Source organism: Triticum dicoccoides, chromosome 5B, assembly GCF_002162155.2.
Source record: "Triticum dicoccoides isolate Atlit2015 ecotype Zavitan chromosome 5B, WEW_v2.0, whole genome shotgun sequence".
Lineage (NCBI taxonomy): Eukaryota > Viridiplantae > Streptophyta > Magnoliopsida > Poales > Poaceae > Triticum > Triticum dicoccoides.
In genome coordinates this window covers 64064662-64136565 of record NC_041389.1, presented here as the reverse complement: position 1 = coordinate 64136565, position 71904 = coordinate 64064662, and the positions used below count along the sequence as shown (strand labels likewise).

The window sequence follows — 71904 nt, the reverse complement described above, 5'->3', positions numbered from 1 at the left end:
ACCAGGGCGTCATTCTTAACCATGTGGTCTCCTTCTTCTCTTCCCTTCTTTCTGCTAAGCCTGACCAGGGGTTCAGGCTATCTCCTAACTTTTGGACCCAGGACTATTTGGTTTCTGCGGAGGAAAACACGGATCTGATGATCCCTTATTCTGAAGAGGAGATCTTTTCTGCTATTAAGAGGGCTAATCCTAATTCTGCCTCTGGCCCAGATGGGTTCTCTATCCCCTTCTTTAAAAAGTTCTGGCCCTTTCTTAAAAACCTGATCTGCGAAGTTATTCAAGGCTACTGCCTGGGGACAGTTGATATCTCCAGGCTTAATTATGCGGTTATTTCTCTGATCCCTAAGATTAAGGGCGCTGATTTGATTTCTCAGTTTAGACCTATCGCGCTCAACAATAATTTTGCCAAGTTTCCTGCCAAATGTTTGGCTACTCGCCTTACCCCGGTGGCCCACCGCACCCTCTCTCATACTCAGTCTGCTTTTATCAAGGGTCGCTTCATACTGGACGGAGTTCTCTGCCTCCATGAAATCGTCCATGACATTCACAAATCTGGGAACAAGGCAGTTATTCTCAAATTAGATTTTGAAAAGGCCTACGATTCGGTAAGCTGGGGCTTCCTGAGACAGGTCCTTTTAGCTAAAGGCTTTGACAATGGCGTGGTGCATCGTATCATGCAGTTGGTCATGGGGGGCCACACTGCCATTAATGTTAATGGTCATATTAGTAACTTCTTCAAGAACTCTAGGGGCCTGTGGCAAGGCGACCCGGCCTCACCCATTCTCTTTAATTTCGTTGAGGACGCCCTCTCCAACATCCTTCCTAAAGCTGCGGAGGCCGGTCATATCTCTCCGGTTAGCTCCCACCTCATTCCAGAAGGTGTTACGCACCTTCAGTACGCTGATGACACTATCATCTTGGTGGAACTAAATGATCTCTGCATCGGCCACCTCAAATTCCTTCTCCTTTGTTTCGAAGCTCTCTCGGGGCTTAAGATCAATTTTTCTAAAAGTGAAGTTATTGTCACTGGTGTCTCAGACTCCGAAGCTTTAAGGGTGGCTCGCCTATTAAATTGTTCTTTGGGTTCTTTTCCTATTAAGTATTTGGGAATGCCTATTACATCTGATAAACTTCATGCCAAGGACTTCGCCCCTGTGGTGACCAAGGTGGGTAATCGTGTGATGCCATGGAGAGGCAGATATAACATTCAGGCGGGCAAGGTGGCCTTAATTATTGCTTGTCTCTCCTCCCTCCCTATGTTCATGATGGGATTCTACCTCCTTTCAATGGGCACTCATGCTGGTTTTGACAAACATAGAGGGGCCTTTTATTGGAACGCGACTGATAACAAGCGCAAGTATCGCTTGGTCAAATGGGACCTCATCTGTAAGCCCAAACGCCTTGGGGGGCTGGGCATTATTAACACCCTTGTTACGAACAAATGTCTGATCATCAAATGGTGGTGAAAAATCATGACCATCCCCCAGGAAAAGCCTCTTTGGTTCAACATCTTAAAGGCGAAATACTTCCCCTCTTGTAGCCCTATGTTTGCCCATGCCTCTGGGTCATCTCAGTTTTGGCGGGACCTTGTGAAACTCCGACCTATCTTCCAAGGCCTTGTCAAGTTTGTCGTTCGTAACGGTAAGTCTACCAGGTTCTGGCTCGACTGGTGGAGCGGTTCCTCTCCGCTGGCCAATACCTTCCCTGTTCTTTTCTCCTATTGTCCGAACCCTGAGATCTCTATCTTTGAGCTTGCGTCGAATAATTGGGACCTTCAGTTGCGTCGTTCTCTCTCTCATGAAGAGTTGGAAGATTGGCAGCGCCTTGCTGCCCTCTTCCCTTCGCTCTCGGAGGAGGAAGACATAGTTGTGTGGCCCCACTCCCCCTCGGCCCGCTTCTCGGTTAAATCTCTCTACAGCAAGCTCATTGTGGGTCCCACCACCTCAAAGTTTAAGTGGATTTGGAGAGCTCAGATCCCCCCTAAGATTAAGGTTTTCCTCTGGCAAGCCTCTCGTGGGCGTTTGCCTATGGGTGATCAAATTCATAAACGTAATGGTCCGGGCTCTGACTGTTGTGCTCTTTGTGGTATGAGAGAAGATACACCTCATATTTTCCTTAATTGTCTCTTGGCTAAGTTGTTTTGGTGCTGCATCAGATCCTGGATGCATGTGTCCTGGGCTCCGACCTCCTTCGCTGACTTGCGCGCCTCAGCTAACTCTTTGGTTGGGATCCAGAGGAGATTGTTTTGGGTTGGCTTTGCTGCCATGTGCTGATCCTTGTGGACGACAAGGAATAAATTTACTATTGAGCATGTTTTCCCTGCTAAGCCTGCTGATTGCTTATTTAAGACTTGTATATTTCTGCAGAAGTGGAGATTATTGACTAAGGAGGAGGACAGGAATGTTTTCGACGCCATGCTGGCTAAGATCCGCAATTCTGCTATTTCCATCTCTCCAGTCCAAGCGGGCTCGTAGGCGTTGCTGCGTTGCTCCGTTATCTGCTCTTCCTCCGGCCTGCGTGCCGTGTACTGGCCTGGGAGCCATGTACTTAGACTTTCCTCTTGATGTTCTCGGTTGATACCTTGTGATCGTGTGATGGTTGTTTGGGTCTATGTTAACTCTGCCTGATGGCTTTATCTATAAAGTCGGGCTATGGCCTATTATTAAAAAAGAAAGAACTACGCCGTGGCTGCTCATCTGTCCTCGACGAGGCCATCACCGGTTTGATGTCGCTGAGGGCCGGAGCGACATAGTGGCCGTACTTGTTGGCTTCCTGGTCTTGTTCCCAATGCATGGAAGGCACAACAAAATTGATTAGCATATTAATTTAATCAAAACAAGAACAAATCGAACGAGACATCTATTGATCCATCAGGATCGATTCCTCTCATCGTTCTTGCGTGGTTGCTGTTTAGCACCACCAACAACATCACGTCTGGCGCGGAAGTGCGCGATGAGAATCGCCTGGTCGATGGGGAGCCGCCGTCTCGCCTTGCGTCTCCGTGGTGTGCCGGCACCGCTCCGTAGGAGCCGTGGCTGAGTGCCACAGATCGATCCTTGGAAGGGCAATGCCCGTACAAGAGAAATCAATGAATTAATCACAAGAGGACAAAAACGGAATCACACCACGGATTATAAACTGCCTGGTTGTTTAATTCCTTTTGTACGTGATCTCTGAACTGGGCAGTTACCGATCAAGTTTGCCTTCCTGGTCGATTTCTTCAACTATTGCATGCATGCCAACACATGCCCATGGATGCGTGGTTGCGATTGATCACCGAGCCCACGAAGCGGGATTCCCATGGTTGTTTCCTCCGCCAGGAACTGTGGCTACATGCCGAAGGCCGCTACACGTGCTAGCCACCTCCACGCCAGGAAGTTCACTGTCGCATGCCCGCCGGAGTCTGTGCAGAATTGTTGTTTTCGACTCCAACATTTTTGCCGTAGGGCTATTCGTTCTGAATTGCTCTCTAGTCTCTAGTAGAGACTATGTGCTGATAACATGTTTTAATATCAAAGTAAAAAAGACAAAGAAAAGACACAAATGATTCTCCAGTTCCATTGCAATGTGGGAGATCCACTTATATACATGATGAAGGGGTGTGTTGGGGAGACACCTTTTCCCCCAACAGACACTTCTCAGAGGCATCCCTTCCACAATTGATCACATGTTTTATTTCTCAACAAACCCAACCACGAGGCTCGTCCAGAATTTTATGTACACTTTGCAAAAATTCATCTACTGGCTAAGACTATTTACAACCGGGCTTTGCAAATTCGGGCGCGTCCGCGGACAGTAACCGATCACGTCTTAAATTAGCCACTTTGCATTCGAGTCTCTCATATTTCAATCCCTAGATCCATACAAAGCATTTAAAAGAAATTCTACTTACTACACACTACTTGTTACCCTAACTAATCTTCATCGTCAGAGATTTCCACGACGACGGTTGATGACCCACAAGTGTATAATCCTTTTGATAAGTAAGAGTGTCGAACCCAACGAGGAGCAGAAGAAAATGATAAGCGGTTTTCAGTAAGGTTTTCTCTGCAAGCACTGAAATTGTAGGTAATAGATAGTTTTGTGATAAGATAAATTGTAACGAGTAACAAACAATGAAAGTAAAATAAAGTGCAGCAAGGTGGCCTAATCCTTTTTGTAGCAAAGGACAAGCCTGGACAATTTCTTATAATGAGAAAAGCGCTCCCGAGGACACATGGGAATTATCGTCAAGCTAGTTTCATCACGCTCTTATGATTCGCGTTCGGTACTTTAATAATTTGATATGTGGGTGGACCGGTGCTTGGGTACTGCCCTTACTTGGACAAGCATCCCACTTATAATTAACCCCTATTGCAAGCATCCGCAACTACAACAAAAGTATTAAGGTAAACCTAACCACATCATTAAACATATGTATCCAAATCAGCCCCTCACGAAGCAACGCATAAACTAGGGTTTAAGCTTAAGTCACTGAGGAAGTCCTGGACTATGGGGTGTCCGGATAGCCGGACTATCATCATCGGCCGGACTCCAAGACTATGAAGATACAAGATTGAAGACTTCGTCCCGTGTCCGGATGGGACTTTCCTTGGCGTGGAAGACAAGCTTGGCGATACGGATATGTAGATCTCCTACCATTGTAACCGACTCTGTGTAACCCTAGCCCTCTCCGGTGTCTATATAAACCGGATGGCTTTAGTCCGTAGGACGAACAACAATCATACCATAGGCTAGCTTCTAGGGTTTAGCCTCCTTGATTTCGTGGTAGATCTACTCTTGTAACACACATCATCAATATTAATCAAGCAGGACGTAGGGTTTTACCTCCATCAAGAGGGCCCGAACCTGGGTAAAACATCGTGTCCCTCGTCTCCTGTTACCATCCGCCTAGACGCACAGTTCGGGACCCCCTACCCGAGATCCGCCGGTTTTGACACCGACATTGGTGCTTTCATTGAGAGTTCCTCTGTGTCGTCGCTGATAGGCTCGATGGCTTCTCCGATCATCATCAACGACGCAGTCCAGGGTGAGACCTTCCTCCTCGGACAGATCTTCGTGTTCGGCGGCTTTGCACTGCGGGCCAATTCGCTTGGCCATCTAGAGCAGATCGAAAGTTACGCCCCTGGCCGTCAGGTCAGAGTTGGAAGTTTGAACTTCACGGCTGACATCCGTGGGGACTTGATCCTCGATGGATTCGAGCCACAGCCGAGCGTGCCACACTGTCACGACGAGCATGATTTAGCTCTGCGACCGGACAGTACCCTGGAGGCCACACTTGAGCCCGCTCCGATCTTCAATTCAGAGCCGGCTGCGCAGATCGAGGACGGATGGTTAGACGCCGCCTCGGGGGCTGCAACCTCTATGGCGATAGAGCCGAACACTGATCTTGTCCCTCACGAAGCTCGTTACTCCGAGGTGCCGGACTCCTTGCCGGACTCTGAACCTCCCGCGCCCCCACCAATCGAATCCGGTTGGGCGCCGATCATGGAGTTTACTGCCTCGAACATCTTTCAACATTCACCTTTTGGCCACATCCTGAGTTCGCTAAAGTATCTCTCATTATCAGGAGAGCCCTGGCCGGACTGCGGCCAGGACGGTTGGGATGCGGACGACGAAGAAATTCAAAACCCACCCACCACCCACATGGTAGCCATTGTCGATGACCTAACCGACATGCTAGACTATGACTCCGAAGACATCGACGGTATGGACGATGATGCCGGAGACGACCAAGAACCAGCGCCTACCGGGCACTGGAAAGTCACCTCATCATATGATATATACATGGTGGATATCCCAAAGGATGGGAATGGTGAAGGGGCAGCGGAGGATGATCCCTCCAAGAAACAGACCAAGCGCCGGCGTCAGCGGCGCCGCTCTAAATCCCGCCATAGCAAGAATGAAGATTCCGGCACCGGAGATAATAACACCCCCGATAGTGCCGAAGACAACCCACTCCAGCAAGATTCAGCAAAGGAGGACGGGGACGCCAGCCCTCATGAGAGAGCGGCAGAAGAAGAGGTAGAGGACTACATGCCTCCCTCCGGAGACGAGGCAAGCCTCGACGACGACGAATTCGTCGTGCCTGAGGATCCCATCGAACAAGAGCGTTTTAAACGCAGGCTTATGGCCACGGCAAACAGCTTAAAGAAAAAGCAGCAACAGCTTAGAGCTGATCAAGATCTGCTAGCCAACAGATGGACTGAAGTCCTCGCGGCCGAAGAGCATGAGCTCGAACGCCCCTCCAAAAGTTACCCTAAACGCAAGCTGCTCCCCCGATTAGAGGAGGAGGCATATGAACCTGCATCGCCAGCAGACAATACGGCTGACCGACCACCCCGTGGTCGCGATAGAGAGGCCCCTAGGCCCTTCGCTAGAACCGTACCCCGGCATCACTCGAAGAGCACAAAGCCACATGGGAGTGCTCGGACTTGCGAGATATATTGGAGGATAAGGCAAGACAATCAAGATTGATCTATGGATCGCGTGGGCGCCCCATGACCCGTGACGACAATCGTCGTGCCGGACATAGTAATTTCGGTCGGGCTAAACACAATAGACAAAGCTCCTTCGAGCTCCGTCGCGATATCGCCCAGTACAGAGGCGCCGCACACCCACTATGCTTCACAGATGAAGTAATGGATCATCAAATCCCCGAAGGGTTTAAACCCGTGAATATTGAATCTTACGACGGCACAACAGACCCCGCGGTTTGGATCAAAGACTATCTCCTTCACATCCACAAGGCCCGCGGTGACGATCTTCACGCCATCAAATATCTCCCCCTCAAGCTTAAAGGACCAGCCCGGCATTGTCTTAACAGCTTGCCAGCAGAGTCAATTGGGAGTTGGGAAGACCTGGAAGCCGCATTCCTCAATAACTTCCAAGGCACGTATGTGCGACCACCAGACGCTGACGACTTCAGCCACATAATTCAGCAGCCAGACGAATCGGCCAGACAATTCTGGACACGGTTCTTAACCAAGAAAAACCAAATCGTCGACTGTCCGGATGCAGAGGCCCTAGCAGCCTTCAAGCATAATATCTGAGACGAGTGGCTTGCCCGGCACCTGGGACAGGAAAAGCCAAAATCCATGGCAGCCCTCACATCACTCATGACCCGCTTCTGCGCGGGCGAGGACAGCTGGCTAGCACGCAGCAACAACCTCAGCAAAAATTTTGGCAGTCCGGATATCAAGGACCGTAATGGTAGGTCGCGTCGTAACAAAAACAAATGCCGCATTAACGGCGACAACAGTGAGGGTACGACAGTCAATGCCGGATTCAGAGGCTCTAAACCCGGTCAGCGGAAAAAGCCATTCAAAAGAACTACTCCGGGTCTGTCCAATTTGGACCGAATACTCGACCGCTTGTGCCAGATACATGGCACCCCCGAAAAGCCAGCTAACCACACCAACAGGGACTGTTGGGTATTCAAGCAGGCGGGCAAGTTAATTGCCGAAAACAATGACAAGGGGCTGCATAGCAATGACGAGGAAGAGACTCGACCGCCGAACAATAGAGGACAGAAGGGTTTCCCCCCACAGGTGCGGACGGTGAACATGATATACGCAACGCACATACCCAAAAGGGAGCGAAAGCGTGCACTCAGGGATGTATACGCGATGGAGCCAGTTACCCCGAAGTTCAATCCATGGTCCTCCTACCCGATCACTTTTGACCGGAGGGACCACCCCACCAGCATCCGCCATGGCGGATTCGCCGCATTGGTTCTAGACACAATCGTCGATGGATTTTACCTCACTAGAGTCCTGATGGACGGCGGCAATAGCCTGAACCTGCTTTATCAGGACACAGTGTGCAAAATGGGCATAGACCCCTCAAGGATTAAACCTACCAAGACGACCTTTAAAGGCGTCATACCAGGTGTAGAAGCCAATTGTACAGGCTCAGTTACACTGTAAGTGGTCTTCGGATCCCCGGATAACTTCCGGAGCGAGGAATTAATCTTTGACATAGTTTCGTTCCGCAGCGGCTATCATGCTCTGCTCGGACGTACCGCGTTCGCAAAGTTCAACGCGGTGCCGCACTACGCATACCTCAAGCTCAAGATGCCAAGCCCTCGAGGAGTCATCACAGTCAACGGAAACACTGAACGTTCTCTCCGCACGGAGGAACATACAGCGGCTCTCGCGGCAGAAGTACAATGCAGCCTCTTAAGGCAATTCTCGAGTTCGGCCGTTAAGCGGCCGGACACAGCTAAACGTGCCCGGAGTAACCTACAACAAGACCACATGGCACGTGCCGAGCACGCGTAGCAGTGCGGCCCCAACCCCAGCCCCTGTAAAACGTCAAGACAGGTCCTTCGCGTACACCATTACGCTCTGAAGATACCATGTGCATGGGGAGAGGGGCGCGACCACGATAGGCCCAGACTGCGGCTCAACCACACCAGGGGTTCTCAAGTGTGTCGTTCTTTTTTTTCTTTTTCTTCCTTTCTTTTCCCTTTCTATTTTTACCCACAGGACTCCGTTCATCAGAGGCCCTGTCCGGCAGTAGACCTGCCGAACTCACGATGCAACAGCCAGGGAAGAAGAAAGGCTACAACGAATATCCAGGTGGTCTCCATTACGAGCATTAAATCTGTTTTATGCACCATTCCGCAGCCTACCCCTGGAGGGGGACATGTTTAACAGTCCCATCCCTTGCTTATCGCACCATTTGTATTGTTCTGCACTTACAGTAGTTTTTCTTTAATAAGTAATGCAGCACCTTTTTTTGCTTGCAATTGCATTTCTTTTTTATACATATGTTCATTTGTGACATTACGCATCCGTACGTTTTGGTACGGCTACATACACCAGGGGCTTATGTTTCCCGCATCATGGTGTGATAAGTCCGAACACTTTCACAAGTGCGGCACCCCGAACTTATAGCATTATATGCATCAGCTCTGAATCATGTCTTGGGTCAATAGTTGGGTTTGCCCGGCTCCCACGTTTTGGTACCTTACGTTCCGTTGTATCAGCTAAGGTGGCACTGGGAGAACCACTGCGATCGCGCCCCAGTTGAGCTGGGTTAACGCCTCAGTGGAGAAAGCTAAAACTGACCGTCATGATGAGGCGAGAGCTCGTCGCTGTTCGAGTGGTTTTTTGCGAGTCCCTAAAGACTTATGCCGCTTAGAGCGAGGAGCCGGTTTTTGTCCGGCCCAGGCGTGGATAGCGCCCCAAATTCGGCCTTCCAAAGACTAGGGGCTTCGCCGAAATTTAAAATTATAGAATTCTATGGCTAAGTGAGAGTGTTCAAGCATTATAAGTCCGGTTGCCTTGTTCGTTGTGTTGAGCGCCTCCCTAGATGGACCCAAATATGGGAACAAGAGTGCTCAAATTTATCCCGAACACCCCAGCACTCGTGGCATGGGGGCTGAAGCCGACGACTTGCCATCTCTCAGATTTGATAAACAGCCGCACAGAAGGTAATATTTTAAATTAAAATGCGTTGCTTAGCGCAAATGAACTAAGTTTTCAGCACACAGGATAACAAAATGCGAGTCTACTCAAATATTACATCTTTGGAACACTCACCCGCAATAGTGCGGGCGCCCTTCAGCACACTCTTATAATACATCTCGGGCGTGTGATGCTCCTTACCCTCTGGTGGTGGGTCCGTCACGAGCTTCTGGGCATCCATCTTGCCCCAGTGCACCTTTGCGCGGGCAAGGGCCCGACAGGCACCTTCAATACAGGCGGAGTGCTTGATGACTTCAACCCACGGGCACGCATCCACCAGCCGCCGCACCAGACCGAAGTAGCTCCCAGGCATGGCCTCCTTAGGCCACAGCCAAACTATAAGGCCCTTCATGGCCTGTTCGGCCGCCTTGTGGAGCTTGACCAGCTGCTTTAGCTTGTCGCTAAGGGGCACCGGATGTCCGGCCTCAGCATACTGAGACCAGAAGACCTTCTCCGTCGAGCTCCCCTCCTCGGCTTGGTAGAACGCGGCACCATCGGACACGCTGCGAGGAAGATCTACGAACGCTCCTGGAGAGCTCCGAATTCGGGTAAGCGACAGGTAATTAACACTCGCATGCTTACTTTGCATGAAAAATGCCTTACCCGCTGCTATTTTCTTTACCGCCTCGATCTCCTGGAGGTCCTTGTAGGCTTAAGCCTTAGCGGCTTTGGTACTCTCAAGAGCCGTTACAAGCTCAGACTCTCGAGTCTTTGAGTCACGCTCCAGGCTCTCATGTTTCTGCACGAGATCCTGGAGCTCTTGCTGTACCTCCGCCACCCGCGCCTCCTACTTCTCCCGCTCGGTGCGCTCCGCGGCCGCATTGCGTTCGGCCGCAGCCACCGCCTCTTTCAGGGTCGCCACCTCGTTAGTGGCCCCTGCAATACCCATGTTATCCTTGTCTTTCATTTTTGCAACCAAAATCCTTTTCTGTAAGGTACAATTTTAATAAGGTGTTACTCACCTTCCTTGTCCTGGAGATGCTTCTTGGCACGGCCGGGCTCGTTCTTGGACCGCTCAAGGTCTTCCTTCAAAGTATTGACCTCCGCAGTCAGTGCGGCAGAGGTCAGCAGAACAGCCTGCAATCCCATATCGACATATTTTTTATGACTCCTGCGTATATCTTCTTAGATCCTCAGTCCGGCTTTTCTTTCCGAACACCGAACTGAGCATCAGGGGCTACTGTCTATGCGGTACTATTTTACATATATCAAAATTCTTACGTCAAAGCCTGTTAGAAGGCTGCTAAAGGATTCAGTCAGCCCGCTCTTGGCGAGCTGCACCTTCTGAATCACCGCACTCATAACAGTGTGGTGTTCCTCTTTGATGGAGGCGCCATTGAGCGCCTCCAACAAGCTATCCGGCGCCTCCGGTTGGACGGAGGCTGCCGGTGTCACGGTCTTGCCCTTCTTACGAAGGGGCCGCCCACCGGACTCCGGAGCCACTATGGGATCCGGAGCCGAGTCCGGTGCAAAGTCCGGGAGGTTGTCCTGCGACACCTCCGGGGCCTCCTCCTCCTGGCGGGTCCCTTCCTGGGACCCCACCTCGGCTTCGTCCGTGTCATGGGGGGTGGAGATGGTCGGAAGAGAATCCATATCCGACGCACCTAAGGACCCGCTCGACGAAGCGGGAAGATCGTCATTGGGCGGACTGCAGGGTTGTATGCGGCATTAGAAAGACATTGTGTGGCAAAAAAGATAAATCATGAAGTTATTCGGGATTCCGGATACTCATGATCTCGCCAGAGGCCTGGCCCTTGGAGGCCAGTCCTCGTCGTCATCACTGGCATTGGCAGAGTAGTCCGGGGGAAGAGTTTTTCCCTTCTTGGACCCTTCGGCCTCCCTCGCTGGGGAGGCCTTCCTTTTCTTCTCTCCCCCCACTGAGGAAGAGGCTTTCTTCTTCTCCTACTCACCTTGGTGAGAGGAGTCGGCCTCGGAGTCGTCATCCGATAGCACCTGAAAACGGGAACTCTTTCGAGTCCCCGTGGCCTTCTTCTTGGCCTTCTTCTCCGGCACCACGTGGGGTGCCGGAGCCAGCAGCCCCGTTAAATGGGCGTCCGCTGGGTCCTCTAGAAAGGGGGCCGGACAGATAGCCTGTTCGGCCTTCTTTAGCCAGTCCTGTCAAAGGAAAGGGATTTTAGATCCCGCATAGAGTCAAACTATGGAAAACAGGCGTCCCTTAAAGGACATAATCACTTACCTCATTAGCTGGACGCTCCAAGCTGAATTGCGATCTTCGGTAGCGGATGCGGGAGCCTCGGCGCCCTTGAATAGCACCTTCCAGACATCTTCGTACATAGTGTCGAAGAGCCCGCTGAAAGTCTGGTGCTGCGCCGAATCGAACTCCCACATGTTGAAGCCCCGTCGTTGGCACGGGAGAATCTGGCGGATGAGCATGACCTGGACTACGTTGACGAGCTTGAGCTTCTTGTCCACTAGCTTTTGGATGCAAGCTTGGAGTCCGGTCAGCTCCTCCGAATCGCCCCATGTCCGGCCGCTCTCTTTCTAGGAGGTGAGCCATGTGGGGATGCCGGATCTGAATTCGGGGGCCGCTGCCCATTCAGGGTCACGCGGCTTGGTGATGTAGAACCACCCCAATTGCCACCCCTTGATGGTTTCCACGAAAGTGCCCTCAAGCCAAGTAACATGGGACATCCTACCCACCATGGCGCTTCCGCACTCCGCTTGGCTGCCCTTCACAACCTTCGGCTTGACACTGAAGGTCTTGAGCCACAAGCCGAAGTGGGGCTGGATGCAGAGGAAGGCCTCGCACACGACGATAAATGCCGAGATGTTGAGGATGAAATTCGGGGCCAAATCATGGAAATCCAGGCCGTACTAGAACATGAGCCCCCGGACAAAGGGATGGAGTGGGAAGCCCAGTCCGCGGAGGAAATGGGGAAGGAATACTACCCTCTCATGGGGCTTGGGGGTGGGGATGAGCTCTCCCTCGTTGGGGAGCCGGTGCGCGATGTCGCTGGACAAGTATCCGGCGTTGCGCAGCTTCTGGATCTGCCCCTCCGTGACGGAGGAGGCCATCCACTTGCCTCCTGCTCCGGACATAGTTGGATAAGGTTGAGGTGAGATGTGCGGGCTTGGGCGCTGGAGCTCGGGTTTGCAGAGATGGATAAGCCAAGGAGGAAGAAGGCGCAGGTAATAGGGTTGGATCTTTATCCCCTTATATGGGCGGACGAAAACATGCGTCCCCACCGGCCTGATAAAACTTGATTATCCCCCAAGCGCCGCAATCAATGGCGCGGTTGGGTTACCCACGTCCGTATTGATGGGAATCCCGGAATAAGGGGAACACGATCTCTGCTTCGACAAGACGTGCCAAGGAAACCGCTTCGCTAAACGCGCCGAGGTGGTACAATAAAAACGATTTAAGTAAAGGCTTGGTAGTGGTGTGACGTCACGCCATCAAATACGTCAGCAGATTGAACTTGTGTAAATATTATTCTCTCTGCGGTGGTATGTGGAAATTATTTTTGCAGAGCCGAATACTATCCTGGTGTTCACAATCTTCTATAAATTATTCGGAGGAGGAACCCGCCTTGCAATGCCGAAGACAATATGCGCGCCGGACTCGTCGTCATTGAAGCCTGGTTTAGGGGCTACTGAGGGAGTCCTGGACTAGGGGGTGTCCGGATAGCCGGACTATCATCATCGGCCGGACTCCAAGACTATGAAGATACAAGATTGAAGACTTCGTCCCGTGTCCGGATGGGACTTTCCTTGGCGTGGAAGACAAGCTTGGCAATACGGATATGTAGATCTCCTACCATTGTAACCGACTCTGTGTAACCCTAGCCCTCTCCGGTGTCTATATAAACCGGATGGCTTTAGTCCGTAGGACGAACAACAATCATACCATAGGCTAGCTTCTAGGGTTTAGCCTCCTTGATCTCGTGGTAGATCTACTCTTGTAACACACATCATCAATATTAATCAAGCAGGACGTAGGGTTTTACCTCCATCATGAGGGCCTGAACCTGGGTAAAACATCGTGTCCCTCGTCTCCTGTTACCATCCGCCTAGACGCACAGTTCGGGACCCCCTACCCGAGATCCGCCGGTTTTGACACCGACAGTCACTCTAACAACCCATCATCTACTTATTACTTCCCAATGCCTTCCTCTAGGCCCAAATAATGGTGAAGTGTCATGTAATCGATGTTCACATAACACCACTAGAGGAAAGATAACATACATCTCATCAAAATATCGAACGAATACCAAATTCACATGACTACTAATAGCAAGACTTCACCCATGTCCTCAGGAACAAACGTAACTACTCACAAAGCATATTCATGTTCATAATCAGAGGTGTAATAATATGCATTAAGGATCTGAACATATGATCTTCCACCAAGTAAACCAATAAGCATCAACTACAAGGAGTAATCAACACTACTAGCAACCCACAGGTACCAATTTGTGGTTTTGGATACAAGATTGGATACAAGAGATGAACTAGGGTTTGAGAGGAGATGGTGTTGGTGAAGATGTTGACGGAGATTGACCCTCTCCCGATGGGAGGATCGTTGGTGATGACAATGGTGATGATTTCCCCCTCCCGGAGGGAAGTGTCTCCGGCAAAACAGCTGTGTCGGAGCTCTAGATTGGTTCCGCCAAGGTTCCGCCTCGTGGCGGCGGAGTTTCGTCCCGTAAACTTGCCCACGATTTTTTCCAGGGTAAAAGCCTTCATATAGCAGAAGATGGACACCGGAGGGCCACCAGGGGGCCCAGGAGACAGGGGCGTGCCCAGTAGGGGTGGGCGCGCCCCCCACCCTCCTGGCCAGGGTGTGGGCCCCCTGAGGTATTTCTTCCACTCAATAATTTTTATTAATTCCAAAAATAAGTTTTGTGGAGTTTCAGGTCTTTTGGAGCAGTGCAGAATAGGTTTCCAATATTTGCTCCTTTTCCAGCCAGAATTCCAGCTGCCGGCATTCCCCCTCTTCATGGTAAACCTTATAAAATAAGAGAGAATAGCCATAAGTATTGATATATAACGTGTAATAACAGCCCATAATGCAATCATTATTGATATAAAAGCATGATGCAAAATGGACGTATCAACTCCCCCAAGTTTAGACCTCGCTTGTCCCCAAGCGGAAGCCGAAAATCGAAAAATATGTCCACATGTTTAGAGATAGAGGTGTCGATAAAAATAAAATACGGACATGAGGGCATCATGATCATTCTTATAAAAGCAACATATATAGATTTTGTCATATGAATTCTTATGCTCAAGTAACAATCAATTCACAATGTCAAGTATGGTTCAGAAACTTCATTGAAAGCTAACAAACTCTAATCTCAGTCATTGAAGCAATTGCAATTTATCGTAACATCACAAAGAGTCAAGAATAGAGATTTTCAGCAAATTCACATACTCAACTATCATATAGTCTTCTACAATTCCTAACACTCACGCAATACTTCTGGTTATAGAGTTTCTGTCGGACACTGAGAAAGATAGGGGCTTATTGTGTTGCCTCCCAATGTATTCACCTTTAGGTGATGTCAACAATAATAGTCCATGCTAACGAACATCCAATTGGATATATATATATATCATGATCTTTCAAACACGAGGAGCTTACCAAAGGATAAAATGAAAAAAGGGAAAGGTGAAGATCACCTTGACTCAAGCATAAAGTAAAAATATAAAGTAAAAGATAGGCCCTTCGAAGAGGGAAGCAGAGGTTGTCATGCGCTTTAGGGTTGGATACACAAAATCTTAGCACGAAAGAACGTCACTTTATATTCCCACTTGTATATGGACCTTTATTATGCAGTCCGTCGCTTTTATTGCTTCCATAACAAGATCGTATAAAGCTTATTTTCTCCGCACTAATAAGTAATGCGTATTTAGAGAGCAATTTTTATTGCCTGCACCGATGACAACTTACTTGAAGGATCTTACTCAATCTATAGGTAAATATGGTGGACTCTCATGGCAAGACTGGGTTTAAGATGTTTTGAAGCACAAGTAGTATCTCTACTTGGTGCTAGGAATTTGGCTAGCATGAGGGGGAAAGGCAAGCTCAACATGTTTGGAAGGTCAATGACAATATACTTTAACTGAGATGTGAGAAAACATAAACCATTACATTGTCTTCCTTGTCCAACGTCGACTCTTTTAGCTTTTCATACTTAATGAGTGCTCACAATCATAAAAGATGTCCAAGATAGTATATTTATATGTGAAACCTTTCTTTCCTTATTACTTCCTATTAATTGCAATGATGACCAAAACTATGTTTATCAACTCTTAACAACTTTTAAGCCTCATACTTTCTATGTGTGAAGTCATCACTATCCATACGATCAATATGAACTCTTTTATTCTTTCTATTTTTCTCAAGATCATAGCAAGATAGCAAAGCCCTTGACTCAACACTAATCTTTATTATAGATAACTCACGAACTCGATTACATAAAGAGATCACAAAGAAAAACTCAAAACTACTTGATATCAAAACTTCAACCTACTAGATCAAGATACTACTAAAAGGATCGAACTAAATAAAACGGTAAAGATAGGAGTGTGATGGTGATACAATACCGGGGCACCTCCCCCAAGCTTGGCAGTGGCCAAGGGGAGTGCACATACCCATGTGATTATGTCTCCTTCTTTATGGTTGGTGTCGTGATCTTCTTGGCAACGATGCCCCTCAGGATACGATTCTCCTCCTCGAGCTTATTGACTTGTTGTTTGAGGTCCGTAATTTCTTTGCGGAGCTTGCCCGTGACAGCTAAAGCTCCCTTTACCCAAGGATGCTACATAGCTTCTGGAGAACAAGTGACACTCTTTTTCATATTTTCATAAGAAAGAAATCTAAAGTTGGAAGGGATGACCGAATTTGGAATAGCCGAGCTATGTAGTTCCCCCTTCATGAATTCTGCTTGGAGACGAGATGTGACTTCTTGATCTTCTTCCATGGCATCTATCCCTTTCAAGTCGGCCTCCATCTCATTCTCCGTTGATGGTCCAAAGTGATAAGCATCGCTATTTGCTCCTGGACCTGGTGCCGGGTGAAACACCCGACTCTTCCCGACTGACTCTTGAGAAGACATCTTGCTCTTAATCTGCAACAGGGACAACTTGAAACGAAAACAGGGGATATTTGCGTGATACGGTGGTCAAAACTTTCGGGAGATTATATAATGAAGTTTTACTGACCAAAATATGTATCATGCAAGAAAACGGAGTCCGGGAGGCACACGAGGTGGCCACGAGACAGGGGGGCGTGCCCAGTAAGGGTGGGCACGCCCTCCACTCTCGTGGAGGCTTTGTGTCCTTCCCGGACTGCTTCTTTCTTCCTAAAATTCTTAAATATTCCAAAACTGATAAAAATTGTCATTAGAATTGTTTTGGAGTCGGTTTACTTACCGTACCACATACCTATTCCTTCTCAGAGTCTGGAGCATTCTGGAAAGTGTCCCTTATGTATTCCTCGGGGGTTACGGTTTCAATAATATTAGTTTCAACATTGCTAGGATTACCTGAGATATAATGTTTAATTCTTTGACCGTTCACCACCCTCGGACTTGTGCTTTCGAAGTTGTTGATTTTTATGGCACCAGAACGATAGACCTCCTCGATAACGTAAGAACCTTCCCATTTAGGGAGAAGTTTTCCTGCAAAAAATCTTAAACGAGAGTTGAATAATAACACATAATCACCTATGTTAAACTCATGCTTTTGTATCCTTTTATCATGCCAGCATTTGACTTTTTCTTTGAATAGCTTGGCATTCTCATAGGCTTGGGTTCTCCATTCATCAAGTGAGCTAATGTGAAACAACCTCTTCTCACCGGCAAGTTTGAAGTCATAATTGAGCTCTTTGATAGCCCAATATGCTTTATGTTCAAATTCTAGAGGTAAATGACAAGCTTTTCCATAAACCATCTTATACGGAGACATACCCATAGGATTTTTGTATGCAGTTCTATAGGCCCATAATGCATCATCAAGTTTTTTGGACCAATTCTTTCTAGATCTATTAACAGTCTTTTGCAAAATTAATTTGAGCTCTCTATAGCTCAACTCTACTTGACCACTAGACTGCGGATGATAAGGAGATGCGATTCTATGATTAACATCATACTTAGCAAGCATCTTACGGAAAGCACCATGAATAAAATGTGAACCACCATCAGTCATAAGATATCTAGGAACACCAAACCTCGGAAAAATAACTTCTTTAAGCATTTTAATAGAAGTTTTATGATCAGCACTACTAGTTGGAATAGCTTCTACCCACTTAGTAACGTAATCAACAACAACTAAAATATGTGTATATTCATTAGAGGCAGGAAAAGGTCCCGTATAATCAAAGCCCCAAACATCAAATGGTTCAATAACAAGAGAATAATTCATTGGCATTTCTTGACGTCTACTAATATTACCAATTCTTTGACATTCATCACAAGATAAGACAAACTTACGAGCATCTTTCAAGAGAGTAGGCCAATAAAAACCGGATTGCAATACCTTATGTACAGTTCTGTCTCCAGCGTGGTGTCCTCCATATGATTCAGAGTGACACTTGCGTAGGATCTATTCCTGTTCATGCTTAGGTACACAACGTCTAATAACACCATCTACTCCTTTATAAAGGTGTGGGTCATCCCAGAAGTAATGTCTTAAATCATAAAAGAACTTTTTCTTTTGCTGGTATGTGAAACTAGGTTGTATAAATTTAGCAACAATGTAATTAGCATAATCAGCATACCAAGGAGCAGTACGAGAAGCATTAGTGACCACTAATTGTTCATCAGGAAAGCTATCATCAATAGGCAGTGGGTCATCAAGAACATTCTCTAACCTAGACAAGTTGTCTACAACGGGGTTCTCAGCTCCCTTCCTATCAATAATATGCAAATCAAATTCTTGGAGCAAGAGAACCCATCTAATGAGTCTAGGCTTAGCATATTTCTTTTGCATAAGATATTTAATAGCAGCATGATTAGTGTGAATAGTAACTTTGGAATCAACAATATAAGGTCTAAACTTATCACATGCAAACACAACTGCTAAGAATTCTTTTTCAGTAGTAGCATAATTTCTCTTGGCAGCATCAAGAGTCTTACTAGCATACTGGATAATATTCAATTTCTTATCAACTCTTTGCCCTAGAACAGCACCTACAGCATAATCACTAGCATCACACATAATTTCAAAAAGTAAATTCCAATCAGGTGGCTGAACAATAGGTGCAGTGATCAAAGCTTTCTTAAGTATTTCAAATGCTTCTACACAATCATCATCAAAGACAAAAGGAATATCTTTTTTCAATAAATTAGTCAGAGGCCTAGAGATTTTAGAAAAGTCCTTAATAAACCTCCTATAAAAACCGGCATGACCAAGGAAACTTCTTATACCTTTTATGTCCTTGGGACATGGCATCTTTTCAATAGCATCAACTTTAGCTTTATCAACTTCAATACCTCTCTCGGAGATTTTGTGCCCCAAGACAATGCCTTTATTAACCATAAAGTGGCACTTTTCCCAATTCAAGACGAGACTAGTGTCTTCGCATCTCTGCAAAACTCGATCAAGGTTGCTCAAGCAATCATCAAAAGAGGATCCATAAACGGAGAAGTCATCCATGAATACCTCATAAATCTTTTCACAAAAGTCAGAGAATATAGCCATCATACATCTTTGAAAGGTAGCAGGTGCATTACATAAACCAAAAGGCATACGTCTATAAGCAAAAGTACCGAAAGGGCAAGTAAAAGTAGTTTTTGATTGATCTTCCGCTGACATAGGTATTTGAGAGAAACCAGAATAACCATCTAGAAAGAAGAAATGTGTATGTTTGGATAGTCTTTCTAGCATTTGATCAATAAAAGGTAAAGGGTAATGATCTTTCTTAGTAGCTTTATTTAATTTACGGAAATCAATTACCATCCTATAACCTGTAATAATTCTTTGCGGAATCAATTCATCTTTATCATTAGGAACAACAGTAATACCTCCCTTTTTAGGGACACAATGGACAGGGCTTGCCCATTCACTATCAGCAACGGGATAAAATATACCTGCGTCGAGGAGCTTTAGTATCTCATTTCTTACCACTTTTTTCATCTTAGGATTTAATCTTCGTTGAGGATCTCTGACTGGTTTGGCATCTTTTTCCACTTTAATTTTGTGTTGGCATAGAGTAGGACTAATGCCCTTAAGATCATCCAGAGTATATCCAATAGCAGCATGGTGCTTCTTCAGAGTTTTCAATAATCTTTCTTCTTCTTGTTCTGAAAGGTTAGCACTAATAATAACAGGATATATTTTTTTTCATCAAGATAAGCATATTTAAGATTATTAGGTAATGGTTTGAGTTCAAACACGGGATCACCCTTGGGTGGAGGGGGATCCCCTAGAATTTCGACGGGAAGGTTATGTTTCAGAATAGGTTCCTGTTTAAGGAACACTTCATCTATTTCCCTTCTTTCTTTCATAAACATATCATTTTCATGGTCTAGCAAATATTGTTCTAACGGATCAGTAGGAGGCACGGCAATAGAAGCAAGACCAATTATTTCATCTTTACTGGGTAATTCTTTATCACGGGGTTGTCTATGAAATTTAGCAAAATTAACCTCATGAGTCATATCATCCAAGCCAATCGTAACGACATCCTTTTCACAATCAATCTTAGCTTTAACAGTGTTCAAGAAGGGTCTACCAAATATAATGGGACAAAAGTCATCTTGTGGAGAACCAAGAACAAGAAAATCAGCAGGGTATTTGACCTTCCCACACAAGACTTCAACATCTCTAACAATCCCAAAAGGTTTAATAGTATCTCTATTAGCAAGCTTGATAGTAACATCAATACCTTCCAATTCAACGGGTGCAATGTCATGCATAATTTCTTTATATAAATCATAGGGTATTGCACTAGCACTAGCACCCATATCACATAAGCTATGATAACAATGATCTCCTATTTTAACAGAAATAACAGGCATGCCTACAACGGGTCCATCACAGAAATAAATAGCATGCCCATCGAAATTATCATCCAAGAGATCTTTAACCATAGCAATACTAGGTTCAACTTTAATTTTCTCAGGAGGTGTATAAGTTCTAGTATTACTCTTACGAACAAAATTCAAAGTTTAGCATGATCCTTTATCCTAACAGGAAAAGGTGGTTTCTTAACATAAGTAGTAGGAACAATAGGATCATTATAAGTGATAGTCTTTTCTTCAACTGTAATAGGTGCAACTACTTTTACTTCAATGGGAGGATTATATTTAAATCACTTCTCCTTAGGGAGGTCAATGTGAGTAGCAAAAGATTCACAGAAAGAAGCTACTATCTCAGAGTCAAGTCCATATTTAGCGCTAAATCCATGAAAGGCATCGGTATCCATAAAAGATTTAACACAATCAAATTTAGGTGTCATACCTGACTCCTTACCATCGTCGGAACCCCAATCTTCAGAGTTGCGTTTAATTCTTTCCAATAAGTCCCATTTGAATTCAATAGTCTTCAGCATATAAGAGCCAGCATAGGAAGTATCGAGCATGGTGCGATCATTGAGAGAAAGCCGAGCATAAAATTTTTGAATAATCATTTCTCTTGAGAGCTCATGATTGGGGCATGAATATAACATTGACTTAAGCCTCCCCTAGCTTGAGCGATGCTTTCTCCTTCGCGAGGTCAGAAATTATATATGTAATTACGATCACGATGAACAAGATGCATAGGATAGAACTTCTGGTGAAATTCCAACTTCAGTCGTTAATAATTCCAAGATCCTGTATCATTACATAGGCTATACCATGTCAATGCATCTCCCTTGAAAGATAAAGGGAAGACCTTCCTTTTGACAACATCATCGGGAATACCTGCAAGCTTAAATAATCCACAAACTTCATCCACAAAGATAAGGTGTAAATCGGGATGCAATGTTCCATCTCCCGCAAATGGATTAGCTAGCAGTTTCTCTATCATACCCGAAGGAATTTCAAAGTGAACATTTTCAGTAGCTTCAGTAGGTTGAGGAGCAACTCTTTGCTCTACTGGTCGGGGCGAAGATGCCCCCAAACAAGCCCCTCAAAGGATTAGTTTCCATACTGACAAGTAATAGAAAATTTCAGCACACTATATAAATGTTTCCTTACCAAGTTCCACTCACCAAAAGCGCTACACTCCCCGGCAACGGCACCAGAAAAGAGTCTTGATGACCCATAAGTGTAGGGGATCTATCATAGTCCTTTCGATAAGTAAGAGTGTCGAACCCAACGAGGAGCAGAAGGAAATGATAAGCGGTTTTCAGTAAGGTTTTCTCTGCAAGCACTGAAATTGTAGGTAATAGATAGTTTTATGATAAGATAAATTGTAACGAGTAACAAGCAATGAAAGTAAATAAAGTGTAGCAAGGTGGCCCAATCCTTTTTGTAGCAAAGGACAAGCCTGGACAATTTCTTATAATGAAAAAAGCGCTCCCGAGGACACATGGAAATTATCATCAAGCTAGTTTCATCACGCTCTTATGATTCGCGTTCGGTACTTTGATAATTTGATATGTGGGTGGATCGGTGCTTGGGTACTGCCCTTACTTGGACAAGCATCCCACTTATGATTAACCCCTATTGCAAGCAGCCGCAACTACAACAAAAGTATTAAGGTAAACCTAACCACAGCATTAAACATATGGATCCAAATCAGCCCCTCACGAAGCAACGCATAAACTAGGGTTTAATCTTCTATCACTCTAGCAACCCATCATCTACTTATTACTTCCCAATGCATTCCTCTAGGCCCAAATAATGGTGAAGTGTCATGTAGTCGACGTTCACATAACACCACTAGAGGAAAGACAACATACATCTCATCAAAATATCGAACGAATACCAAATTTACATGACTACTAATAGCAAAACTTCACCCACACTACTAGGAAAAGGCCTACTAATGGCGCACCAGTTTTGCCTACTAATGGCACACTACAGGTGCGCCACTAGTATTTTTTACTAATGGCGCACCACTGGTGCGCCATTAGTACACCAGATACTAATGGCGCACATGTAGTGTGCCATTAGTATGCCTAGAGGTGCGCCATTACTATCTTACTTAGTAATGGCGCACCACATAGAAGTGCGCCATTAGTAACAATTTTTTTAAAATATTTTTTTCTTAATCTCTGGTCACTATGGCTTAATCTCGGGTCAATATGCTTAATCTCAGGTCAAATCACACTCTGTGGTCAAACTTCCCAAAAGGTCACCCATCCTCACACTGCTCCAGCCCAAGCATGCTTAACTTCAGAGTTGTATCCAACCCCAGTACCAGCTCACTTCACAGGCACTTCTTGATATATCTAGCATATCAATCCTATTAAACCTTGTTGATGTTTAGGACTTTGTTTATGTTCATGAGTGTGATGAAATTTTGAAAAATTATTTCAAACTTTTGTTCATATTACGTATCATATTTTGAAAAAATATTCCCGAAAAGAAATTCAAAACTAATTTTTTTTCTGTTACTAGTGGTGCACCTAGCAAACGGTGCGCCACTAGTAAGTTTGAATTTTTTTTGAATTTTTTTGCCTCTAGATCTTAAAAGCTCCGTAACTTTTTTTGGTTAGGTTTTTGAGGATTTTGAAAATGTTTAACGGGGTTCCCCCAGTTAAATTTGGATGTAACTTTTCGAGTAGATGATTTTTCATATAATTTTTTTAATCCGAGTTTGTATGCAAAAGTTATGCCCATTTTACAAATTTCAGAGAGATTTTGCAAATAAAGTCGAAATTCATATTTGTAAATTTTCCCAACAACTAGACCACATATCACATGGGCAACTGATTTTCTTTTATTTTTTTTGACATTTCCATCATTTTCTTTTTTTTAACTGAAAAGGCGGTCCGGGGGGAGGTGCATTCGGGGGAATTTTGGGTAATGGCGCACCGTGGGTGTGGTGCGCCATTACTAGTTTTAACTAGTAATGGCGCACCACGTCCACGCTGCGCCATTACTAACTTTGTACTAATTTTGAAAAAAAAATATGTTAGTAGTGGCGCACTGAGTGTGTGGTGCGCCATTACTAGTTAAACTAGTAATGGCGCACTATCCCCTGGTGCGCCATTACTAGTTTTGTAAAAAAAACAATTTTTACTAATGGCCATCGTGTATGTGGTGCACCATTAGTATTTGAAGTTTAATGGTGCACCTATATGTGATGCGCCATTGCTATATAGTAATGGTGCACCACACATGTGGTGCGCCATTAGTGTCCATTTTATCTATAGCCGTTTTCCTAGTAGTGCCATGTCCCCAAGAACAAACGTAACTACTCACAAAGCATATTCATTTTCATAATCAAAGGTGTAATAATATGCATTAAGGATCTGAACATATAATCTTCCACCAAGTAAACCAATAAGGATCAACTACAAGGAGTAATCAACACTACTAGCAACCCACATGTTCCAATTTGTGGTTTTGGATACAAGATTGGATACAAGAGATGAACTAGGGTTTGAGAGGAGATGGTGCTGGTGAAGATGTTGATGGAGATTGACCCTCTCCCGATGGGAGGATCGTTGGTGATGACGATGGTGATGATTTCCCCCTCCCAGAGGGAAGTGTCCCGGGCAGAACAGCTCCGCTGGAGCTCTAGATTGGTTCCGCCTCGTGGCGGCGGAGTTTCGTCCCGTAAGCTTGCCCACGATTTTTTCCAGGGTAAAAGCCTTCATATAGCAGAAGATGGACACCGGAGGGCCACCAGGGGGCCCAGGAGACAGGGGCGCGCCCCCACCCTCCTGGCCAGGGTGTGGCCCCCATGAGGTATTTCTTCCGCTCAATAATTTTTATTAATTCCAAAAATAAGTTTCATGGAGTTTCAGGTCTTTTAGAGCAGTGCAGAATAGGTTTCCAATGTTTGCTCCTTTTCCAGCCAGAATTCTAGCTGTCGGCATTCCCCCTCTTCATGGTAAACCTTATAAAATAAGAGAGAATAGCCATAAGTATTGATATATAATGTGTAATAACAGCCCATAATGCAATCAATATTGATATAAAAGCATGATGCAAAATGGATGTATCAACGGTGCCGGGCGCCGACTGGACGGGCGGGTAGGAGGGCTCCGACTCATGCTCCTCCTGCTCGGCCTCATCCATATAGGCAAGCATCTCCGCCTCCTCCGCGGCCTCCATCTCCTATCGGCAACGGCGCCTGGCCTCCGCAGCTGACTCCAAGCGAAGGAAATCGATGATGGCCTGTTCCTCCGCCTGCAGATCCATGTCGTCAGCGTCCCCATATCCTCCTCCTCAACCTCCTCCTCCTCCTCCTCCTCCAGATCTACTGCATCCGGAGGTAGCCCCGTGGCTATCCGGGCTTCGCGCCTTGCCCGGATCTGCTCAGGGAGCTCGAGCCGACGCTCCAGCGTTAAAAATGGGTGGCTCCTCACCCGGCGGCGTGGGGGCATGGCTACTAGGCAGACGGGGGAAGTGGAAAATGGTGGCGACGGCAGACAGGCAGAGGAAAATATGGATGGTAGGGTTTTGGTGCTGCCGGTCGACTTAATAGCCAAGCTAGGGACTATGCGGCCCGCCGGAGCGGCGCCACGCGGCGACATCGGTTCGACGAACGAGGAAAGTTTCGGACCGTCGGGTTTCCGGACGTTTCCGCATGGGATCCCACCGTCAGTCCGATGTGGCTGGATATGAGTGGTGCTGGTCAGACCGGACGTTTGAGACCCGTTTGAGGCGTCCGTCTGGGTCAGATTTTCCTGACCGATCAGTGACCAGACGGGCCGCTCGGGTGTTTGAGGTCAGTTTGAAGCGGCCATATATAGATGTTTTTTTCTCTAATATGCACGAGTGTGTTTATCATATATTAAAGAAGAAAAAAGGGGAAGAGTCCTCCACGATTATATGTTACAACGCTTGATTACAATGCGTTCCGCGTTTGTCCGCCTATGTGCTAATCCGACTACTTGCTAGCTGCCCGCTCCGGCGCCGCCATGAATGCCACGGCCAACTCCCGTCGTAGTATGCCCGCTTGCCTCCATACCTCGCCTTCACTCCTAATCCGGTCCAGAAGACGCCCGAGACAGACGGATGCCCCATCAAAGATGATAGCATTCCTGTGCTTCCACATCTCCCACATGGTAAGTAGGCAGATGTCGCGGATAGTCTTCGAGTGCCACCCACTGGCGCCAAGTCTGGTGCACAATCCTGCAACGCCTTGCCCGGAGTCGGTGTGGCATGCGGGATACCCATTGTAGTGAACACATGTATCCAAACCTGCCGCGTCAGCACACACTCGACAAGTAGATGGCCGATTGTTTCGTCATGCTGGTCGCAGAGAGGGCAAGCAGCCTGGTGCGGCAACCCTCGTCTGGCCAGTCTGTTGGAGGTCCAACACCTGTCCATGATCGCAAGCCAAGCGAAGAATCTACAACGCAGCGGTGTTCTCAAACTCCATGTAAATGCCACTGTAGGCGATACCTGCCGACCTGCAAACTTGGCCACACACGCCGATCTGGCCGAGAACGTGCCATCTTTCTCCCATGACCATGTGATAGAGTCTGTCGTCCCTTCGTGCAGCTGCATCACCGCCACCACGGGCCAGATGCTCATGTATTCTACCAGGCCGTCCGCATCGATAGCGGGTCCGATGTCTGTAGCCCATCTGCCCTCCACTATGGCTTCGAACACGGATCTTGACCTCCTCGTCCGTTGCGCTACCATGTCGTATGCCCGCGGTGCTAGCTCTTGTACACGGTACCCATCGAGCCAACGATCCTCCCAGAATAACGTGCTTCGGCCATCCCCAACGCTGGCTCTCGCCGCCACTTGGTAGAGCTGCCTGGACTCTTTCGGAACGGAAAGCGCGAACTCCGACCATGGCCTGTCCCGGTCCACCCTTTGCAACCATAACCACTTGGCTTGCAGGGCCACATTCGTCCACTTCAGGTCCGGGATGCTGAGTCCGCCGGCCCACTTGGGTGCACATACCCGATCCCAAGCCACCTGGCAACAGCCTCCTCCTGCGTCAGCCTTTCCAGCCCAAAGGAACCCACGACAGATCTTGATCATGGCGGAGATGATCTTCGGTGGCAGTTCTAGCGCCAACATAGAGTGAATCGGGATCGCACAGAGGACCGAGTGCACCAGCAGCGCTCGGCTGCTCTTCGGAAGGGTCGCCGCCTTCCAATGTGGGAGGCGTGCGGCCAATTGGTCAATGAGGCCCCGTAGTTGCGCCACTGTGAGCTTCCTGAGGGACAGTGGGAGGCCCAGGTATTTGCACGTGAATGCGGACGCTGCACAGCCAAGAGCATCGCAGACTCGAGTCAATTCTTTCTCGGAGCAGCGGATAGGGAGTGCCGCACTCTTGGCCATATTAACATGCAGCCCAGAGGCCTGCCCAAAGATGCGCAAGATGGCCTCGCTTGCAGCCAAGTCTTGTTGCTCGGGCTTGATGAAGATTGTGACGTCGTCCGCAAACATTGAGAACCTCTGTTGCAACCCTGATCGTGCTAGGGGCGTGAGAAGGCCTGCCATTGTAGCCTTCCGGAACAATCTGTGAATCGGCTCCATGCATAGGATGAACAACATTGGAGATATCAGGGCAGTTGTAGATGCTCTAAGTGGGCTTCAGCCATTCGTTCCTCCATCTGATGGTGTTTTAGTCCCCGTCTCTCTAATTGTCGCTAATGGACCGGTACTTAATACTCCCTTCGTCCTAAAATAAATGTCTTAACTTTGTACTAACTCTAGTACAAAGTTGTACTAAGCTTGAAACATTTATTTTGAGACGGAGGGAGTATGAATAACTGTTGCTCAAAAGAAAAACCCTTACATGTGTGTGTGTAAAAAAAACTACATTAGTCCCCGTCGAACTGGCCCTGCTCGGCCCCTACTGCCTCCGCCCCTGACTCAACCGCGCCGTCTGTTCATCCAAAGTGGCGCCCCCGCCCCCCTCCCCCGATTCTCTCTCCTCTCCTCTGTTCCGCGTCGGCCGGGGGCCCCCTGAACTTGCGCAAGGAGATGCTCCACTCATGGCGGAATCTGGATCGTGTTTCCAGGTGCGTTTTTGCATTGTACTGATTTTTGGCTCTGTATTGCGATCAACGTTGAAATTTGGGCGTTTGAAATCTTATTGGGTCAAATCTTATTGCTGGTTGCATTATCCTCCACGGCTCCACCCCACAGCCCGGGGAAAATTGGAATTGATATTTGTTAGTAGCGAGGAATTAACAATTTCTATTGCGCTAGAGTAAAAACCGGTGACTATATTTGGATTTCTATCCTGCTTGTGTATATTATTTGAGTCGGATTCTAACTTTGCTCTTTCGTGACAGATCTGCTCATGAATCCTTCTTGATGGCCAGATACATTGCAGCACATAGCCAAACGAATCGGCCCAGCCACCTCCCTTGGGGCAATGCTTTTTCCTGCTGCACCTCCAATAATACCCTCGGTGAGCAATTTGCCTTTATCAAATGGAAAGACGGAGCAGAAATTGTGAGGTCGGCCGACATCTATCCTAATAGCAGCCATCGCGATGGGTCTATATACAAAAACTCTATTCTCCAAAGCATAGGTCATGTTACAAAGCGTGATGAGAGTAAGTGATGCAAATCTATTAAAAGCTTGAGGCCGAATGCATGTTGTTTTGTTTTGAAATATGCAATGTATATTTTGATTGCTCTAGAGAAATTGTTTAGCAAAAGGACGACCAACATGTAGTTTTTTTTATCTAAAATTTCTGGATAGAAGTTTGGTGATAGATAATGCATGGTTAGGATCTGGACAATAGTCTTGTTTCTCTATAAATAGTTGTCATATGATTGATTTAACGATGTCCATATCATGTTTTAATACAACAACCACAAAGCCTTTAGTCTCAAACAATTTGGGGTAGGCTAGATCCGAAACCCATAATATCTCGAAACCACTTTCATGCACCCCTGTCTAGCTAGTTCTTTGGTGTTACTAGGAAATTGCCCGTGCGTTGCAACGGGAACATAAGTATTCTAGTGATTCAACATTAATTGCATGAAATATGTATCTTTGATACGATGCACCTGCTATAAGATAACATACTTTTTTAGAGGAAATTGATGCCTTGTTATTATTTAGTTCATGGCATTATCCGCCAGTACAACATCTTGAATACAATCAGGAGAAACACTAAACCAAGTTTTGCATAAATTTAAAAGGCAACCCTCCCTAGCTAAGATCTGAGCAGCTTTGTTTGCTATTCTCCTGGCCCAAGCCACTCAGAACTCGTCGATGCCTCACAACATCTTCTTTATCTCCTAGACAAGAGGACCAAACCTGGATCGGTCGATAACATCTGAGTTAATAACCTGCGCCATAAGTTGGTTGTCGGTTTTGAGAACAAGCTTTGTAGCGCCAACTTCGATTACAAGCTACACTCCTCGACGACAAGCGAGCATCTCCGTGTGTCTGGTCCAATGCAATCACGAATATACTTATTATAGAACTGGATGTTGTGTGTCTGGTCCAATGCCATCACGAATCAAGTAGTGTTTACTGGTTAATATTTGTGAGCTATGTGAAGATTGCATCTTGGACTTTGAGTTCACTTCTCTTGAGCGCTCCTTTCTCCTTGTTCCTTTTGCTCCCTTGAGATCTTCATTCCTACAAAATAGTTAAATGTTAGTACCAGAGTATCTTGACAAAAATTCAGTAGAAAACAAATTTATGTGCAAGGGGATATTTCAATGACTCCAGGAAAAGACAGTACAAGCAAAAATTTCAACATTCCCGGAGAAGTTTTTGCATGAATATGAAACGAAAGTAGTCTTCGATAATCCACATTGAAGGTATACACATTAATAATACATTCCATGTCATGATTCCATGGTTATAAAAGAACTTTTTTGTCACCATTTGTACAAATGTTCATAGAGATTATTAACAAACTGTGCCAGCTATACATCAAAGCTGAATAAGGTTTCAGAATTTTCCACTGAAGAGCATCCTCTGCTGGACGAACATATTGCAGGCAAACAAAATAGTTACTTTCAAGAGTCCAGAGGAAGTTGAAATTGCATTACATTAGAATTAACCTAAAAACGTATATCATTTTATCTAATTTTAACTTCCAAATTTGCAAGATCTTTAGAAGCAATATACATGTATTGATGTATAGACCTAGAACTTTGAATATACCAGTGGGGAATGAATCAATCATGGCATTGTTTTTTAAAGGCCTACAGACAATAAGACAACCATCATGAGATGTTCTTGTTCAATAACAAACTTGTATAAATCTAAGAAATTAACAGAGCGTGTAAGAGGTGAAACCACACAAAAATAATTAAAAGGAAGTTCATTAGGTTCGATACTTACAGTTGCTACATCAAACGCCTCCCTCAGTGCACCAGCTGGAAAAAAAGTCGGATTCTGTCTGCCATCACGCATACAACAAAGGTCAAAATCTAAGCAAAAATTTTTATTTCAAAAAGCCAAGCCTCATAAAATACCAGTAGATCAAAAGACTAACCAAGGGATGGACAAATCTTTACATCAGTTACATTTTAGACCTGAAAACTCAAAATTTTAGACCTGCGAAGGTGGTGTGTCCAGATCAGTAAAATTGCAACCACAAAAGGGGATGAACCATTTTAGACCTGAAAACTCAAAATTTTAAAACAAATGATAGATAAAATGCTCATGGAGCACTGAATCAAAAAATGTTTGAATGAGTATTTGTTCTTTGGGTTTTTTCCTCTTAGAAATCGGGTGAGGACAGTATGTGTCATTTAGCACCAAGATTCCAGCCACTACTGCCTCCTCCTACATCTAGCAGTTGAAAACTTCAAATCAAGTAATGGGTAGATCATAATGAATCTTTTTCACTTCAAACAATATGGTCAATCTTGTTCCATTCAAAAAAGATGATGCATCTTACTAAAGAGCCCATTCGGCTTGAAAGGAAGTACTTGTGAACGGCCGACAACCTGTAGGAAGTGCTCCTGAAGCTCGCTCACGTCCAACAATCACCTTGTGCGACGGCGGCGGGTGTGAGAAAACACAACACACCAGGCTCGCCAGATATCAGCATGTCATGCAATTAGTCACATCCAAGACTTCAAAACACAAGAATCAATATCTTATTTTTTTTAAAGGAGCGACACATCTTAATGCGTAAAGAGAAGGCATAAGTGGGGTCATAATTACTATAATTAACCTAACTTTGTGGATTCTAACTTCTAAGACCTAGCAGGAGAGCAATATTTTCATCCATATTATTATACTCGATTATCCTTATAATGTAAACCTTTTCATAGAAAAGAGGAAATACTTTGCGTTGACATCTGTATCGTAGTAGCCATAACAGAACTCTAGATGCATCTCGTCCTAGGTTTAATGTAACGACCACTGAAGATGGTTATTTGCCTTTGACAACTAAACTGTTCCTGAAGTAGTTTCAAGTGTGCCACCTCTTTTGATGTATATGCAGCTAGTACAAATTTCTATGGTAGATTTTAGATAGAAAGGGAAATACCGTATCCAAATCTGGACTTCTGGAGCTTCATGGGCTTATTGTCCATTGTGTCCACCAACTCAACGTCCATTGTGAGCTCAGTGTCGGACTTGAACCAATGAACTGTAGCAGCAGGAACGACTTTCCATTTGCGAACACCTACATAGCCATCCAAATAAGATCATAGATCTCCCCAAAAACAAGAAGATTGAAGGCTAACTGATGCATCTGTTCTGGGCGTGAGCGACAGGTAAAGTAGATAGATGTATTGTACAGATATGGAGAAAAGGTGAGAGCAAGGTACCATGTCGATTAATTGAAGCTGAGTTTTGTTCCACTGTTCTGCCTACTGTATACCTCCAGTCCCTTCTCCTGTCAAACTCGTGAATATAGCAACAGCACAGGAAGGTGTAGGCTTTCAGAGATGAGGTTGAATATAGCAACAACAAAAAATAATTGGACATCAGGAAGCAGGTGAACCGAGGCATGTCCCGACGTCGGCAGCGCCCTCCATTAATCTGCTAGGCCGGGGGCGCAGAGGCCCACTTGCGGGAGAGGCAGGGAGGCGGCCATGGCACGGCGTTCTGGAGGAAGGCGACCATGGCATGGGACGGCGGCGGCTGCGCACGGCGCGGGCGCTCGGGAAGACGGAGGACCATCATGGCGCGCGGAGCGAGGCGCAGAGGAACGGATCTGGTCGTGCAGAGGCCCACTTGCGGGAGAGGCAGGGAGGCGGCCATGGCAGGTCGTTCTGGAGGGAGGCAACCATGGCATGGGACGGCGGCGGCTGAGCAAGGCACCGGCGCTCGAGAAGACGGTGGACCATGGAGGCGCGCGGAGCGAGGCGGAGACGCACGGATCTAGCCGCTCCCACGTCAGATCGGGCCGCAGTGGAGCTCCACACCGGGATCCATGGGCCTGAGGCAAGATTTGTGAGAGAGAGGTAGGGAAGGGAGAAGGGAGAAGAAGAGAGATAGGGCGCGCGGGAGGGGTTACCGGACAAAGGCTGGAGATCGGCATCAGTGGCGCTGGTCGCCGGCGTGAGATGCAAGCCAGAGGAGGGAGAAAACCGTGAGGGAGAAAACCGGTAGGGGGGGAAAGAAAATTGAGTGGGACGATAGGTGGGTCGGAACGGGAGGAAAAAAAATCGGTGCGCGAGGGGTCGTACGAGAGGCTTGACGAACGTAAGAGGGGAAACGGAACGCTACGTTTCTTTTAGATAGTAGAGATTCTAGTCCTTGAGATCTCTCTTCACGGACTCCTTTCATGTCAAATTTGATCTACCCCGACCTCTCTTGACATTATCAACACATTTTCACCGTCCGCTATGCACTGACGCTTCTGGAGGTGTGTGTTGTATATGCCCAAACCATCGCAGGGGATGGTGGACAAGCTTCTTCAATCGGTGCTACTCCGACTCTATCATGTATATCATCATTCGAGACCCGATCTTTTCTTGTGTGGCCATACATCCATCTCAACATGCACATGTCCGCTACACCTTACTATTGAACATGTCTTCTTTTAGCCGGCCAACACTTCGCTCCATACAACATCACGAATCGAATCACCGTCCTATAGAATCTGCCTTTTAGCTTTTATGGCACTCTCTTGTCACAGAGAACACCAGAAGTTTGGCCCCACTTCATCCATCATGATTTGATTCAATGACTTGCATTTTTATCAATATCACCATCCTTCTGCGGCATTGACCCCAAATATCGAAAAGTGTCGTTTTAAGGTACCACCTCCCTGTCAAGGCTATCTTCCTCCTCCTTGTGCCTTGTAGTACTAAAATCGCACCCTCTATACTCAGTTTTAGTTCTACTAAGCCTAAAAAATTTTATTCCAAAGTTTGTCTCCGCAGCTCTAACTTTCCCACGTCCGACTATCATCGACTAGCACCACATCATTCGTAAAGAGTGTACACCACGGATATCTCCTTGTGGCCACATCCATCACCAAAGCAAAAATATGAGGGCTCAGACCTGACCTTTGTTGCAGTCCTATTTTAATGGGAAAGTCATCAGTGTCGCCGTCCACTTGTTCGAACACTTGTCAGAACATTGTCATGCATGTCCTTCATGAGGGCAATGTATTTTGTTGGGACTTCGTATTTCTCCAAGGCTCACCACATAACATTCCATGGTATCTTATTATAGGTCTTCTCCAAGTCAATGAACATCATATGTAGGTCCTTTTGCTCCCTTTATCTCTCCATAAGTTGTACCAAGAAAATAGCTTCCATGGTTGACCTTCCAGGCATGAAACCAAACTGTTTTTTTGTCATCTTGTCATTCTTCTTAAGCGGTGTTCAATAACTCTCTCCCATAGCTTCATTCTATGGCTCATCTGCTTAATTACACGGTCATTAGTACAGCTTTGAACACCCTCCTGTGTACTAATATACTCTGCCTCCGTCCTTGGGCATCTTTCTTTCCCGAAAAATAAGGTTGAAAATTTAGTTAGCCATACTTCGCTATGTCTCCGAGGCCTCTCGACACCTCAATGAGGATACAATCAAGGCCCATTGCCTTGCCTCTTTTCATCATTTTCAATGTCTGCCTAACCTCAGACTCCTTGATTTGTCGCAAAACGCTTGCTTGTATCTTCAAAGGAGTTGTCTGTTTTAATAGAGCACCTCAGTATGGAATCAAGTATTTGGTTGTGGAGTAGTTTTCTCCAAATTGCAACATCTATAAGCTTGTCGATTATTCTATCACATAATAGATGCATGGCCAATTATAATATGGGTGTGTATCATGAGAAAAAATACTATATAAAAAATGTTTAGGTGTATATTTGATAATCAGGGTTGGTATTATGGTAATTTTGACTTTCAACAAATTTAGGACTTGGATCAAATTTGTTATGTTCTATTTACTTTTGTATATTACTAGTAAGCATGTACATGCAACGCACGTCTCGACTAATACTATTCGTTTCAAGATTGGTCATAATGAGAATACTTCTTTGAACAATCTATTTCCAGATTGAAGCCTGAAAGAAACAAAAATAAACCAGATAATTTAATTATATGTTTCCACCTAACCAATTTGAATAATCTCTTTTCTGGAGAAAACAATCTAAATAATCTTTTGTATGGCATGAGCCAAATTTAGACAACATACTTGCTAACATCCCATTTATTTACGAATAAACGGAAGGACATAGCAGTTAATAACCAGTCAATGTGGAGTGCCTATAATATTAGTCTCATGCATTGCGGCTTGCATTGACATGGGCACGGCAAGGACGTCCACACAAGAGATAGCGGCGCCAAGAAGAGCCATCTGTGAAGCTGCTCTTCTACTGGAAATCCCACACACTACTCTAAATCTGTGGCATGTGAGCATGATCACCTTCGGTTACAGCGGATACAGGATCTGATTGGAACAAAAACTCTCAAGAGCAACCAACATTTAGATGAAGTTCCAAGATAAAGACAAAAAAAATTGTAGACCATTCCTCGAAATAGGCTTTGACCCCACTACATTAATATAGTAACCACCCGATACAAGAATGAGTTCCACGCTGGGGCAAACAACACAATCACGCCCAAAAGGAAAAATAAGAGAAAAACAAGAGAAATAATGCGAGCATCGCCGGATCAACGAAAGTTGCAGTATCTCGCTACCGCTGCGCCCATTCCATCCCTGTAAGACAAATGACAGCCGCCCCCCTCAGAAGCAATTCGTTGAACATTTGCGGGGCATCGAACAGACTAACCCGAACACTTTCAGATCGAGGAGGGTGGAACCGAGCCCAAGAACAGGGTGAGCCTTTCACACTATCCATGCCCGTCAATTTTTCCAATAGATGGTAGATAATTATGCAAATAAATCAAGATGCAAAACATTGAAATTACGGTAAATAATTGCCTTCCTAAATGAGTATATGACATGAATGGATTGGCAAGTAGACAGAAGACTGACGATAAGGTGTCAAAATACTGGTTGACATTCTTCTTTCTGCGAGCACATTTGCACCAAGCTATTTAAGTTTCTATTTTTGCTTCTGTTAACAACAGTTCATCTACAGAGCTAAGTAAATATTGAGATGAGAAAGATGTTATTTGACAGGACAACAACATACTAAGAAAACAATCATAATCATGCACCAACCGAAGACGCTGGTAGTATTATTGATTTCAAGTTGCAAATTGTACATGTGCCACATGATGTTTTTTAAGGTGCGAACTCCCTGCACTTTGGCAAACTAAATGACACACTGACCCATGATGCTGGTCGAGCCAATTTTGGCAACAGTATCACCTAGTTGAACAAACAGTGACTCTCATGGCATGAGATGACATAAAGATTACACATGTAAGGGAGCTAGCTTAACAAAACAAAGCCAATTATTTGTCTCTCGTATTCTTCAAGCTAGTCTGACACCTTTTCAGACAATATAGTATGTAACAAACCATGTTGAATTTAAATACAAGTTTGGGACTGGGTCATCATATAAACCATTAGCATAGTACATATATTTCTTCGAAGACAAGATAAAATGATTAACTACTTGGCTACTCTGTCGTACCCACTTCATAATAAAAAAATAACACCAATAAACTATTTAACTTATGAGAGAAAACAAACAACACATGAAGACAAAAAATGTGTAGCCGATGAGAAAGTCTCCTAAAAATCGCAATACGCTTTCAGTTTTTCTGCTCCCTAATGTTATCTTCTTTTCTAAGACGAGCTACAAAATCTGTAGGGATACTGAGTAGCTTCTCCTCTTGTTTCTCTTATGGACTCTCCTACTGCAGAGCGATGCAGGACGCGAACTGATTGGTCATGGCTGAATTGCAGTGGAGAGGGTGTCGAAGGTTATGTGGGAGTCTATTTCTCAAGTCCTATGGGAGAGAGTTTTATAGAAAATACAACAATAAGATTGAACACCCTGGCAGGAAGCACTCAAGGTCACAAAAATTTCTTGCCGTTCTTTCCACTTTTGGTGGCTTCGAAAAGCATAATATGACCATGACTACAAGATCTTTTGGTAGGAAAATGGAGTAGTAATGAACCACACAGAGATATTAAGGAAAGGAACTATGCTAGATGATGATGTACCTCAGAAGACAACATTGCACTGCAATATCTAAATGTTTGGATGAAATTCAGATACTTGTTTCCTGAATCTACCTCGCCGACTAAATGAACCTGCATTCTGTAACCTTAAAAGAATTTAGAGCAAAGCACAACCACTAATTTAACAGTTGCCCAACAATAATGAGGGGATAACCGGAATAGAGAATTGGGGATCAACCTAACTGGGAGAAGGTAACAGAAGGGATAGGTGGAAGTAGTGGAGGTGCTTGTCAATGTTCGATGCATATAATAGAACAAGGTAGAACAGCATCTGAATCATGAACGTAATACAAAATTTATGTTTTATAAGGATATGTGCAACTCCTCAATAGTCGGTTAATCATTAAGAGAAAAGCGGAATGAACCACATGTACCAGAAAAAAAGGCTTTCATATCAGCATCTTTGCAGAAAACACAACCTAATACTCCATGTATAAGTAATAAAACAATTATCATGCAAAAAGCTAAACAAACCCAACTATGGCGATGGGCAGATGAGGGGTTCCTGATGACACAGGACATTGCCGGTACAGGACCTGAAGGCAGACCCGTCAAAACAACAACTGACACTGTCCAAAGCCACCACCAGTTGTACTCCTCCCTGATTCCACCACCACCAAGCTCCTCCCTGATTTTGGTAATGGAACCATGTATGTAAAGGGACAAAATAATTAAAAAAGACAAACTCGATAATTCAATGCTAATAAGGGATAGTTTGAAGTCAATAGTTTGTACTTAATTTGTAATACCTTCTAAACTACATTAATCTGAATCGAAGCATTAGCCTTTGTTTTGGTATACCACTTCGTGACATCTTTCTTGGACCAGGACCATTTCCAACCAATCGGAAGCAAAAAAGACCAGAAACGGATATGTACAATTTTATGAATAAAATAGATAATGATCTGTGCTGCCTTACCAGGTTTGAATTTCATCTCTCACTATCTCAGTACTTCTTCATTCATCTCCATTCTCCAGGGATGACTCATGCATCTTCAATCCTAATACACATACATTTAGGGCCATCAAATCCAAGAAATTACAGAACTAAGAGATGAGCTATTGCAGAAACTAACCAGGCATGTTAGTCATTGCAACAGACTGTGCATCCACTGTGAAGCATGTCAAGGAAATATACAAAGGACCATCTGAAGCCATCAACAGGGAGATCAATTTGAAGTGTGCAGGTTTTGCATTGGTGCAAATTACTCATGAGAATCGAAGTCTGAATGTTGAAGCACATATGTTAGCTAGAGCTACTACTACTTTAGTTTTTGGACGACCGGTTTGGTTGTCAGTTAGACCAGATTTTATTGTGATTCCATCGAACATTTTGACTGAATAAAGTGCTTCAGCCCTTAAAAAAACCCTGTCCCTTTAGTCACTGGAAATTGCCAGGTGAAGAATCTCTGAACCAATATACGATAACCACAGGTCCACAGTCTCCTAGAATTCCATGAAGAAATGGACAGAATCAGGAAGAGGCTTTGAGAGATGAGGAGGGGCCGTTATTGCTATTCCTTAAGAAATTGAGAGGCTCATGCAGTTTGTAGTGAATCTTGTACTGGATCTGGTATGGATGAACATTGTGCTTAATTGATGAATATAGATGAAGAGAAAAGAGAGAACAAGATGGCTCACATAGATGGCGTCGGCAGCAGCCAGCAACCCCAGGGAGTAAGGCGTCTGCGCTGGCAGTCCCGGCCGTCGTCGGGGGCGTGCGGGGTCCTGCCGAGCAGAATATCGACGGGCGGCCGGCGCAACCCCTGGTCGGCAGGGCTCAGTGGTGGCGGCTTCCTCCGACGGCTACGGCCGCGGCTTCGTCCGACGGCTACGGCCGTCGCAACCCCAGGTAGGCAAGCGCGGGGGCGTGCGGCTTCCGCCGGCTTTGGTGGACTAACCATATAGGCGGCCGGCGTTGAAGTGGAGGATCGAAGAGCGCCGGCGGAGGCCGAGTTGAGCGTCGGCGGCGGGTGATTGGAGCGACGGCGACGTGGAGGATCGGAGTGGCGGCAGAGTGGGGGATCGGGGCAGCGACGGAGGAGTAGAGGATTTGCAGTGGAGGTCGTGCGGCGAGCGATTAGAGAAACGTGGAGGAAGAGAGGGCGACTGGAACGACGCACAAGAGAGGAGCGGGCGAAGGTCGTGCTGCGGGACGTGCGGGGCAGTTTTTTTTTTTGACGAAGGGCGGGCAGGATTAGCTGTCAATGGATTGTGGCTTGTTAGCGTTAAACATGGAGGGATTATGGACCATTAGATTGTGTGATTAGACGGCTAAGGTTGTTTGGATCTGCCCCTTTCTTTCTTTTATAGTGGTAGTAGATTATATTATCATAAAAATTACTTTTTTCTTGGAATCACGTGAAAAAAGTAAGCTCTATGCAAACTTATGCGTTCATACCAAAATATAAATGGTAGATAAGAAAATCATGATTTGTGGATAATTAATTGATTTGGAAAATTCTATAAAGTTCAACCTATTGCTTTTTAATATTTTGTTGTGTATGACATGAGACTTGAAGCATTTGTTCTTGTAGCTTGGATTAGTAAACCTATTCCTAAAAGGTATACTTTTTCAATGTAGCATTGCTTTATTCTCCTCACTTATTTTGTTATATTATTTTGTTATATTTTTCTAATAGACAAACAAAATTCTAACTTAGCGCATGTATGCATGTGGAAATCATAAGTGTACTAATTATTTCAAGTACTTGTCTAATATTATAATTTTTAAATGAAGCACAACTGGAGCCAATGAAGTTTTCAGATCCCACTAATTGCTTTCCTGACCAGCTAAGGTGTTGTATACATTTTGTATGTAACATGATGCAATTTTTCTCACTGAAATTGGCTAAAGTTTCTGCAAACACAAGCTTAGTACAATTATATGGATATATAGCAGTGCGAGATTCTCGGGATTTGTTGCTTAATTATATTGTCAGTCGTAGCAGGGACGATCCCATTGTGGTGAAACAGGTGCACACATCTTTACTTATACACAACTATTTTAAATAATTCATTTATTTTATAGTGTAGGCCCATTTTTGTCAAATGCATAGAGTGGATGGATTGAAATGTAAACATTTTAGGGCATACTACAATCATAGGACCACAATCGTTTTTCAATCATAAAAGTTGGATGGAAAGTGGAATTGTCTAACCTACCTTATCTGTTTTATCTCTTGTGGATTGATGCATAGAATAAAAATGATGCTAGTTATGTTCTCTGTTTGTTCTACTGTTTTACTTAATAGATGTCACAAGATTAGTTTATCATTTTGTTTAAGCATGCATTTTCTTATTTCGTAATACATGAATATTTACCTACTTTTGGTGTTATGGATGAATATTTGCTTCCATGTGGTTAAATCTAACAACCATGATATCAAGAAGAGAATAACATTGTGGGTTGACAATTACTAAGAAAAAACATTTCAAGTAAATATATGTGAAATGAGTGATATTTTAGCAAGTGTTAGGTATTCATATAAAGTCAGACTCTATTTTTATTACTAATATTTTTGGAGCAGACCAGGGAATGGTGTCGCACAATTGCCTTCATGTGCGACGTACTCCCTGCCCTCGTACAAGCAGACAACAACATGACAACAGCGAAGATTTTTCCAGATTCAAATTTTTGAACACTTTTATCTCTGTTAACCCGATTGACTTTTCTCCATTGGCTTTGTCATGATGAGGTCTTCGAAACTAGATCTCAAATCTTCAAGAATTGTATTCGTCGGGTTATTAGCCACTCAGTTGCCATAAATTTTACTTGGTTATCTACTTATACACTAATGTAGAACTTTGCTTCATGGTACTTTTATGAGTTGATGCCACTTTTTACTCACTCTCTAGCTACACATATCATTTCACCACAATGTGTAAAAAAAAGTCATTGTCTGGTAATTATGTTGTGGCAATTGTTCGCTCCTAACATGCATATGCTCTCTCTATATGAACAAAATCCCACTGGGACGCCGCCATACTGGGGCGCATGCGTGTGCGTGTATCCCACATAGAATTACTAATATTCTTTTTATTTGGTCAAATACATCAGAGTGTGCTTAACATATATGATATAAACACAACAAATACTTAGGACTTCAGCTACAAGATCATCTGGGTGTTTGTTGCTGTAAGTTAAATGATATCTTTACTCTTCTGAAATTTGAGGTGTTGGTGATGATGGCTCCACTTTGAGGATCATTATGGATTTTTGCATTGAAATACTTGTGTTTGGAGGATGTCATACACATATGTTGTTATCCTTGCATACATTAGGCAAGTTTATGGTTAATTATCTTTGGATGATTTATAGAACATTAAGTTTCATGTGCAATCGACTTACGTTTGTTTGTGGGTTTGGAATTTAAGCCATCATTTATTTGAGATTCATCATTGTCAGTTGGCTCGAAATAAGAATATGCACTTTAGATAACTCTTTAGTTTTTACTATGAGCTACTAGCAATAAATAATTAATAGTTGTTTCGCAGGGTTCTCTCATTGAGATGACAGGCCCTAAGAGGGGCATTAATATGCTCGGTGATGTTCTAGTTGAGTTTGACATGAGGATCAAGACAGGAGGGCAAAAAGAAGATAATGATCTGCAACTTATCGACGGTGTAGTAGAGTACAGCAAAGCAAATGCACCTTTTCGTCAATTCACAGAGCGCATTAATGGTAATTGTGGTGCGGTTGACATCACTTTAGCACGCGTTCCTGATGCAGTGGAGGCCACAATAGATGTTATCATATCAAAAATGCAGAGAGGATTCAATTTATCTCTCAGCTTGTTTGTGTTTATCGGTGGGTCACATAAGGAGATTGAGCTCCTTTGTGATATTATTGGTGAGTCGTGTGGTTTAACAAGAAGGCATGCGATTGCTGTACAGGAGGAGACTTGGATGTATTTGAAGTTCAAGGTAGGTCAGAAAGGCTCTAATTATAATGATGTAGAACGGTATTGTCAGTTCAAAGCAAACATTCATGGATGTGACTATCAAGAAATAATGCTTAAGCATGCCTCTATCTTGGTGAAGGTGAGTTGGTCGATCATACCATAAAGTTGGTGTTCCATATTCAAATTTGAGTTGGACTATTTGATCTTGCACTGAATACATGTCTAATTGGCACTGGATCAATTTCTTCAAGCTCTAAGCTCCCTTAGAATAGAGGTGAGATTTCTCTCACTTTGGTGTACATGATGTCCTTGGGTATTAATCATGTACGATGCACCGAAGAGCCCCATTTCTACCATTTCTAGGAAGCTTAGTATTTTTTTCTCTATCATCTAAAAAAGACATAAGGGCATCTACAACATGAAACGGCCTCATATCTATGGCATCTCCAACGGAGAACCCTACTTCGTCCGCATATGTATGTCTGGACCACATGGTTCGGGCACTTTTAGGCCTCTGACGTGGGTGTCTATACTGGGTCAGCCACAGATGGACATTCATAATCCCTTAGTCCGACCCCAAATCATGAGGTGCATTAGGGGAGTCCAAACGTGCGCCATGCGAGCGCTGGACCCATCCAAAATCATACCCGGAATCCATGATTTTCACACTAAATTGAAGCTTAATGCTTTGCCTCCCACATTCATGGGGCGGCAGTTTGCGTGGCGCCCGAAAAAGCCCCTCCCCCCACGGCTATAAAAAGCATGTCGTTGACAAAAAAACCTAGCTACGCCCATTTTCCTTCTTTCCCCATGCCTTCGCACTGCAGGCATGCTACATCCCCGTGATTTTCCCTCGCCACCTGGAACATACCTCGTGTAAGCCATGGCGCACCCCTCTAAGATGTACAAGCTAAGATGGTCGACTGGTCGTACCTCGCCTCGTAGCCCACACGACAACCCGCACAACAACCCGCCCTCCCCATCAATGGTGTATGTGGCGCCCGTGTTGCTGCCAAAGCAAGAAAGAAAGAGGTGCTCACTGACGGAGCTAAATCCGATAGATCTCGGGGTAGGGTATCCCTAGCTAGGCGTTTAGAAGCGATGGTAACAAGGACACTAGGTTTTACCTAGGTTTGGGCTCTTCGAGGAGATAATACCCTACGTCCTACTCTGCCGGTATTATTGCCGTAGGGTGTACAAAGTATAAATGTTCTACTATGAGAGCATGGCCGCTCGGTTTATATAGGTGGGGGGGGGGGGTCCTTGGGTTACAGGATTCTAGTCGGCTACTTACGAGGAGAGAGAGGCCTCCACGGATCCAGCGTCTTGGAGTATACGTCAAGTCTTTTTACATTTTTCTAGTAATTGTCATGGGTTTCTCAAAGTGGCCCAGGACAAAACCGACATGGAGGTCCTCGGCCCGGCTTACTAGGCTAGGAGTCGACATGGTGAGAGCTCCCCCAGATGGGACACTGTCATTAGCCCCTGAACCGGTCTTCAAGTCTGGCCGCACCTCGGCTCATTTGAATTGCATGTTTCTTTATCTTTAGACGCCAATCTTGAAACTAGTTCAACAAAAGCATCTTCTTCCCGATTTGAAGTCTACTGCCGAGCTGCATCCACATATCAATTGCAGTTTCCAGGGGAGGATAACTCACCAACAGAATCATTTTAATAACAATGAAGACTCTCGTGACAGAGGTACCTTTATTCCAACAACTTGTGTAAGGGCATATTTATCCCTCAGGTGTTTTGGTGATTGATTACAATGCATTTGCGGACTAATCGTGTGCCTTGAGTTTCTCATATTCTTCATCTCTAGGCACGAGACGGTTCGGTGCCCCTCGGAGACTATTGAAGTCGGCGTTGTTCTACGTTTCTCTTTGGTGGATTTGAGTCATAGGAGAGTCGTACTATTAAGAGGGGGTCCGCGTCGGAAAGGTTTGGGTGGAATCATCACGTACACTTGTTCCTCCTTTCCCTGCACTTTGGAGCTTCCCTTTGTTATCTTGGTTGTGCGGAAATCTGACGACTACTGTTGTACTTGCGGTAGTACCGCAAGTACAAGCGGTAGTACCGCTGTGTGTCACGGTAGTATCGCTCATCTGGAGCGGTAGTACCGCGACTCTTAGGCCTTGTGCCGCTCCGGTGCGGTAGTAGGGGCGGATGTAATTTTTTACATCCGCGCCCTCCACGGTAGTACCGCTCTTCCAGCGCGGTAGTACCGCGGGGGCCCACGGTAGTACTGCTCCCTAGGAGTCGTAGTACCGTGGCCCTCCTACCTAGTACCGCAGTGTCACGGTAGTAGGCGCGGATGTAATTTTTTACATCCGCACCCGCAACGGTAGTACCGCGCCTCGCGAGCGGTAGTACCGCGTCGGATTTTTGTACCACCTCAGCTTCAGCGGAAGTAGGCACGGATGTAATTTATTTCATCCGCGCCCTTCCCAGGTCGTGACTTTCCTGCCTTGCGGTAGTACCACAAGTCTGTGCGGTAGTACCGCGCAAGCGGTAGTACTGCCCCCTTGTCAGGCTAGTTCCGGCATGTGCTGCTGTCGCGGTAGTACTGTGGTCAGCCACGATAGTACCACGCGGCCTCGCGGTAGTACCGCGCCCCTGGAGCGGTAGTACCGTGTGTCGCGGGCTGAACATGTGGATAACGGTTGGATTTTTTCCACGACTATATAAGGGGTGTCTTCTACCTCTAGTTGACTACCTCTTCTCACTCTAAGATCCATTGTTGCTCCAAGCTCCATTTTCGCTCGATCTCTCTCCCTAGCCAATCAAACTTGTTGATTTGCTCGGGATTGGGTGACAAGGGCCCGATCTACACTTCCACCACAGGATATTTGATTCCCCCACTTATCCCTAGCGGATCTTGTTACTCTTGGGTGTTGAGCACCCTAGAAGGTTGAGGTCACCTCGAAGCCATACTCCATTGTGGTGAAGCTTCGCGGTATTGTTGGGAGCCTCCAAGTGTTGTGGAGATTGCCCCAATCTTGTTTGTAAAGGTCCGGTTGCCGCCTTCAAGGGCTCCAATAGTGGAATCACGGCATCTCGCATTGTGTGAGGGCATGAGGAGATTACTGTGGCCCTAGTGGCTTCTTGGGGAGCATTGTGCCTCCACACCGCTCTAACGGAGAAGTACTTCCCTTTAAAAGGAAGGAACTTCGGTAACACATCCTCGTGTCCACCGGCTCCACTCTTGGTTATCTTATCCCTTTACTTTTGCAAGCTTACTTGTGCTATATCCATTGCTTGCTTGTGTGCTTATTGTCTTTGCATCATATAGGTTGTCCACGTAGTTGCACATCTAGACAACCTATTTCATTGCAAGGTTTAAATTGTTAAAGAAAAGTCTAAAAATTGTTAGTTGCCTATTCACCCCCCCCTCTAGTCAACCATATCGATCCTTTCAATTGGTATCAGAGCCTCGTCTCTTTATTAAGGACTTTGCCGTCCGAAGAGTATGGTTGACACCAACGACGGTGCGGAGGAGCACTCCGGTGTGAATCCCGTCTCGTCTTCGGCCGAAGAGGGAACCTCGGTCTCTCGTGAGGAATTCAATGTGGCTTTAGACACATTGAAAACCTCCATGACGGCCGAGGTTAAAAGCATGTTTTCTGAATTCCTAGAGGGACTCAAACTATCTACCTCGCCAATGAAAATGGGTGATCCCATTAACAAGGTGACGGATGCTAACCCCGACAAGGGGGAAGCTAATAGTGAAAAGAGTCCGTCTACTAGTGGTAGAAATGGCACCGGCATCTTTGCCAATGTGGAACCCCCGGTGTATAAAGGACCGATCCCCTCTACTCATTTGAATCATGCCGGTCCTCCTCCTAAATATGTGAAAAATGAACATTTTGATTCTTGGGTTTATCGCTTCAAGCGTCATTTAAAACATGTGAATACTAACCTTTGGAGAATTATTGAAGAAGGTTTCTATCCTCATGATCCAAGCAACTTCACCCCTCGAGAAGAAGTGGACAATCAATTCAATGAGAGTGCTCTCTTCATCATCCAAGATGCAATCCTTCCCGAAGATCTCCTTCATCTTCGACCTCATGTCATGGCTAAAGAAGCATGGAAATGTGTCGAGCGTCTCTATCGAGGAAGTGCTAGCATTCAACGCTCCAACTACGAAGTGGTGCAAGATGAAGCTGATGAGTTTGCAATGAAAGAGGATGAAGAACCTCGTGAGCTCTTTCGAAGAGTGACCAAACTTGCGGTCGCACTCCGAGATCATGGGAGCAAGGACACGGATGACAACTGGATCAAGCGCAAGTTCCTCAAGGCCATGATGCCCTACAACAAGGCCATGTCCTCCGTCATCCGCCAAAGACCGGACTTCCACTCCATGACCTCTGGTGAAGTGTTGGATGAGTTTGTTGCAATGAGCATCTTGGACAAGACCGCCGACAATGCGGTGCTCCGTTCTCAAAGGGCAAAGAAGCCCAATCTTGCCTTGAAAGCCAAGGTTAGTGTGGAAGAAGAAGAAGAAGAGGAAGATGAGGAGAGCAACCCCGAGGACATGAAGTATGATTATCATGAGCACATGGCTCTTGCCTCAAGACAGTTTTGGAGTAAGAATACTACAAGACCCAACTTCAACAAGAACAACTCAAGTGGCCTCAAGGGGAAGCAACGAGTTAGAACTTGTTTCAACTGTGGCAATGTTAGCCATTTTGTTGCGGATTGTCCATACGAGAAGCGGGAAGACAATGGTGGCAAGTTCATTTGAAAAGACAAAGCCAAGTCCTTCCCCAACAAGAACAACTTCACCAAGAAGACTCCTTCTCGTGGGTTGGTGGTTCAAGAAGAATATCGTGAGGATGACGATGATGATGAAGATGGTGAAACAATGGCCATGGCATCCGTTGCCATTGTCACAACTCCTCGGGTGTCTCTCCTCGATGCACCTAACAAGAACATCACCGCCAAGTGCCTCATGGCTAAGGCCACCAACAAGGTAACCCCCAACATCAGAACCACCATTATTCCTAACCCTCCTTCAACGGATGACTTTGATAATGGTAAGGGGTCTAACGAGGAGATCAATGAATTTGAGTCCTTCATGAGTAAGCTCAAGGGCAAATCCAAGAAGCATTTCGTTGCTCTCTTGGAACAACTTGGTGAAGCCAATGACATGATCGAGGCTCATGAAGAAACCATCACTAAGATGGAAAGTCATAGTCGTGACTATGCCGATGAGATATCGGATCTCTCTAATGCTCTTGAGGAAGAGCGTGGGCATCGTTTGGCTCTTGAGGAGTCACACAATGATGGTCATGCTAAACTAAAGAAAGATCTTGATCATGCTCTTGTTGTGTCTCGTGTTCTAGCTTCCGAGAAGGCTAAACTTGGGGTTGATCATGTTAGACTCACGGAGGAGTTTGATGTACTTGACAAGGCCCACAAGGTCTTGAAAGGTGCTCATGCCACCCTCAAGGAGTCTCATGCTCAACTCCAAGTTAAGCTAACCAAGGAAAAGGCCACATTTCCTCACATGGTCTTAATTGATAATGCTAATGCAACTAACCCATGTTGTGAGCATGTGCATCTTGTGGAGGAAAATGCCAAGTTGAAGGAACAACTCGAGAAAGGTCTTGTGTCATGCATGCATACAAGGCGAGAAGAACCTAAATGACCTTTTGAGCAATCAAAAGGAAGTTGTGGGCAAGGAGGGAGTTGGGTTCGCACCCAAGTCCAAGAACAAGAAGAAGAACAAGGAGAAGAAGATCAAGACCAATTGACCTCCTCCGCTCACGCAAACCTTTGTGAAGGAGGGAGAAGGTGCTCCTAAGGAGAAGAAGAACAATGGGAAGAGTGGTGAAGCCAAAGAGCGCAACGCCATCTCTCCCAACAAAGCCGCGAATTTAACCCCTCTTATGTGTTGTGCCGTGCTAGTGATGGACATGTTTATGCTAAATTTGTTGGTTCTCCTTATGAGTACGTTGAATGGTCTATTTGGGTTCCTAAGACCCTTGTTACTAACATCAAAGGACCCATTACTCAATGGGTACCTAAAACCAAGCATTGATCTCTTGTAGGTGTTTGCTTCCGGTGGGGGATCATGGTTGCTCGATAGTGGAGCAACAAATCATATGACCGGGAGCAAGGACTTGGTGGTGGACGTGCACAAGATCCCATCTATGCCCACCAATGTTGAATGGGGTGATGCCTCACATTCTAAGGTATTGGGTCTTGGCAAGGTTGTCATTTCTCATGATCTAACGATCGAGAAAGTCATGCTTGTTGAGTCCCTTGCGTTCAATTTACTTTCCGTTCGTCAACTCGCACTCATGGGTTTTGCCACCTTCTTTGATATTGATACCGTGGCCCTCTTGTGGAGCAAGACTCTTAAAGTAGCCTTTGTTGGGCATGTCGAGAACGGTCTCTATGTGGTTAACTTCTCGGAGCAACCCACTAAGACCGTGACATGCCTAATGGCTAAAGTTTATGTGGGATGGCTTTGGCATCGTCGTTTAGCCCACGTCAATATGAGATCTTTGCAAAGTCTTCTCAAGGGGGACCATGTTCATGGACTAACGAATGTTAGTTTTGCCAAAGATCGTGTTTGCAGTGCTTGTATCGAAGGAAAGCTTCATGAGACGGCTCACCCTCCCACGACTATCATCTACTCGAAGAGACCCTTGGAGCTCCTCCACATGGACCTCTTTGGGCCCCCATCCTTTGATAGTCTTGGGGGTAGAAAGTATTGCTTGGTGATAGTGGATGATTATTCAAGATACACTTGGGTATACTTCTTCAAGAGGAATAGTGAGACTCAACAAACCGTCATCGACTTTGCAAATGAAGCTCAACGTCAACACAATGCAAAGATCTTGACAATAAGAAGTGACAACGGCACCGAGTTCAAGAACTACACCTTGGATGAGTTTCTTAGTGATGAAGGGATCAAGCATCAATATTCTGCACCATATACCCCTCAACAAAATGGTGTTGCGGAGAGGAAGAACCGGACGTTGATGGATGCGGCAAGGACCATGATGGCGGAGTTCAAGTCTCCATACAACTTCTGGGCCGAAGCCATCAACACAGCTTGTCATGCATCCAATCGGCTCTATCTCCGCAAAGGCTTGAACAAGACTTCGTATGAGATACTCACCGGGAACAAGCCCAATCTCAAGTACTTCCGGGTGTTCGGGTGTAAGTGTTTCATTCTCAAGAAAGGTGTTCGTTTGTCTAAATTCGAAGCTAGAGCTCATGAGGGCATATTTGTTTGTTATGCTACAAACTCTCATGCTTACCGTGTGCTCAACAAGTCCAACGGACTCATTGAGGAGACGTGTAACATAGAGTTTGATGAAAATAATGGCTCCCAAGTGGAGCAAAGTGGTACTTGTGATGTAGGTGATGAAATTCCTCGCCAAGCCATAAGAAGAATGGGTATTGGTCATATCCTACCCATTGAGGAACCCCTTGTGGCCGAAGGAGAAGGACAATGCTCCACTCAAGTGGAGCCATCACCTTCCCAAGACCCACACGCTTCCGAAGAACAAAGTGAAGGCCCTCACCTTCATGAACAAGACCAAGGGCAAGATCAACCTCAAGATGGTGGTGAACCTCTAAATGATGCCCAAGGTCAAGTTCTCCCCCTCGAGCAAGTTCAAGATCATGAGCAAGCTCAAGACGGCGCTCAAGATGATCAAGTTAACCTTCCTCCTTCCACACCCGAGGAGAAATTAGAGCATCGTGCCACGAAGATTGCTTCCAAACTCACCACCCAAGGCCATCTCATGGAAAACGTGGTTGGAAGCCTAAGAAAGGGGGTAAGCACTCGTAGACAATTAGCTAACTATTGTGAACATCATGCGTTTGTCTCTTGTGTTGAACCCCAAAAGGTCTTTGAGGCGCTCAAAGACTCGGATTGGCTCAATGCCATGCATGAAGAACTCAACAACTTTGAGTACAACAAGGTGTGGAGATTGGTGCCAAGACCTTCGGGGAACCACAACGTCATTGGAACAAAGTGGATCTTCAAGAACAAGCAAGATGCTCATGGGAACATCATTCGCAACAAGGCAAGATTGGTAGCACAAGGCTACTCCCAAGTAGAGGGCATCGACTACGGTGAAACCTTTGCTCCCGTTGCTCGTCTTGAATCCATTCGTTTGTTGATTGCTTATGATTCCCATCACAACTTTAAGTTGCAACAAATGGATGTGAAAAGTGCTTTTCTTAATGGTCCCATTAATGAGTTGGTTTATGTCAATCAACCCCCCGGGTTCGAGGACCCCTACTTCCCGGATCATGTGTATCAACTCGATAAGGCACTCTATGGCCTTAAACAAGCCCCACGTGCGTGGTATGACCACCTTACCGAGTTGCTACAAGATCGTGGATTTGAAGTAGGACAAATCGATCCCACTCTTTTTACTAAGAAGGTCAAAGGGGAGTTGTTTGTATGCCAACTATATGTTGATGATATTATATTTGGTTCTCCTAACAAAGCTTTCAATGAGGAATTTGCCGCTCTCATGACCTCCAAGTTCAAGATGTCTTCGATGGGAGAGCTGAAGTTCTTCCTTGGTTTTGACATCAAACAACGAAGAGAAGAAACCTTCATCAACCAAGCCAAATACACTCAAGACATGCTTAAAAGATTCAAGCTAAGTGATGTCAAGCCGGCTTCTACACCAATGCCCACCAAGTGACAACTTGACATCGATCCCAATGGTAAAGCGGTGGATCAAAAGGTATATCGCTCCATGATTGGCTCCTTGCTTTACCTTTGTGCATCTAGACCGGATATCATGTTGAGTGTGGGGATGTGTGCACGGTTTCAAGCCGCACCAAAGGAAAGTCACTATGTGGCGGTCAAGAGAATCTTTCGATATTTGGCTCATACCCCAAACTTTGGCTTATGGTACCCAAGAGGAGCAAATTTCAAGCTTGAAGGTTTCACGGATTCCGATTGGGTGGGGGACAAAGTGGATAGGAAGTCCACTTCCGGAGGGTGCCAATTTCTTGGTTGCTCTTTGGTAAGTTGGTCTTCCAAGAAGCAAAGTTGTGTGTCTCTCTCGTCCACCGAAGCGGAGTATGTGGCGGCCGGTAGTTGTTGTGCTCAACTCCTATGGATGAGGCAAACTTTAAAGGAGTACGGTGCCATTTGTGACAAAGTGCCTCTTTGGTGTGATAATGAAAGTGCCATCAAGATTTCTCTCAACCCGGTACAACACTTCAAGATGAAGCACATTGAGATTCGGTATCACTTCATCCGGGATCACATTAGGCGAGGGGAGATCGAGCTCAAGTATGTCAACACTCATGATAACCTTGCAGATATTTTCACGAAGCCCTTGGATGAAGCAAGATTTCGCGAGTTAAGGCATGAGCTAAATATCATTGATTTGAGCAATGTGACTTGAACCCATACACCCCCCACCACACTCATCGTGTTGTCTAGTTTAGGTGTAGGCATAGACATAGGGGGAGTGTTGTTCTCTCAATGAACTCTCCCTCCCCCCATCATGCATAAAGCGATCACCTCTTTCACATTAGCCATTTTTGATGGTACTTGTGCTTCAAAGACGAGTTTTGGTCATGGGCCCAAGGATAATTCTTCGCGGTGCCATACCATCCAACTCAAACATAGGTGGCTTCGGCCATCGCCCTCTCTCCTCGAGAGGCTTTGTCTCTTGGTAGTTTCTTGGTGTCTCTCTGCCTCTTGCTCTTGCGGTCTCGTGTGTGTGAAAAGTTTCTGTGCAAAGGCTTTTTCTTCTCGTGTTGAAACTTGCGGTGCCTTGAGCTCACGGTACTACTGCGGCCAGCTACGGTACTACCACAGCCAGCCACGGTACTACCGCTTGCGGGAGCACGGTACTACCGTCACCACGCGGCAGTAATTTTTTACTGCCGCCTGGATGAGCGGTACTACCGCCTGGCGTGGTACTTCCGCCCGAGCGGTACTACCGCGATGAATACGTGGTACTACCACGCCGGTTCGAGCGCGTGGGGATAAGGACAGGCAGGGGAGTTCTAACTCCCCATACCCATTCGCAGTCCTTTCCCACGTCGTCTCCTTCTCTCCCTCGCTCAAGAACGGAGCCGGCGTTCGTCGCCGGATCTCCTCGACCGGCTGCCCTCCCGTGATTCCGACCGGTGGGATCATTCCCCACCACGTGCTCTTGCTATGGACCAAGGTTTTTCCCCAACTCCCTCTCCATGTTGTTGGTGTTTGGTGTTTCTAGGTTTTGGGGGAGGCTTGTGTGTTCTTGAGATTCTTAGGCTTAATCTCTGCAAGAGTAGGATGAAGGAGCGTGGTATTGCATAGGATTTATACTTGTATTGTTGTCTTGCGCTAGATCTGATCACCGTAGCACCGCCGTTGTTTCGCGGTTCTTTTCAGATTCAAATCACCAGTTAGATCTGACGCGACGCGGTACTACCGCCCGTATGGCGCAGTACTACCACATGCATGGTACTACCGCCCTTCGGGAGCGGTACTACCGCACTCTGTGCGGTACTAAAATTCTACTTCCGCTCCAATCACGGTACTACCGTGACCTCGCACGGTACTACCGCGTTTGGAGCGATACTAATCTTTTAGTACCGCAGACAGTGGCAGTTCTACCGTGGCTCTCATCTATCGCATGCCAACTTTCTCGTATGCCTTCTATGTGTTTCTTGTGCTTTTTCGTGGCCTTTGCATTGATCTTTTCGTGTCTTTGGTGTTTTGCGTGTGTGTCTCAGGTGGTGGCTCTCGCCGGTCCAACCCCAGTCGTGACACTGGCTCCAAACGTCTGCGCAACCAAGGTGAAGTACCAGAGGGCTCGTCTGCCTCCAAGCGAAATGTCAAGCACTCAGCTAGCAAGCACAAGGAGCCCACTAAGGGCATGGATGAGATAGCCCAAGCTGATTATGTCCGTCTCAGGCAGCTTCACCCTTATGTGCACCCGCGTTCCACTGTCAGAGGCTATGAGCTGTTCTGGAACAAGCAACAGACCAACATCTATCTGGATGTCATCAAGAACAAGCAGAATACCTATGTGGAGGTGAAGTGGATTGATATGCATCACATGAGGAAGGACAAGTTCCGTGACTACTTTGGAGAGGCTCTGGACTTGGTGGAGCAGTTTGGCATTGAGCATGTGTTAACCTTCCACCTCGACTATGACCCTGAGCTTATCTATCAGTTCTTTTCCTCAGTCTACTTTCACTCCAATGAGGAACGGAGGATGACCTGGATGACCAATGGCCGTACGCTGTCTGCTACCTGGAAGGAGTTCATGGATCTTCTCCAGGTTCCTGATGTTGGGCTCAACTCTTCAGTGGGTGTTCGCCCCCATGCCAATGCTGAGTCTGCCAAAAAGGACAGGCTTGCACCATTCATGGTTGAGAAGGTGCTCGCCAATGGCAAGACAACTTTGGTGCTCAACTCTTTTCTGGATATCATGTATCGCATCTTCCGCAACTCCTTGTTTCCTCGCATCGGTGACAAAGACAAGGTTCATGCCTATATGGTGGACATGATGCTCATCTGCGAGGAGGCTCGTTCGTCTCAGTCTCAGCCACTTGATGTCTCACACATCATGTGGTGTGAGCTCCGGTTTGCAGTGTTCAACCGCAAGGTGCCTATCTATGGGCCCTATCTGTTTCTGCTGATTTGAAGACTTGGGAGAAGATGTTCCCTGATGAGGAGTTTCTTGCTCCAGACTGGGTTCGCCATGAGCCCATCTGCCTGCGTATCAAATTCAACTGGGCCAACACCACTACTCGTGCCGAGGCGACTGCTGCTAGGGCTGCTGTTGATGAGGAGGATGCTGGCGCCGAGGATGTTGCTGAGGGCCGTCCTGCTAGGCCTTCCCAGAGTGCCACTATGCCATCATGGGCCAAGAAGCTGAAGGACAAGATGAAGACTCTTTTCTGCATGCAAGCCAAGGGGCAGTACAGGACTCACGTGGCGTCCAAGGAGAGTCGTCGCCGGGACAACAAGATCTTTGCAGCTCTATGGTGAGGCAGTGTCTGGCGAGTCTGAGGAGCACATCACTCCAGAGGCCGAGTGGATGGAGAAGCAGGGCTACAGGTGGACTGAGTCTGAGGAGGATGTCGAGGAGACCATCCCTGCTGCCGAGGAGACCGACGGAGAGGCTTGGGACAAGTTCTCTGCTTGAGCCACCTCTTGTGTGTAGGTGTCCTCTCTACCTTTTTGGCGTCTCGATGCCAAAGGGGGAGAGAGTGTAGGGATTTGCGAGTGTGTCGTGTGTTTGCTGCTTTCTCGTTTGAACTATTTGCTGCTTTCTCGTTTGAACCTCGGGAGCTTTACTTCGTATGGTGTAAGACATATGCACTCTATCTATCCTAGCGAGCTTGTGTTATATTGTGCTATCTTTATGCTATGCTATGCTTATTATCATGCCTTGGTCTCTAAAATATAGGGGGAGTGTTGATCCTAGTCTGTGTGCTATGCAGTCCAAAGCATTCATCTAAAGTGCACACATCTAGGGGGAGCCTGTCTATATTTTAGAGAGGTGGGGTTTGCCCCTGCTCTAAATTATCTTATCTATATGCAAATCCCGTGTTGTCATCAATCCACCAAAAAGGGGGAGATTGTAAGGGCATATTTATCCCTCAGGTGTTTTGGTGATTGATGACAATGCATTTGCGGAATAATCGTGTGCCTTGAGTTTCTCAGATTCTTCATCTCTAGGCACAAGACGGTTCGGTGCCCCTCGGAGACTATTGAAGTCGGCGTTGTTCTACGTTTCTCTTTGGTGGATTTGAGTCGTAGGAGAGCCGTACTATTAAGAGGGGGTCCGCATCGGAAAGGTTTGGGTGGGATCATCACGTACACTTGTTCCTCCTTTCCCTGCACTTCGGAGCTTCCCTTCGTTATCTTGGTTGTGCGGAAATCTGACGACTACTGTTGTACTTGCGGTAGTACCGCAAGTACAAGTGGTAGTACCGCTGTGTGTCACGGTAGTACCGCTCATCTGGAGCGGTAGTACCGCGGCTCTCAGGCCTTGTGCCGCTCCGGTGCGGTAGTAGGGGCGGATGTAATTTTTTACATCCGCGCCCTCCACGGTAGTACCGCTCGTCCAGGGCGGTAGTACCGCGGGGGCCCATGGTAGTACCGCTCCCTAGGAGTCGTAGTACCGTGGCCCTCCTACCTAGTACCGCAGTGTCACGATAGTAGGCGCGGATGTAATTTTTTACATCCGCGCCCGCAACGGTAGTACCGCGCCTCGCGAGCGGTAGTACCACGTCAGATTTTTGTACCACCTCAGCTTCAGCGGAAGTAGGCACGGATGTAATTTATTTCATCCGCGCCCTTCCCAGGCCGTGACTTTCCTGCCTTGCGGTAGTACCGCAAGTGTGTGCAGTAGTACCGCGCAGGCGGTAGTACTGCCCCCTTGTCAGGCTAGTTCCGTCCTGTGCTGCTGTCGCGGTAGTACTGTGGTCAGCCACGGTAGTACCGCGCGGCCTCGCGGTAGTACCGCGCCCCTGGAGCGGTAGTACCGTGTGTCGCGGGCTGAACATGTGGATAACGGTTGGACTTTTTCCACGACTATATAAGGGGTGTCTTCTACCTCTAGTTGACTACCTCTTCTCACTCTAAGCTCCATTGTTGCTCCAAGCTCCATTTTCGCTCAATCTCTCTCCCTAGCCAATCAAACTTGTTGATATGCTCGGGATTGGGTGACAAGGGCCCGATCTACACTTCCACCACAGGATATTTGATTCCCCCACTTATCCCTAGCGTATCTTGTTACTCTTGGGTGTTGAGCACCCTAGACGGTTGAGGTCACCTCGAAGCCATACTCCATTGTGGTGAAGCTTCGCGGTATTGTTGGGAGCCTCCAAGTGTTGTGGAGATTGCCCCAATCTTGTTTGTAAAGGTCCGGTTGCCGCCTTCAAGGGCTCCAATAGTGGAATCACGACATCTCGCATTGTGTGAGGGCGTGAGGAGATTACGGTGGCCCTAGTGGCTTCTTGGGGAGCATTGTGCCTCCACACCGCTCTAACGGAGACGTACTTCCCTTTAAAAGGAAGGAACTTCGGTAACACATCCTCGTCTCCACCGGCTCCACTCTTGGTTATCTTATCCCTTTACTTTTGCAAGCTTACTTGTGCTATATCCATTGCTTGCTTGTGTGCTTATTGTCTTTGCATCATATAGGTTGTCCACGTAGTTGCACATCTAGACAACCTATTTCATTGCAAGGTTTAAATTGTTAAAGAAAAGTCTAAAAATTGTTAGTTGCCTATTCACCCCCCCCCCTCTAGTCAACCATATCGATCCTTTCAACTTGGAAACCCCGTCCTCCAGGTTCACCGACGACGACCTCCAAGCATCTCCCTGGAGCAGCCAATTCATTACTTCCGGACTTAATAATCGTCCACCGAAATGTTAATACACGCGGATGCGTATGGGGGAGAGAGGTGTACCTCAAGGTTAGCCTCAGACTGGAGGGCAGCGAGCATGAGGGGGAGGCCGTTAAACTCGAGGAAGGCGGCGATGGCGGTCAGGACCCGTGCGTCTGGGGAAGGGGACGCCTTAGTGGCGGCTCCCTTGCTCTTGCTCTTCTTCTTATTGACCTCCTCCTTGGCCATGGCGACGACGGGGGTGGAGGGTAGGGAGGTGAGTGCGACTTGGCAGGGGGTGAAGAGCATCAAAGAGGGGGAATGCTAAGGTTTGGTGGTCGGGGTTTATACATGGAGTCAGGACTTGGGTTGGACATGGGTGCCAGGGACTGCCTACCGAGTTGCTTGGCAGCGTAGAAGTTGGGAGCCTTGCACTGCTCCAGCCAGGACAACGTCTGCACGGACGGCGACAGCAGTGGCGCCCCGTGTCCTAGGCTCCGCCCTGCACCACGTCCACTACTGGCACCACACCCGCCCATGCACGTCCACTGTGATGACCACCACCTCTGCCTTCGTCGGCCTTTTGCTTCTTGAGAGGCATCGCCTTTGCCTTTGCTTTGAGGCGGTGGTTCTGTCGTGTCGCCGAATTGATCTTCCGGACGAGCGCAATCGCCTGACCACCACCGTCGCCTCTGGCAGCTTTTTGTATGGGTCCATGCGGCGGCGTTGGCGACAAAGGGCGAGAATATGGTTGGAGAGCGGCATGATGGAAGAGGGGAGTATTGAAAAGGGGGGATTTTGACGTGCAAACAGTGCGACCAACTACAAAAGCACGGGTCCGCCTCAATTTTTGGTGGGTCTAGGGTGTCGGAGTCCTACGTGGCTGGTGCCCGGGCTCCCGCATAGCCCCCTGATTTGGTTCCGGTTTGTGGGAAAACAACGGTCTGGACTGCTCCGCGGATCGATAGAGGACGCCGTTCGATGGCTTGCGAGGTCCAGACAGCTCGGTCGGAATGGATGCGGGAGGTTCGGGCATCAGCGTTGGAGATGCCCTCAGTTCCAAACTTCAAGCAAAGTGATCATGTTGCCAAGAGGCCACTACATCTGGACCACTGGACTTCGCTAATGCCTTTAGCGATCCATTGCAAACGCAATTCAAGGACCAGAGGAAGTACCAAAAGGCAGGGTACGTGCCAGTTAGTTAGAGCATCTCCAATAGGTCCACAAAAATTTCGTGCCCTAAAATAGTTTTAGCGCCCCACTGTAGCACTTTCAGTGTGCCGGACCCAACATTGCTTTAGCAGATGCACAAAAACGCGCGCTCAAAAAAACACGTAGTGTAAATTGTGAAGCGTGCACAATTCGGCGCCTCAAATTTGCAGCTTTTGATAGCGTTTTTCAGCGCGTGTCCAACCCTTTTTGCGAGCGCACTGTTTTACAGCTGCTGTTGGAACTGTCCAGTGTCAAAAAACTCGAATTTTAGCGCGCGGCCCAGTTTTTGGCGCGTGTTGAAGATGCTCTTAGCATAAGCTCAATTTGTTTCGTGGCAACGCAGGCATGCATGAGATTTATGTGCAGTACTATTCCTACATACGCTTTTTGTACACGCTGTCCTCCTCAGTTTGAAAACCTTCTCTTCCCTTTTCTACCACTTCCATCGTGCCGACAAGAGCAACTGTCTGCCAAAAACCGATCGTGTGGCCCATATCTTAGCCGGGAGAGATGGATTAGTACCACAGTATAAAAATTAGCCATGCCTTTTGGCTTTACTAGCTTTGAGCGGCCGTGCATGGCATGGCGCGCGGGAGCTGGCTCAAACTGATCATAGCTCGTTTTACTTCAACACACACAAACTCGCCGTATTTCCTGTGGGATCTTATTGGAGAGTTGAGCCGGCTCTCCTTTTGTTGTCCTGCCTTGACTAGAACAAGAGGACTCAATCAGGTTACATGAAGCGTCAGTCAATCAAATTTCAGTGTCTCGTGAACTAAAATTCATATTCTTGCTGCAGATTGGCATCTTTCGCCTAATAAGTTAGCCTAGCTTTCTTTTACTAAAAGCGTTGGATAGAGATAGCATTTCTTTAGTTTGTGATACTTCATTCACGAGCTTTGCTTTTTTTGCTACGTCAACGGACGAATACGGAGGCTTTACGGGCCTGGCTGCTCACCCCACCAGTTGAAATCAGGGGGCCCGATTAATTAGGAGGGAAAGATTATTTACCCCAATCACAAAAGGACAAGTCGGCTGGTCCGTAAAATCCGGTTGATTTGGTCCGTGTGTCTAGCATTTTTGCTTCATTCACACTCTATTATTCAGATTTTTATCTTTTGAACAATTCTCTGCTTTTTCATTAAGACTTCTTCTTCGGTACAACCCATGGACACATCAATGAATGAGATCTATCCATACCCCTTCATAACAAAAGGTAGGATGGTTTTTCTAAAAAATACGTCGCGGGGATCTGTCACGTTCCGAGTCCATCTTGGGCCGGCCCATTAGTGAACATGTACATTAGCATAGATCAAAAAAGCTAATAGCCACCAGAACCATCCAGGGTTAATGATATTTGCGTAGTGCAGTTATTTATCACCCAGAACGGATGTATTGTAGGAGTTTTTTTTACTATAAATACTGTAGCAGATCAAAATTGGTACTGTACATCTGTGCCGGACATTCTAGCTAAAGCGCTTTTTATAGCCAAAAAAACTAATGTGATTTTTCATCTTTTGGAATATTTTTCGAAAACATGAATATTTTTTAAGATACAAAACGTTTCTCAAAATTTGGACTTCTTTTGGAAACACATTTCTTTTCAAATTTCCGAACCATTTTTTATGAAAAATACTTTGATTTTGTGTATATATTTGAAATTTTAAGAACATTTTCTCAGAATTGTAAACATTTTTCTGAAACTACAAACATTTTTTAGAAAAGATGAATAATTCATCACATTTGTGAATATTTTCTTGAAAACATAAACAATTTTAAATATCCAATTTTTTTTGAAAAAACGCAAATACTTTTTCAAATTGGCGAGCATTATTTGAAAACAGAAACAATTTTTCATATTTACGAATATTTTTTCAAATATACTACTCCCTCCGTTTCAAAATATAGTGTGTTATCGGTTTCCGTGTTTCAACTTTGACCATAAATTAACCAACGAGACCGACTGCGGCGGGAGCAAAAATTATATAATTAAAAAAAAATTGAATACAAATTAACTGGTATAATTTTTACTCCCGTCGCAGTCGATCTTGTTGGTTAAATTTATGGTCAAAGTTGAACCCCGGGAAATGTGCGCGCGCTATATTTTGGAACGGACGGAGTAACATTTTCTGAAAACATTTCTTATTTTCAAGGGGCTAAGCGTTTTTTTGTTGCAATTATTTTCGTTTTTCTATTCTTTTGATTAATTCATTTTCTACTTTCGAACTTCATTATTCTTTATGAAACTTGTCCAAAAATTTGAAAAATTGTTTTGCATAACATAAATGTTCTTGTTTTCAAATATTGTTTACATTCTAACAAAAATATTCTGGAATTTCATAAAATGTTCCAGTTTACAAAAAAATATCGCAAATTTAAGAAATGAATGCGTTTCAAAAAGTTGATAGTTTTTTTTAAAGTACGTGGTTTGCCATTTTTGTTGTAAATTTTCATCATTTTTTTGTAATTTGTTAACAATTTTGGAAAAAAAAGTGTTCAAGTTAGTAAAATTTTCATACACACCAAAATTGTTGACAAATTTCAAGAAATTGTTTGGAAAAAAATAAAATGTTTATGTTGACTGATAATGACAGGAGTTACAAATAAACTCATCTAACTTGTATATTTTAGGCTATGGATAAATGAACCCCGCTTCTTGTAAGAGGCTGGCATGGACATATGAGGCATCCATGCCAGGTTTGAAGGACTTCCGACCCGCTTTACATGTTGTGACACGTCCGACCATTTATGGGCCTATTTTCACCGAGAAAACTCTAGAAAATGCAAAACTTTTCAAAAATCTAAACAACTTGGTACTGTGCCTTGAATTGGTCATAGAACCTTGTGAAAAATATTTAAGGTTATTTGACGGATGTCGAAAAACAAAGAGCTTTCAAACGGACCCTTCTGCCCTATCCGAACACCCTCCATTGAACATAGTCTATTTTTGACATCCCTAGAATGAACCCCACTTTTGCAAGAAGGTAGGCATGCCCATGGTAGGCACATGCCTGGTTTGGATGATTTTCGACACCATATGCAAGTGGTGACACATCCGGTCATTTATCCGTCTTCTTAACCAAGAAAACTTCAGAAAATGCAAAATTGGGCGAAACCAAAACAATGTGGCATGGTGTCTTGAATTTGTCATACAAGTCCATGAGAAATGGAGCCATGTAAGGGATGTCAAGAAATGAGGTGCTCCCAAGCATACTCTTTTGACAAGTCCCAACTTTTGCAAGCAAGTCGGCATGCCCATTTTAGGCATACATGCCTGGTTTGAATGACTTCCAACGCAGACTTCCAACGGAGTATGCACGTTTCGACATTAATCGTCTTTTTTCACCGAGAAAACTCCAAAAAACGCAAAACTTGGCAAAAACTCAAAAAATTGGCATGCTGCCTTGAATTGGTCATACAATGCCATCAAAAATGGGCTCATTTAAGGATGTCGACAAATGAGGTGCTCTCAAATAGATCCTTCTGGCCTATTCGAACACTCTTCATTGAACATCGTATTTCTTTGGAAATATCAGGACTGCCCCCAACTTTTGCAAGCAAGTGGGCATGCCCATGTTCGGCATCTATTCTGGTCTGAATGACTTCCGACACCGTATGAACGTTGCGACATATTCTGTCATTAATTGTTATTTTTCACCGAGAAAACCTTAGGAAATGCAAAACTTGTTGAAACCCAAACAACTTGTCATGATGCCTTGAATTGGTCATATGAGGCCCTTGAAAATGATTGGAGTAATTTCGAGGATGTAGAGAAATAACATGCTCTCAGACGGAGCCTTCTGCCCCAGAACACACTTCGTTCAACATGGTCTATTTTTATACATCCTTGAAATGGTCCCAACTTTTGCTACCAGGTGGGCATGCCCCTCATAGGCATCCATTCCAAGTTTGAACAATTTTCGACACCGTATGCAAATTGCGACACGTCTTGCCTTTTTTCTGCATTTTCTTACCGAGAAAACTCTAGAAATATACAAAACTCGTCAAAAACCAAAACAACTTGTCATGGTGCCTTGAATTGGTCATACGAGGCCATGAAAAAAATTAGGGCCATTTTAAGGATGTCGGAAAACAATGTGCTCTCGGACAAACCCTTCTGGCCAACCTAAACACCCTCCGTTGAACATGGTGTTTTCGCGGACATCCTTGAAATTACCACAACTTTTGCCACCACGTGGACATGCCCATGGTAGGCATCCATGGCAGGTTTGAACTACTTTGGACACCATATGCAAGTTGCGACATGTCTAGCCATTTATCGACCTTTTTTGACCGAGAAAACTTTAGAAAATGCAAAACTTGTCAAAAACCCAAGCAACTTGGATTGGTGCCTTGAATTGGTCATGCAAGGCCATGGGAAAAAAATTGGGGGCATGGATGCATACCATGGGCATGCCACCTATTCACAAATGTTGGGGTCATTCAAGAATTTCCAAAAAAACACCATGTTCAACGTAGCGTGTCTGAGTAGTCATCCATGCTAGGTTTGAAGAAAAAAAGTATTTAAAATCATAATTTATATAGATACTTCAAACTGCAAATTTAGAACACTTTTTTGATATAATTTATTTAGTCTCATTTCTAAAAAATGTTTTGGAATTTAAGTTTTTGTCCGTGTTCTCAGAAAATGATTGTTTTCACAATTTTGACATTCTGAACAATTTTTTAAAGACACAAACATTTTATGAAATTACCTTACAATTCTTGAAAATGCAAATATTTTTTACTTTATGAACAAAATTTGGAAATAATGAACTATTTCGAATTTTGAAAAAAAATTGAAGGCACGACCATTTTTTGAAAAATAAAAAAGAAACGTAGTAGGAAATGGAATATAAGTAAATAAAACGAAATTATGGAAAAAAGACCAGTTCAGAAAGTGTTCCTAAAATCTTTTTAATATTCCCAGCCTGTCTGTTACTTATTGCGTCTAGCTTTATATTGTTCCACAAAGGCGTGCTATCGCAGTGGTTGTGGATGTTGTTAAAGTTTTAACTTTTTTTTGAGACAACCTCGCCAAGTTCTTTATTAATCCATCACCACAGTTAGAGGGACGAACGAGAGATTCCCGGGATGTCCTAACCAAACATGGCGGCCACCACCGAGATTAAGAGTATGCTTCGCTAAGTTGTGAGCTTCGACATTCGAGCTCCTAAACTCATGACTAAAATTACAGAAATCAAAAGACATAGAATGATCTATTATTTCATGAATAATTGCTCCATAGCTCGCTGCATTTTCCTTCTTGACGTCCTCGACCACCCCTTTGCAGTTTGATGCTACATGGATCCTCCGAAGATAGAGGTCCTTCGAGAGAGCCAATGCTTCCCTTATCGCCAGTGCCTCGAGGGTTTGTGGATCAGCGATATGTTTGAAAAAAAGAGTTGAGGCTCCCATGTAGGCCCCTTCTTGATCCCTGCAGACGGCTCCAACAGCAACATAGCCCCGTCGAGATACAGCAGCGTCAACATTAACCTTTGCGGCTCCTTCGTGTGGTTTTACCCAGCGAGTAGACCTCGCTATTGCCGCACCCCTTGGTCTCTGGTGCCTGGGGTTCATAAACTGGAGATCCCCCAAGTAGCTGTTGATGAATCTGTTGATGGAGTGCGGCGTCTGGTAAATATCTTCATGAATACCCTTCCGTCAAGCTTTCCAGATCGCCCAAAGAGTTACAATGAGCCTTTGAAATAGATCTGCAGGTAATATTGCATGTATCTCAAAAAGCAAGTCCTTGGCTTTATTATCCATCCGCTCAATCATTGGTTCTAGGAGATCCTCCGGGGCAAGCGCCCAAACAGTAGCAGCCGATGGACAGCTCAGCAATGCGTGCTTCCATGTATCTCTTCCCCCACATAGTAGGCATGTGTCTTCTGTTGTCATGTGTCGATGCTTCAGGACCTCTCCGCACGGCATAGAATGTCTGGCAAGGCGCCAGACAAACATCCTCAGTTTGGATGGAACCTGGATATGCCATATCATGCTCCACTTGTTGCTATCAGCTTGTTCGAATGAGGACCCCCCCTCTTCCTGTAACCACGCTTCTCGGTTCTTCTTAGTCCGCAAGACCATACGATAAGCGGAACGAACACTGAAATTGCCTCGTGTCTCCTCATGCCAAGCCCAAAAGTCGGCGACTCTACGTGTGCATAGCGGTATCTTCAGAATCTCAACAGCGTCAAAAGGTGTGAAGATAGACCTTATGTAGTCCTCATTCCATGATGCCATTGGTGCATGGATCAACTGCGCCACCCTGGTGGGGGGGGGGTTCTGAATTAGTGATCTGATGGGCCTCTTATAACTATCCCTAGGGATCAAATTATGCAGCCAAATAGTTGTAGTCTCCCCATCCCCAATCCTTCGAACAATCCCATGTGCTAGGATATCTCGACCATCGAGTATTGCTCTTCAAATTTGAGAAGGGTGAGAACCAAGCTCTGCATCCAACAAAGTGTTTTGTGGAAAATATATCGCTTTCAGCATACGTGTACTAAGAAATGACTCTTCCGTCAAAGTCCTCCATGCTTGACGTGCTAGCAGTGCCAAATTGAAGATCTCCAGGTCACATAAACCCAGCCCTCCCAAATGTTTGGGCCTGGTCATGACATCCCACGCCACCCAGCTTGGCTTTCTCCTTCCTTGCTTGCTACCCCACCATAATTGCCTTATAATGGAGGTTATATTTTCGCACAGCCCCCTCGGCAACCTGAAGCACGACATAGAATAGACTGGTATAGCCTATGCTACAGACTTGATCAAAATCTCTTTACCTGCCGATGACAGGAGCGTCTCCATCCATCCCTTTATCTTTTCCCATACACGGTCCCTCAAATATCTGAAAGTACCATTTTTCGAGTGGCCAACATCAGTAGGCATGCCCAAGTAGCGACTCAACGATTCATTTTGTACCTGCAACTTGTTCTTGACAATATCCCTTACAGGTCCTGGACATCCTTTGCTGAAAAAAATTGAGGACTTCTCATTATTAATCCTTTGTCCCGATGCACTACAATAAGTAGCTAGCAGGTTCGACACCGCTAAAGATCCCTCCCCACTCGCCTTGAAAAGTAGCAGGTTGTCATCTGCAAACAAAAGGTGGTTAACGGTAGGAGCCGTTGGGGCCACCTGAATACCTGCCAATGATGACTAAGAACTGGTTTCGAGTAGGCACGAAAGGCCCTCTGCTGCTATCAGGAACAAATAGGGGGAGATTGGGTCTCCCTGCCGAATACCTCTTGTAGGTTTGAAAGGTTCGAGCTTCTCTCCATTGAATAAAACCGAAAAGGATACTGATGAGACCATACCCATAACAATATCAATCCACTGTGTTGTAAAACCCAGCTTGGTCATGATAGCCCTCAAATATGTCCACTCCACCCCATCATAGGCTTTCATCATGTCCAACTTCAAAGCGCGGAAACTGTTTGTTTTTTATCTCGAGCGCTTCATGAAGTGTAAACACTCATAAGCAGAAATAATGTTGTTAGTTATAAACCTTCTAGGTACAAAGGCGGACTGCTCTTCTGATATGATGTCCGGCAGAATTACCTTTAACCTATTAGCAACCACCTTCGAAGCAATCTTATATAGAACATTGCAAAGACTTATAGGCCGGAATTGAGACAATACTGTTGGGTTCGTTACCTTAGGAATCAACACTAGTACAATATCATTGATGCACTCTGGGCTCTCCTCTCCATGGACTATTCTCAGAACAATCCTTGTGACCTCATCCCCGCACACGTCCCAATGGCGCTGATAGAAGTGAGCGGGAAAACCGTCCGGGCCTGGGGCTTTGGTTGGGAACATCTGGAACAAGGCCGCCTTAACCTCCTCATTGGTGTACGGAGCGCAAAGTAATGTGTTCATCTCATCTGTCACCTTGCGCGGTACATGGTTCAGAACTTCGTTCATATTCTGAACACCTTCAGACTGGTATAAGGCTTGGTAAAAACTGTTGGCAAGCGCCCGCTGTCGGTGTCAAAACCGGCGGATCTCGGGTAGGGGGTCCCGATCTGTGCGTCTAGGCGGATGGTAACAGGAGACGAGGGACACGATGTTTTTACCCAGGTTCGGGCCCTCTTGATGGAGGTAAAACCCTACGTCCTGCTTGATAAATATTGATGATGTGGGTTACAAGAGTAGATCTACCACGAGATCAAGGAGGCTAAACCCTAGAAGCTAGCCTATGGTATGATTGTTGTTCGTCCTATGGACTAAAGCCATCCGGTTTATATAGACACCGGAGAGGGCTAGGGTTACACAGAGTCGGTTACAAAGGTAGGAGATCTACATATCCGTATCGCCAAGCTTGCCTTCCACACCAAGGAAAGTCCCATCCGGACACGGGACGAAGTCTTCAATCTTGTATCTTCATAGTCTTGGAGTCCGACCGATGATGATAGTTCGACTATCCAGACACCCCCTAGTCCGGAACTCCCTCAGTAGCCCCTGAACCAGGCTTGAATGATGACGAGTCCGGCGTGCATGTTGTCTTCGGCATTGCAAGGCGGGTTCTCCCTCCGAATAATTCATAGAAGATTGTGAACACCAGGATAGTGTCCGGCTCTGCAAAATAATTTCCACATACCACCGTAGAGAGAATAATATTTACACAAGTTCAATCTGCTGACGTATTTGATGGTGTGATGTCACACCATTACCAAGCCTTTACTCAAATTATTTTTATTATACCACCTCAGCGCGTTTAGCGAATCGGTTTCCTTGGCACGTCTTGTCGAAGCAGAGATCGTGTTCCCCTTATTCCGGGATTCCCATTAATACTGACGTGGGTAACCCAACTGCGCCATTGATTGCGGCGCTTGGGGGATAAGCGAGTTTTATCAGGCCGGTGGGGATGCATGTTCGCGTCCACCCATATAAGGGGATAAAGATCCAACCCTTTCACCTGCGCCTTTTTCCTCCTTGGCTTATCCATCTCTGCGAACTCGAGCTCCAGCGCCCAAGCCCGCACATCTTACCTCGACCTTCTCCAAATATGTTCGGAGCAGGAGGCAAGTGGATGGCCTCCTCCGTCACGGAGGGGCAGATCCAGAGGCTGCGCAATGCCGGATACTTGTCCAGCGACATCGCGCATCGGCTCCCCATTGAGGGAGAGCTCATCCCCACCCCCAAGCCCCATGAGAGGGTAGTATTCCTTCCCCATTTCCTCTGCGGACTGGGCTTCCCGCTCCATCCCTTTGTCCGGGGGCTCATGTTCTACTACGGCCTGGATTTCCACGATCTGGCCCCGAATTTCATCCTCAACATCTCGGCGTTTATCGTCGTGTGTGAGGCCTTTCTCTGCATCCAGCCCCACTTCGGCTTGTGGCTCAAGACCTTCAGTGTCAAGCCGAAGGTTGTGAAGGGCACCCAAGCGGAGTGCGGAGGTGCCATGGTGGGCAAGATGTCCCACGTTACGTGGCTGGAGGGCACCTTTGTGGAAACCATCAAGGGGTGGCAATCGGGGTGGTTTTACATCACCAAGCCGCGTGACCCTAACTGGGCAGCGGCCCCCGAATTCAGATCCAGCATCCCCACACGGCTCACCTCCTGGAAAGAGAGCGGCCGGATTTGGGGCGATTCAGAGGAGCTGACCGGACTCCAAGCCTGCGTCCAAATGCTGGTGGACAAGAAGCTCAAGCTTGTCAACGTGGTCCAGGTCATGCTCATCCGCCAGATTCTCCCGTGCCAACAACGGGGTTTCAATATGTGGGAGTTCGATCCGGCGCAGCACCAGACTTTGAATAGGCTCTTCGACACTACATACGAAGAGGTCTAGAAGGTGTTGTTCAAGGGCGCCGAGGCTCCCGCATCCGCTACCGAAGATCGCGGATTCAGCTTGGAGCGTCCAGCTGATGAAGTAAGTTATTCTGTCCTTTAGGGGACACTTGTTTTCCATAGTTTGACTCTATGCGGGATCTAAACTCCCTTTCCTTTGACGGGACTGGCTGAAGAAGGCCGCACAGGCTATCTGTCCGGACCCATAGCCAGAGGACCCAGTGGACGCCCGTTTGACAGGGCTACTGGCTCCGGCATCCCATGTGGTGCCAGAGAAGAAGGCCACGGGGACTCGGAAGAGTTCCCGTTTTCAGGTGCTATCGGATGATGAATCCGAGGCCGACTCCTCTCACCAAGGTGAGGAGGAGAAGAAGAAAGCATCTTCCCCAGCGGGGGGAGGAAGAAAAGGAAGGCCTCCCCAACAAGGGAGGTCGAAGGGTCCAAGAGGGGAAAAACTCTTCCCCCGGACTGCTCCGCCAACGCCAGTGACGACGACGAGGACTGGCCTCCAAGGGCCAAGCCTCTGGCGAGATCGTAAGTATCCGGACTCCCGAATAACTTCAAGGTTTTCATTTTCTGCCACATCATGTCTTTCTAATGCCGCATACAACCCAGCAGTCCGCCTAAGGATGATCTTCCCACTTCGTCGAGCGGGTCCTTAAGGGCGTCGGATATGGATTCTCTTCCGACTGCCTCCACCCCCCGTGATGCGGATGATGCCGAGGTGGGATCCCAGGAAGGGACCCACCAGGAGGAGAGGGCCCCGGAGGTGTCGCAGGACAACCTCCCGGACTTTGCACCGGACTCAGCCCCAGAACCCACAGTGGCTCCGTAGTCCGGCGGGCGACCCCTTCGCAAGAAGGACAAGACCGTAACGCCGGCTGCCTCCGTCCATCCGGAGGTGCCGGATAATTTTCTGGAGGCGCTCAACGGCGCCTCCATCGAAGAGGAACACCGCACTGTTATGAGTGCGGTGATTCAGAAGGTGCAGCTCGCCAAGAGCGGGCTGACCGAAGCCTGCAACAGCCTTCTAACAGGCTTTGAGGTAAGAATTTCAATATATGTAAAATGGTACCGCATAGACAGTAGCCCCTGATGCTCGGTTCGGTGTTCGGAAAGAAAAGCCAGACTAAGGATCTTTAGAAAGATAAACGCAGGAGTCATGAAAATATGTCAATATGGGATTGCAGGCTGTGCTGCTGACCTCCGCCGCACTGACTGCGGAGGTCAATACTATGAAGGAAAACCTCAAGCGGTCCGAGAACAAGCTCGGCCGTGCCAAGAAGCAGCTCGAGGGAAAAGAAGGTGAGTAATACCTTATGAAAATTGTACCTTACAGAAAAGGATTTGGTTGCAAGAAAAATGACAAGGATAACTTGGGTATTGCAGGGGCCACTAACGGGGTGGCGACCTGAAAGAGGCGGTGGCCGCGGCTGAACGCAATGCGGCTGCGGAGCGCGCCGAGCGAGAGAAGCAGGAGGCGCGGGTGGCGGAGGTACAGCAAGAGCTCTAGGATCTCTTGCAAAAACATGAGAGCCTGGAGCATCACTCGAAGACTCGAGAGTCTGAGCTTGCAACGGCTCTTGAGAGTGCCAAAGCCGCGAAGGCCAAAGCCTACAAGGCCCTCCAGGAGATCGAGGCGGTAAAGAAAATAGCAGCGGGTAAGGCATTACCTGACGCTTACCCGAATTCGGAGCTCTCCAGGAGCGTTCGTAGATCTTCCTCGCAGCGTGTCCGATGCTGCCGCATTCTACCGGGCCGAGGAGGGGAGCTCGACGAAGAAGGTCTTCTGGTCTCAGTATGCTGAGGCCGGACATCCGGTGCCCCTTAGCGACCAGCTGAAGGAGGTGGTCGAGCTCCACAAGGCGGCCGAACAGGCCATGAAGGGCCTTATAGTTCGGTTGTGGCCTAAGGAGGCCATGCCTGGGAGCTACTTCGGCCTGGTGCGGCGGCTGGTGGATGCGTGCCCGTGGGTTGAAGTCATCAAGCACTCCGCCTATATTGAGGGTGCCCGTCGGGCCCTTGCCCGCGCAAAGGTGCACTGGGGCAAGCTGGATGCCCAGAAGCTTGTGACGGACCCACCACCGGAGGGCAAGGAGTATCGCACGCCCGAGATGTATTATAAGAGTGTGCTGAAGGGCGCCCGCACTATTGCGGGTGAGTTCTCAAAAGATGTAATATTTCAGTAGACTCGCATTTTGTTATCCTGTGCGCTGAAAACTTAGTTCATTTGCGCGAAGCAACGCTTTTTAATTTAAAATATTACCTTCTGTGCGGCTGTTTATCAAATCTGAGAGATGGCAAGTCGTCGGCTTCAGCCCCCACGCCACGAGTGCTGGGGTGTTCGGGATAAATTTGAGCGCTCTTGTTCCCATATTTGGGTCCATCTAGGGAGGCGCTCAATGCAACGAACAAGGCAACTGGACTTATAGTGGTTGAACACTCTCACTTAGCCATAGAATTCTATAATTTTAAATTTCGGTGAAGCCCCTAGTCTTCGGAAGGCCGAATTTGGGGCGCTATCCAAGCCTTGGCCGGACAGAATCCGGTTACTCACCCTAAGTGGCATAAGTCTTTAAGGACTCGCAAAAACCTCTCGAACAGCGACCAACTCTCGCCTCATCATGACGGTCAGTTTTAGCTTTCTCCACTGAGGCGTTAACCCAGCTCAACTGGGGCAGAATCGCAGTGGTTCTCCCAGTGCTACCTTAGCCGATACAACGGAACGTAAGGCACCAAAACATGGGAGCCGGGCAAACCCAACTATTGACCCAAGACATGATTCGGAGCTGATGCATATAGTGCTATAAGTTTGGGGTGCCGCACTTGTGAAAGTGTTTGGACTTATCACACCATGATGCGGGAAACATAAGCCCCTGGTGTATTTAGCCCTACCAAAACGTATGGGTGCTTAATGTCATGAATGAACATATGTACAAAGGAGAAATGCAATTGGAAGCAAAAGGATGCTGCATTACTTATTCAAGAAAAACTGCTATAAGTGCAGAACGATACAAATGGTGTGATAAGCAAGGGGTGGGACTGTAAAATATGTCCCCCTCCAGGGGTAGGCTGCGGAATGGTACATAAAACAGATTTAATGCTCGTAATGGAGACCACATGAATATTTGCTGTAGCCTGTCCTCTTCCCTGGCTGTTGCATCATGAGTTCGGCAGGTATATTGCCGGACAGGGCCTCTGACGAACGGAGTCCTGCGGGTAAAAAATAGAAAGAAAAAAAAGAACGACACACTTGAGAGCCCCTGGTGTGGTTGAACCGCAGTCCGGGCCTATCGTGGTCGCGCCCCTCTCCCCATGCCCATGGTATCTTCAGAGCGTAATGGTGTACGCGAAGGACCTGTCTTGATGTTTTACAGGGGCTGGGGTTGGGGCCGCACTGCTACGCGTGCTCGGAACGTGCCAGGTGGTCTTGTTGTGGGTTACTCCGGGCGCGCTTAGCTATGTCCGGCCGCTTAACGGCCGGACTCGAGAATTGCCTTAAGAGGCTGCTTTGTACTTCTGCCGCGAGAGCCGCTGTATGTTCCTCCGTTCAGAGGGAGCATTCAGTGTTTCCGTTGACCGTGATGACTCCCCGAGGGCCTGGCATCTTGAGCTTGAGGTATGCGTAGTGCGGCACCGCGTTGAACTTTGCGAATGCGGTACGTCCGAGCAAGGCATGATAGCCGCTGCGGAACGGGACTATGTCGAAGATTAACTCCTCGCTTCGGAAGTTATCCGGGGATCCAAAGACCACTTCCAGTGTAACTGAGCCTGTACAATTGGCTTCTACACCTGGTATGACGCCTTTAAAGGTCGTCTTGGTAGGTTTAATCCTTGAGGGGTCTATGCCCATTTTGCGCACTGTGTCCTGATAAAGCAAGTTTAGGATGCTACCGCCATCCATCAGGACTCTGGTGAGGTGAAATCCATCGACTATTGGGTCTAGAACCAATGCGGCGAATCCACCATGGCGAATGCTGGTGGGGTGGTCCCTTCGGTCAAAAGTGATCGGGCAGGAGGACCATGGATTGAACTTCGGGGCAACTGGCTCCATCGCGTATACATCCCTGAGTGCGCGCTTCCGCTCCCTTTTGGGTATGTGTGTTGCGTATATCATGTTCACCATCCGCACCTGTGGGGGGAAACCCTTTTGTCCTCTGTTGTTCGGCGGTCGGGTCTCTTCCTCGTCATCGCTATGCAGCCCCTTGTCGCTGTTTTCGGCAATTAACTTCCTGCCGGCTTGAATACCCAACAGTCCCTGTTGGTGTGGTTAGCTGGCTTTTCAGGGGTGCCATGTATCTGGCACAAGCGGTCGAGAATTTGGTCCAAATTGGACGGACCCTGAGTAGTTCTTTTGAATGGCTTTTTCCGTTGACCGGGTTTAGAGCCTCTGAATCCGGCGTTGACTGTCGTATCTCACTGTTGCCGCCGTTAATGCGGCGTTTGTTTTTGTTACAACGTGGCCTGCCATTACGGTCCTTGGTATCCGGACTGCCAGAGTGTTTGCTGAGGTTGTTGCTGCGTGCTAGCCAGCTGTCCTCACCCGCACAGAAGCGGGTCATGAGTGATGTGAGGGCTGCCATGGATTTCGGCTTTTCCTGTCCCAGGTGCCGGGCGAGCCACTCGTCGCGGATATTATGCTTGAAGGCTGCCAGGGCCTCCGCATCCGGATAGTCGACGATTTGGTTTTTCTTGGTTAAGAACCGTGTCCAGAATTGTCTGGCCGATTCGTCTGGCTGCTGAATTATGTGGCTTAGGTCATTAGCGTCTGGTGGTCGCACATACGTGCCTTGGAAGTTATCGAGAAATGCGGCTTCCAGGTCTTCCCAACTCCCAATTGACTCTGCTGGCAAGCTGTTAAGCCAATGCCAGGCTGGTCCTTTAAGCTTGAGGGGGAGATATTTGATGGCGTGAAGATCGTCACCACGGGCCATATGGATGTGGAGGAGATAGTCTTCGATCCAAACCGCGGGGTCTGTTGTGCCATCGTAAGATTCTATATTTACAGGTTTAAACCCTTCGGGGATTTGATGATCCATTACTTCATCTGTGAAGCATAGTGGGTGTGCGGCACCTCTGTATTGGGCGATATCGCGACGGAGCTCAAAAGAGCTTTGTCTGTTGTGTTCGGCCCGGCCGGACTTACTGTGTCCGGGGTGACGGTAATCGTCACGTATCGTGGGGCGCCCACGTGATCCATAGATCGATCTTGATTGTCTTGCCCTATCCTCCAATATATCTCGCAAGTCCGGAGCGTTCCCCTGTGGCCTTGTGCTTTTCGAGCGATGTCGGGGTACGGGTCTAGTGAAGGGCCTAGAGGCCTCTCTGTCGCGACCACGGGGTGGTCGATCAGCCGTATTGTCTCCTGGTGATGCGGGTTCATATGCCTCCTCCTCTAATTGGGGGAGCAGCTTACGTTTAGGGTAGCTTTTGGAGGGGCGTTCAAGCTCATGCTCTTCGGCCGCGAGGACTTCGGTCCATCTGTCGGCTAGCAGATCCTGATCAGCTCTAAGCTGCCACTGCTTTTTCTTGAGGCTGTTCGCCGTGGCCATAAGCCTGCGTTTAAAACGCTCTTGTTCGACGGGATCCTCAGGCATGACG

General features: G+C 46.4%; 2 protein-coding genes and 1 long non-coding RNA gene across 6 annotated transcripts; 1 reads left to right on the top strand and 2 right to left on the bottom strand.

Annotated features, from left to right (window-relative positions):
- The first annotated feature begins 27428 nt into the window (after positions 1–27428).
- Positions 27429–41125, top strand: LOC119307384. The gene is made up of 4 exons (XM_037583458.1): positions 27429–27528; positions 27805–28070; positions 38799–39034; positions 40556–41125. The coding sequence occupies exons 1-4, from the start codon at positions 27491–27493 to the stop codon at positions 41123–41125; spliced, it is 1110 nt and encodes a 369-aa protein (XP_037439355.1). The 5' UTR covers positions 27429–27490.
- LOC119307385 lies at positions 28634–31607 on the bottom strand. Of its 4 annotated transcripts, none has more exons than XR_005149288.1 (3): positions 30984–31200; positions 29825–30018; positions 28634–29110 (listed from the first exon to the last, which is right to left on the bottom strand). XR_005149288.1 is itself a non-coding variant. In XM_037583461.1 (3 exons), exons 1-3 carry the CDS (start codon positions 31448–31450, stop codon positions 30002–30004), a joined length of 339 nt encoding a protein of 112 aa, XP_037439358.1. In that variant the 5' UTR covers positions 31451–31607; the 3' UTR covers positions 29695–30001. The 4 variants fall into 4 exon arrangements, 3 of the variants coding, with proteins under 3 accessions (XP_037439358.1, XP_037439357.1, XP_037439356.1); XM_037583461.1 differs by lacking the exon at positions 28634–29110 and adding an exon at positions 31267–31607 and having other exon boundaries at positions 29695–30018; positions 30984–31121; XM_037583460.1 differs by lacking the exons at positions 28634–29110; positions 29825–30018 and adding exons at positions 30204–30564; positions 31267–31607 and having other exon boundaries at positions 30984–31121.
- Positions 36292–37415, bottom strand: LOC119307387. Its single transcript, XR_005149289.1, has 3 exons — positions 36978–37415; positions 36808–36872; positions 36292–36686 (listed from the first exon to the last, which is right to left on the bottom strand). It is a non-coding gene; the product is annotated as an uncharacterized LOC119307387 (long non-coding RNA).
- Positions 41126–71904: the final 30779 nt, after the last annotated feature.

Coding starts and splice junctions, on each gene's coding strand:
- LOC119307385 (XM_037583459.1), bottom strand. CDS start 31,450: ATGCCTCGGTTCACCTGCTTCCTGATGTCCAATTATTTTTTGTTGTTG. Junction 31,122..31,266: donor AGCTTCAATTAATCGACATG/GTACCTTGCTCT, acceptor ATGGCTATGTAG/GTGTTCGCAAATGGAAAGTC. Junction 30,534..30,983: donor GAAGTCCAGATTTGGATACG/GTATTTCCCTTT, acceptor CATGACATGCTG/ATATCTGGCGAGCCTGGTGT.
- LOC119307384 (XM_037583458.1), top strand. CDS start 27,491: ATGCTCCACTCATGGCGGAATCTGGATCGTGTTTCCAG. Junction 27,529..27,804: donor AATCTGGATCGTGTTTCCAG/GTGCGTTTTTGC, acceptor CTTTCGTGACAG/ATCTGCTCATGAATCCTTCT. Junction 28,071..38,798: donor TGTTACAAAGCGTGATGAGA/GTAAGTGATGCA, acceptor TTTTAAATGAAG/CACAACTGGAGCCAATGAAG.